The sequence below is a fragment of the Bactrocera tryoni genome, chromosome 3, assembly GCF_016617805.1.
Source record: "Bactrocera tryoni isolate S06 chromosome 3, CSIRO_BtryS06_freeze2, whole genome shotgun sequence".
In the NCBI taxonomy this organism is placed as follows: domain Eukaryota; kingdom Metazoa; phylum Arthropoda; class Insecta; order Diptera; family Tephritidae; genus Bactrocera; species Bactrocera tryoni.
In genome coordinates this window covers 27,547,261-27,619,349 of record NC_052501.1, presented here as the reverse complement: position 1 = coordinate 27,619,349, position 72,089 = coordinate 27,547,261, and the positions used below count along the sequence as shown (strand labels likewise).

The 72,089-nt window shown below is 37.6% G+C and overlaps 1 protein-coding gene across 1 annotated transcript; it reads right to left on the bottom strand.

Annotated features, from left to right (window-relative positions):
- Positions 1-12,038: 12,038 nt before the first annotated feature.
- LOC120770032 (BMP-binding endothelial regulator protein) lies at positions 12,039-66,922 on the bottom strand. Its single transcript, XM_040097142.1, has 7 exons — positions 66,255-66,922; positions 48,111-48,199; positions 38,636-38,755; positions 18,437-18,536; positions 17,956-18,138; positions 13,650-13,862; positions 12,039-13,498 (listed from the first exon to the last, which is right to left on the bottom strand). Exons 1-7 carry the CDS (start codon positions 66,736-66,738, stop codon positions 12,078-12,080), a joined length of 2,610 nt encoding a protein of 869 aa, XP_039953076.1. The 5' UTR covers positions 66,739-66,922; the 3' UTR covers positions 12,039-12,077.
- Positions 66,923-72,089: the final 5,167 nt, after the last annotated feature.

Sequence of the window (72,089 nt, the reverse complement as noted above, 5' to 3'; positions counted from 1 at the left end):
AGACTGAATGCAGCATTCGGACTTTGGACTAAATGGGCAATTGAAAAGTAAACTCCTCTCTCGGCGAACCGAAATTCATTCCTGACCTGCTACATTATGCACGCCGTTACGAGTTATCGAGAGAAAGATTTTGCGGAAGATTTAAGGTCCTTTGCGCATTGGCATCGGCAAGTAGCGCAGCCGATGGAACGATGAGCTGTACGAGATATATGACGACATTGATATACCTGTATTTAAGCGAATCAAGAGACAGCAGCTGCGCTGGCTAGGTCATGTTGTCCGGATGGAAGAAAACACTCCAGCTTTGAAGGTGTTCAATTCAGTTCCCGCCGGTGATTATTATTCCTTTGTTCCAATATTCCGAACATGCGTTGGAAAGCTAGTGTTCTCGTGTATCTTTTTCAGTATCCTTATGTCATTCAATATTTTTTGTTTACTCCAATACATACATATGTCCACCTTTGGGCCCGAAAAAGTGTTTTTGCCTCAGCTGAAGGTCATCGTGATTTAGTGAAAGTTTTTGGTGCACATGCTCTAGCTGAGTGCTGATTTTGGTTTGGAAGACGAAGAACATACTAAAGTTTAAAGATGAGGAACTGTAGGTATTATTCGATGAAGATTTTTGTATAGAAGCAGGGTTCATAGCATATCTGGAAGTCACTCAAACACCCATCTCAAAATCTTTTAAAGTAGACGGATACATTCCACAGCAATGGGATAGGGTACCATATGAACTGAAGCCAAGAGACTTCGAAAACCGATTTTGCATATCCGAAAAAAGAGGACATTTTCACATCGTATTGTGGCTGGAGAAATACGTAGATCCATTATGACAATCCTAATCGCAAAAATTGTGTGAAATCTATATAATCAATCTCGATACCTTCCCTCTACCAAAGTCACAATAGAATCTTCGAAGCGGTGATCACAGCAATTAAAGAAAGCCTTCTTATTCTAACAATGAGTATGATCACAGCAAGAAATATATGTATATACCATATATATTGAAATTTGTGGGGCCTTTGAGATCACTTAAGTTAATATTTAACTTTCTCATATAGAGAAGTTTTCAGTTCATAAGCTGACAGGGCAAATGTCATAATTCTGATAATTCCTCGATCGCTGGTCCGAACAACTACGATTGCGGCGAGACTGGCTTAGCTAGGAGCCAATAGTTCGTAGGACCTTTTAATGTTTGCTCTGGGCTAGAAGGATCTCGCAGTCGCAGAATTACTGGCTGTTGACCAGCGCTTGCTGAGCTCACTGGAGGTCCAAAGCCCAATGCCAGAACGCACGAAAGCATGGGTAAACGGATTCTCTTAAAAGAAGATAAAATTAGGGAAAGGGTGCTCTCTCTAACAAGCTCAAGTGTGACCGGGCAATTACACAAATATAATATGGAAGAAGTTCTAATAGAGTCATGCACTCCTCTCTAAAGGAAACTCTACTTTGGAGCAGTACATCTACCGTTACTTTGACGGCAGCCACATCCGCTTGAAAAACGCTACGAGCATGGTAGCCTCAAACTAAAGTTGATGAAAAGCCCCCGACAGAAGACACCTTCACCTACTTCTTCTACTTTCCCTCTTAACTTCAATCCATTCGTAAAAAAACTCATTGCTGCGCGGCTATGTCCCGCGTGAGGTAAGAAGAAACATGCAAAAAAGGTTCCGCGGTGCAGGGATCCAGATAATCGGAAATGTAGATTGTAGGAAAGGGCAACGTGACATTGCATGCCATTGTTGGCCGATGAGGACCGTTCTTTCAACATGCTCCAGCTGCTTAGCTAGTGTGGTTTATTCGCGCGCAATCCACCAAAAAAAAGACAGTATAATACGACTGCTGCCTCAATCACTTTCTTCTCGATTTTCGACTTTTATGAGAGTTTATTATCAAAAATGAGCCTCAAGTATTTCACGGTGACAACCTGAAAAGAGCCTCCCCAACGAGGGGAAAGTAACCTCAGGGATATAGTCTTTTCTAATAAAAAGCTCAGTTTTATTTGGATTTATGGCTAATCCGTTTGATCATGCATATTTCTGGCAGACTCGTTTCAATAAAAAGGTAACATCAGCATAGTTCTACAGTTACTCGCTGTTTCAGTAACTCCCAAAGATTCTTCAAGCCCTTCTTCAAAAAGGGATATATAGCAAAGGTTAAAAAGTGTTTCCAAATTATAAGATTTGTGAACATTTGTATTAATTAAAGAATTGCTCGAAGCCGTTTTGATTCAAAAATGTTTCGAGGGAGTGTTTTTAGTAATAGGGTTTAAGTACCAATTACGTGCATTAAAATTTTTTAAGAGTCTTTTCTCATTGTCTGGTTTTCAGCTGGAAGCCATTTATTGGTTAAATGACCGGATAAATATCCAACAACACTACCAGAGATTTCTGCTATAGTTTCTATGATTATTATTTAATCGAGTTTATGTGTGATCCCACATCCCTCTCTTATGCATGTGTTAGCTTCCGCACAAATTATTTGAATGAATCGGAGTTTCGGTGGCCGCGACTTGCTGGGTAAGAAAACTCAACACTTCTGCGACCAATTTAATCAATTTCGTTTAGGGTTACCAAAATCCATCATGCATATTGCGTGTATAAAAAATTATAAGCTTTCGCGTTGTACATTGTGATAAAAGAACTGGAAATCGTAATCAAATTCTCTGGGTTAATGATATTTCAAAGAAATATATTTTGCTAAGTTGGTGGGACTGTCCTTAATTAATATGCCAAATATGTATGCGATCAGCAGCTGCTTAAGTCGGTACACCTTGGTAGTGCGTTGCGATTTTTACAATGGATAAAAATATCGAACAAAGAATTTGTCTTCAGTTTTCTATTTCTTACCAAGTTTCGTGTGCGGAATCATTGTCAATGTTGGAAAAGGCTTACGGTTATGCAGTTTTATCAAAGACACAAGCTTACGAGTGGAACAAAACTTTCAAAGACAGTGCAGAGTTCGTTGAAGACATGTCTCTTTCTGAACGACCACCAACTGATGAAAATAATAAAAAAGTGAAGAATATGGTGCTAGAAAATCGACAGGCAAGTTAGAGATATAGCAAGAGAGCCCGACATCTCTCGCGCTTCCGTTCGTATAATTTTGGTGGATATTTTGGGTATGAAACGCGTTCTTGCTCGACTCGGCCCGCTAAAGCTGATTTTTTTTTCAAATATTCTTGGAGAACATTATAACTACCGATGGGTTTACGAGTTTGACATGCAAACAAGTCAACTATCCTTGGAATGAAGGGGAAAAAGCGAGCCGAAACCAAAAAATACGCCAAAGTCGCTCAAAAATCAAGTGATGCTCATTGTTTTTTTCGATATACGTGGTTTGGTGCATCATGAATTTGTGCGAGGAAGGACAGACGTTCAATAAGGAGTTCTTTTTGGCCGCATTGAGGCGTTTGCGTAAGAGCATACGTCGAAAAGGGTCGGTATTGCGGAAGCACAGTTCATAGATTTTACACGATGATAATGCACCATCGCATCGAGCCACGATTGTGACCGAATTTAAAGATAAAAACGCAATGAAAACCATCGCTCAACCACCCTATTCAAGCGATTTGGCTCCGTGTGATTTTTTCTGGTTCCCCAAACTGAAATTGTCGCTTTGTAGAACCCGTTATTCGGTGGATCAAAGAGATAAAACGAAGGAGCCAAAGGCCATCGCAAAAAGTGATTATGAAAAGTGTTTTGAGCACTTTAAAAATCATTGGCATAAGTGTTTACATCTGCTGGGAATTACTTTGAAGGCGACAAAATAAATATTGATGAATAATTAAATATGTATAAAACGTATGATCCTACCTTGAATAATTACCATAACAACGCCGAAGTAAATGAAACAAATATTTTTAAAATGTTTCCATAATATTTTATTTTTATTTTCATTTTTATTCAAGCGATCATTTCGATTTTTCTTGTTCCACACCAAATACATTCGCCATACAAACAACTCTTACAATAAATACGCAGTTATCTTTTTGCTCACATTCATTTGCTCAATTTGTTGCTAATCAAAATTGTTGTTGCACCCTTTAATATATTTAAGTAATGTAAAATTTATTTTATTTATTTTTTTCTTTTTTTGTTAATTTCAAAACCCTAACTAGGTCAAATGGACGATTATTTGTAAATTACATATTTAGTAGAATAAATTTGATTTTCTTTTGTGATTTTCACTTTATACATTTAATTGTCTGTATGTGTTACATGCATACATATTTATATAGTATATAGTGTGTTGTATGTATATAGTGTAAAGTGTATAGCTAAAAAGCTGCTGATCAACGTTAAGGCAATCCAAGTGTATGGCGAATTTTCAAATGTCAAGTTTGTTGAGCGCCCTTGTTTCATTTGCTTTTCATTTTTTACTTAATTTTTTTTTATTATATTTTATTTTATTTTTTTATTATTTTATTTTATTTTACTTTTTTTATTATTTTATTTAATTTTTTTAAATTTATTTCATTTTTTTTTGTTTTAATTTCTTTATTTCAAAATATTTCTCACCATTTATTTGATTTGTTTATTGAAATTCATAAATTTTGTTAGATATTTAACTACATTTGCTAACTTAAGTTAGAGTTTTTTCGCTTTAAAATTAATTAAGTTCAACTTTAGTTGCATTTACATGGATATATGTATATGTATATATATATAAATATACTAAATGTATACATATGTATTTGTTTAAGTTTACATTATAAATATACATACATATGTATATATAAAATATTAACTAAGTGTATGTGTGTGTGTTAGCAGTTATTTAAATAGTACCACGTACAAGAGAGTTATATAATGCATACATCTATTTATACTATATATGTGTATATATATTATCGACTAAATATATTTATGTTTGTAAGTATGTAAGTAAATCTTGTTTCTTTAAGCAAAATACTGTTGTTGTGCGAACATTTTGTTGTCATTATAGTTATTTATTAATATTTAAGTAATACAATTTATTATATACAAATTACCATACATGTACTTAACTGTAAATAAATTTATATATATTATTTAAAAACAAATATTTCGAAAGTAGTTTTAGCTCATACAATAATCTTATTTATGCATTCGTTAGTATTAAGTATACATTTTTACATAAATATTAATATTAGTATTAAAGTTGTAGGTGTAGGAAGTTAATTGATTATGTAGGTAAGCACTTAGTTATTTATTATAAAAAAATTATAAAAACAGAAAATAAAAATCGTTAAAATTTACATTCATGTCTTTGCAGTTTAAACACTTTACACACAAAAAAAAAAAATTTTATGTTTTTTAAAGTTTAATTGCACTACAGGGTGAGTCATATTAGGCTATTTAGTGAGCAGAGACTTAAGAGATTATTTGTAGATATCGGGTAGTAAGCAGATAATCAAAACTAAAAAAACCATACGCAGTACGATAGATATCGCTATCGATATTTTAATTCATCAATATTTTCAATTTATCGATATTTATATTGTATCGATAGTTTTCATTTATCGAATTTTTACTTATCGATTTCATTTATTACTTTTTTATTTAACGACTTTTTAAAATTAAATTATATATAAATTTCGGGTAGTAGCTTTCTTGCTTTTAACAGATAGTAAAAACTAAAACATAATGTAAATTACGTTAAATATGGCTATCGATTTTTTATTAATCATCGATATTTTAGTTACCAATTTTTAGTTATCGATATTTTTCATTTATCGATATTTTTAATTTATCGAATTTTTGTTTACCGAATTCTTTTACCACTGTTTTCATTTATCGACTTCTTTTTATTACAATTTAAGTATATGAAGCTAAGTAAAATTTCACAATTAGAAAGAGTGAATTTATAAAACGATAAAATGTCTATTATTTTTTATACTACATCGATTATCGAAAAATGTTATTACTAACAGATTTTTGTTCAGATTCATGCGCCTTAAGCTTTTGAAAAGATTATTTTATAGTTGAAAAAGTATCGATTATTTCGAAATATCGATAACTTTAAAAATATAATATAAATTTATTGGTTTGTTTATGAATTAAGCACATAAAACTTTCATGTATAAAAACAACGGGAATTTATAAAACGATAAAATATCGATTATTTTAAAATGCTATATCGATTTCTAAAAATGGTATTATTACTTATAGATTTTTGTTGAAATTCATGTACCTTAAGCTTGGTGGAATACCAGATAGACGAAATGATTTTAAATTTGATAAAATATCGATTATTTTGTAATATAGATAACTTTAGAAATATAATAAAAATTGATTCGTTTGTTTTTGAATCAAGCACACAAAATTTCCCTACATAAAACAACGGGAAATTGAAAAACGATAAAATATCGATCATGTTTAAATATTATATCGATTATCTATAAAAAATATCTATTAAAACAGATTTTTGTCCTAAATGGTCTACCTGAAGCTTGAAGAGATAAGCAATGAAAGAAGTGATTATATAGTTGGAAAATATGAATTATTTTAAAATATTGATTACTTTAAAACTTCGATAAGTTTAGAAATAAAATAAAATATATAAAAGATATCGTAGCAACTCATATTGAGAAACTTATCGATATATATGCCGATATTTCCATTCAATAGTAATAATCACAATAAATATTTAAACTTTGTTTTTAAATTTTTTTAATTAAATATGTTAATTTAGACATGCCTATCTTTGTTTTTTGTTTTGTTGTTAAGTAAATAAAAAATCGATTAATTTTAATACCGATTTCGATAATTTTTCCAAATCTATTTGTGATGTCATTAAATGTTTTAATTTAGATTTGCAAGGAAATTTTTAGAATCGGTAAAGCTTGTGTATATCGATTTATCGAAAGTTCTAAAATCGATAAATATTCTAAAAAAAATTTAGACTGTTAATCGTTAAGTCCAATATGCATTTTTAATAAATTTTCGGCACAATTATTACATAGAAAAATTCATATGGCATGAAACACCGACCTCTGATATCGATAGTTTGACTCAAAACAACTTTGGAACGTTTTTATCTAAATTTAGACCACCAGTATACATTAGATTAAAGATATTTATTATATAAACATATCATTCTGTTAAAAATTTAATAACGAAACTTTTAATTTTTTTAAAGTATTGGCCAAAATTTAGCTTTCAACAAAAATGTATATTCTTGAAAACACCGTTTTACATTGCATTTTTCAAAACATATTTAACATTTCAATAAAATTTCAATTATTTTGCATATCGATTGCATTATTTTCAAATCGATAACTATTTAATTTGAATACAATTATTTAATCAATACTTTTTTGCATTGTTAATGAATTTATGGAAATTTTGATTACATTGCATATCGATTGCGATATAATTTGAATAAAATTTTTTGAATTGATATTTTTTCGCGTTGTGAATGGAATTATCGAAATTTTGATTACATTGAATATCATTTTCGATATAACTTCAATAAATTTTTTAAAATTTAAAACTTTTGCGCTGGGAATGAAATTTTTTGCTTTGCATTTTTATAAAATTTTAATTATTTTTCATATCGATAACATTTATATTTTGAAGACAATTTTTTTATCGATAATTTTGTGCATTGGGAATGAAATTCTCAAATTTTTTGCTTTGTATTTCTACAAAAATTCGATTTATTTTATATCGCCATCGATATCGATATACATACGTATGTATTTTGTATCAAAATTTTAAATCGATATATTTTTTACTTTTTGCTTCATGGAACATACATACAAATTAAAATTATGTTCTTGTTATTTACTTATTTCTCACCCTGTATTAGCATATAATGTACTTAGTAATGCCTGTACATATGTAACTAATTATTTACATAAGAAAATATAACTGTATATATGAAATAAAATAGCAATTAATCATTAAGTAATTCAAAATTATTTATAAATAAATTATGCTTAAGGTTAATTAAAATTTTCTGCTGAGTAATGAGAAATTGTAATTAATTTTAAAAAATAATGTATTACATGCACACATGAGATTATTTTCGAGATTACTTTTTCTCTTGCTTGAAGCCAAGCTCACGGCCATGACGTTTTATATAGAAATATATGCTTTAGAATGTTGTAAAAAAATCGGCTTGCATCGATAAAAATGTGTTTTAGCGGGAAGGAGAGCGTTTTTAGTGCTAGTGCAGAGTACACTTAACTGAAATCTGGGAGAGCGGGTTGAAAAGGAGAAATTAGTGATTAAAATTAGGCGCGAAAAGTATAATATAAAAGAGAGTTAAACTAAATGTTTACATATTTAAAACGATTTAAGAAATTTCGATCGATGAAAAGAAGAAAGCTAAAAAACTATAGAAAAAAATTGTTCCTTACTGCTCTAATCATAGGCTTTGTGAAGTGCTTCAAAACCACTCTCTTTCTTCCCCTTTCTTTTTAGCTTTCTCCCTGTGTTATTGGTTCAAAGTTATTGAAATTCTCACCCAGTTTATGTTGTTGATTATGAGTCGATGTGAGCGTATGCTTGCAATATTCAGTAAATACTTAAATTCTTTAATCTAAAACTGTCTAGCACTCAAATCACTAGACTGCAGATTAAGACAAAAATTTCAAGGCATGTATATAGATATAGTACATATGAATAAAAGAAAAATGTACACTATTCATTCATACACTCTTGAGTGAATAATATTATTATCAGCATTTGTAATATATATATATGTATGTATAGTATATGTATTAAAGTTTAATCACAAAAAACACATAAATAAATATGTATTAATTTTGTGCGCGCAATGGAAAGTCTAACATAGACCAATTTAATGAAGAGGACTTTTAAGTATTCTTAAATGAATCAAACCGCATGAGTACAAATACATACTACACATACAGTTAAGCGCACTTGGGCGCAATTAAATTAAGCTTAAGCTTAAATGTCTTAGATTATTGTGAAGTTCAATTATTTTTTTTAAATTTTTTGATTTTTTCTATTTCGTTTTTCGTTTCTATGAATGTATGTGTGTGTATTCTCAACAGCGTTGCCAATGTAAGAGAGTTCACATTAGTGCATAAAAGCATGTGAAAAAAGTATTTTGCCGGCAAAGAAGACTTACTTTTTTTGCTTAAGCTAAAATAGTGTTATTGTGATTTTTTTCTGAATACTGCGTCATACACTCGCGTAAAAAAGTCGATTGCTGCAATTTGTAGCAAAAAAATATATATTTTATAAAAAAAATCAAACGCTACAAATGCCAAACAGTTTACTTAATTAATTTCTGCATGCAAAAGCAGAAAATAAGAAGTAAAAGATCTAAATTAAAATATAAAAAACAAAGAAAATGTGATGAAACTTATGAAAATGGGTGGTTCTCAATAACAATATTAATTGCATAAAATAAAAAATATTAAATAAAATTAAAATAAAATATTTTGTTATTTATTACAAAAAAAATGATTTTAAAAATTAAAGAATAAAAAAAATAATATTTATTTAAATTTTATATTTTGTTATTTATTACAAAAATAAATGATTTTAATTTTTTTGAATTTCAGTATTTCGTTATTTATTAAAAAAATATTTATATATATTAATATATAAGAATAATAAAAAAATAGTGTTTATTAAATTATGTTATAATTTCCATGTAATTTATAGAAGTAGAAAAAAAAATGTTTACTTAATTATTAAATAATTAAAATTATCAAGCCATTTAATTAAATAATAATTAACTAAAAAATATTATTTTTTATTCCTAAAATTTGTAATTACTTTTTTTTAATAAATAATAAAATACGAAATTAAAAAAAAATAAAATAATTTAATTTTGTAATTTAAACAAGTAAAAGTAGAATAAGTAGAAGTAATATTAAAGAAAAAAGTAATAATAATCATAAAAAATTAAACAATATAAAAATTTTAAATTGAAAATAATTATTTAAAAACATTAAATATAAAAACGAAAATAAATTAAAATATAAAAGAATACAAATTGGTTTAATTAAAAATTATTTGCAAGTATGAGGTATAAAAATAAAAAATAAAAATAATAGCAAGTACAAACAAAAAAATGAATTAATTAAAATTATTAAATTCTCCCTGAAATTTAAAAAAAACAAAATTTCAATAAAAGTACTGTTTAAAAAAATAAAATAAAAAATTACAAATTAATTAAAATAAAAAATATGACAATTATAAAATTAACAATAAATATACATACATATATACATATATAAATACAAAAATTAACGAAAATAACAATATTAAAAATTAGTTTAATAAGTTATAAAAGTCTATATAAATAAAAAAAATTAATTGAATTAAAATTGATAAAAACAATATAATACAAATAGTATGAACAAAAATAATAATTAATACTAAGTAATTAAAACAAAGAATATGAAAATTAATAGAAAAAGTAAAAAAAAATATATGTATAAGAATAAAAATTAATGAAAATAATAAAATTAAAAATTAATACTACATTATTTAAATTAAAAACTATTTGCAAGTATAAGGAATAAAAATTATAGACAAGTAATAGCAAGTACAAAAAAAAAAAGATTAAAAAAGGGTAAAAGCAAGTGCAAAAAAATTAATTGAAATTAATTATTTAATAATTAATTATTTAATGAATAATCAAAATTAAAAATATTTTTTTGTTATAAGGCATTAAAAGAGAACATTTATCTACAAACATAATAAATAAAAAAGTTATTAACAAACAAAAACCATGTAAAATAAAATATTTGCATAAAAAAATAAAAATTATTTGCAAGAAGAAAGATAAAAAAAAACAAAATAAAAACATTTTAAATAAATTTAAAAAAAATTTAAAAAAACAATAAAAAAATTTAAAAAATTAATAGCAAGTACAAAAATTTTAATTAATTTAAGTAATAAATTCGCAACGAAAAAAACAAATTATTTGAAGCAATTAAAATGAACTAAATGTTTATAAAAATAAATTAAAATTAAAAAAGATATTTATTGTCAACAAGTATTAAAATAAAAAATATGCAATTAATACAAAAAATAAAATTTAAAAAATTCAACAAAAAATTTAATTAAAATAAAATTTAAATACATAACGATAAAATGTAATAACAAATAAGTTATAAAAAGAGTAAAATTATTTGAAATAGTATAAAGAAAAAGTTATGAAAAAAAAAAAATTACAAAACAGTTGAAATTTGATTAGAAATACGAAAAGACTTTTTCGACTACCCAATATTTGCAACTATAGAGAAAAAGTAATAAATAGAGTACAAAATAACATTGTAACAGTATTTCTTTGAAAACGGTGAATCAATAGCTGAAAATCGTGCTTAATGTCACGTCACAAAAGCATTTTATGACTGCTACTTTAGCAAGTAGTAATTAAAAAACAAATTTAAGAACATTTGTGAGCTTGGCTTCAATGGAGAAATGGGAAAAGGCCTTGCAGTGTGAGTGTCTTGACACAGGCGTGCCATTTGCGCTACTCATTTCGCAGGGGAGACGGGCATGCCGACTTTTGCATGCAAATGGGTGTGCATGTAAGTGTATATGAGTGTGTTGGTGAGTACATGCAAATATATGTAAGTTTATTAGTATATGCATGTGTGAGTTAGGAACCGTTACGGTTGAAGTAGACGAATTTCGCTATAGTACTTAGAATAAAATATACAGTAAACACACATAAGAGCTACTAATACATATATACACTTAGCATTTATAGAATTAGGCTTAAATAAGAACTAACTGAGTAATAATTAAGTATAACAGTTATAATAATAATAGCAAAGTGGTATAAAACAGCACAGAAAACAGTGATGCTTCAATTACGTTTACAAATACACATACAAATACAACGCAGGTGCTTTATAATTACAAAATAATCAACGCACACACACACATATATAAGCTTAAATTAGCTGAGCTGAAGCAATGTGCTTTCACGCCTACTTTTTTATAAATAATATTTCACGTTTTTCTAGCTAAATATAAAATTCATAACTTATTTGTATGTATGTATGTGTTTATATACGTATGTGTATTACTCATAGCCTAAGATAGCTTAGTGTTGAATGTATGTATGTATGCGCAGGTGGTAGCCCCACTCGCAACTCAATGTAACGGCGGCGGCGTTCGATTCGGCGACTTGTGCGCCAGCAGACTCTTCGGCACGTGCAGCTGCAGCTGCCGTTCCAGTTGTTGTTGTGTCTGCTGCTTTTGCTGTTGGTGGTGCTTGCGACGACGCGCTTGCGCACCACTGCGCACACCATTACTGACGCCGCCGCCACCACCGCCAATGTGTTGATGATGCTGCAGCAGCGCCATTTTGGTTGCATTGCGGCGCCACATACCCGCCGGGCATTTGGTGCGCTTGCGCCACTCTTCCGACACTTCGACACCGAGGCGTCGGCATTCGTGCGCGTAGGCCGCGAAACTGTCACAATGACACATGCGATTGGGACACTCGCACACGTCCATCTTGCACGCGTCAAAATAGTTATTGGGATTTAGTCTATTATCACAGTTACCGAATACTTCAGATTCGCGCAGCCACCGACAGGCGGCGTTCGCTTTGCGCTCCTTACAATTGGGACGCGCCGATATCTTTTCCACACGTCGCGAACATGCTTTCGGTCCGCCTTCTTTCCAGGAGTTGGCGAAACGCCATACCTCCTTATCGGTGTGATTATTGCCATCACGGCTGCTGAGATCATCACGTCCGATGCCATTGTAATTGCCGCACAGACCGCATAGCTTCTTTTTGTAGGCGGTCGGTGCGGTCACTTGTAGGAAATTGTTGCCGTCCCATTCGAGTTTCAAACCCAAATCGGTTTGCAGCATTATGTGTTCGCCCAGTCGTTCGATGTTGACAATCGGTGTGCCCGTTGCGCCGCTATACGGCAGTATCACGAGACTGCCGTTCACTTTGACGCGCATTTTCTGACCCAAAGTGACGCGCATGCCGCCCATCTTCAGCGTTACCGTTTTCGCCCAAGACGAACGTTTCGTGCCGCGTCCATCGTTCGTCAAACGTATGGAGAATGTTTTGTCGTGACAGTCGGCCGTTAGCAGATACTTGCATGAACCCTGAAAGCTGAAGAATTTGCCGTCGAACGTTTTGAAGTGTGGATCGCCGAAGACGGTGCATGTACCGGGCGTCTCTATGCAGCGCGGACAACACTCACCCGGCAATGTTTTCTTCACTTCGTTGGAGTTACATTTCAACGGCGGACAACGCATCTCTGAGCAACGTATTTGTCCGGCAATGCAGCGACACGAACGGCAGGGTCCTAAATTCCATGTTTCATTATTCATGTAGGTCACACCCTTGTGTATGCATTCGTTACGCACCTCGGAGGTGATGCAACGCGGGCAGCAACCGTCCATTTCCTGATACTCGGGCGAGCACTCCAGTATGGGGCAGGTGTTGCGCTGACAGATCGAGGTGCCGTTGCTGCAGGTGCAGTTGGTGCAACGGTCGGGCATAAATTGCGTCTTGTCGTAGTAGACCTTGTTGTTGAAAATGCACTTGCCTGTCGGGGAGTAGTTTGTGAGGAAAAAAGAAAATTTTGTAAAATATTGTTGAATCTTACTGACGAAATTACGGCAGCTCTTTGTCTCATTAAACTACATACATATATAAATATAAATATATATTTTATGGTATTCATAGCGTTTACTTACCATATACCGGCATGAATTCCCGTTGTTCGGTACAGCGTGGACAGCATTCGTTGGGATTCTGCGTTTGCTTTGAGATGGGGCACTGGAGTATGGGACATGTTTTCTTAGCGCATGTCAGCTCGTTTTGCGAACACTGACATACCATACAACGATCGTCTATCGAGCCGACTACCTCTTGACCCTCGGCCACCGTTTGTCCGTTGATCTTGCAACCTGAAAGAGAATGGAATTCTCAAGTAAAATCAAGCAGTTAAGCTTCAACTAAAGTTGGACATCAAATCTAAATTCGGCTAAAATACAGTTTTTCCGGATAAAAATTTTATGCACTATTGTTTTCAAAACGGTTTCCTTTGATTTTAATGAAAATTGGTAAAAATTTAGGTTGTTCTAGTCAAGTCGTGCTATAAGAATTGTCTTGTTAGGCAATTGCTGAAAATCCAAGGAAAGGGAACACGAAATCGGGAAGAGTCTCTCCGTGCCGATCGATACTAGACCAGGTTTTAGACAGGATGGTTCCCACTCCTACATTTTCTTAACTAAAATGCTAGAAAAATTAAAACGTGCCGCCAATCAGAAGCGCAGTGGCACTGTCTACTCTCAAAATACAATAAATACTATTGGTCTACGCGGATGATATTGACATCGTAGACCTTAATAACAGATCCATTAGTATAGGCTTTTCCAAGTTTAACCAACCTCTTGTTAAGTGGTGAACGAGGGCAAGATGCCGCACGAGGAGACCACGTATGAGGATTCCTCGCCTTTTCGGAACTACGATACTACTATAAATATGAAAAAGCTAAGGACTTCGCATATTTTGGAACCAGCGAAATTGCACTAATAATATAAGCCCTAAGGTCAAGCGCAGCATAACTCCTGCTAATGGGTGTTACTTTTGGATCACTTGAGAACTGAAAAGCAGCGAGTCCTTTCTCGACGAACAAAGACCAAACTCTATAAGTTATTGTTATTATTATTCACGTCCTTCTTCAGAGGCATGGACGATGGCAACAACTGAGAAAGGTTCTGCGGAATATATATGGTCCTTTACCGGAGTCCATGAAATGATGAGCTGTACGAGATATACGACGACGTGAACATAGTTCAGTGAATTAAGCGGCAGCACTCTAGCTTTGAGAGTATTCGACGCAATATCGGCTAGTGGAAGAAGAGGAAGACCTCCACTCAGTTAGAAAGATCAGGTAAAGAAGGATCTGGCTACACTTGTGAACTCCAATGGACGCCAAACAGCGAAATGAAGAACGACTGGCGTGCTGTTGTAATCTCGGCTATAATCTTGTAAGCGGTGTCTACGCCAATAAAAAAAAGGTTTGCTGCCTTAATATATGGCGCAGAAATAAGGACAATGACGAACCGAAAAAAGAAAGCACTTGGAGTATTCGAGAAAACTCTTCTCCACAAGGTGTTTGGAATCATTCGCGTGAAAGATAAATATCGAAGAAGATGAAACCAAGAGTTGCATGATATAGTTCAGCGTATAAAAATCCAACGAATTTCCATGAGAAATTTCTTCTGTTCAATCTATGAGTCTGTTCCCCAAACATTTGGCCTTTGAGGTAGGCAAGAGGTTAGCGGATGAATTTTACTCGGATTTAAAAATGTATTTCGTGAAGATATTCAATACATATATTGGCTCTCTATCGCCTCAAAATGACTTTGAGAAGTTGTGGAAATCATTATTAGAAAAAACACGTTTTGATGTTGGTTGAAAAGTGGAATAAAACCTAGGACTTACGGAGTACCTCTGTTCAGCAGAGACCGTTGTCCGCTGAGCTGTGGAACACCATTTCTAAATATAAAGAAAATAATGTTTGCGGAAATAATTTTTTTTCGTAAGAGTACAACTTAAAGTAACCTAGAGAGTTCAGTAAAGCCCTTCTTAGTTCTGCTGCTTGAAAAAAGAACATGTCTTGTGGGTAAGAGACGTAGAACGGATGCCGCTAATACTCGTATTTATAAGCTCATACTTTGAAAAAAAGAAAGGATAGAGTAAAAAGGAAGTGGAACTAGGTGTCTTAATAAATCTATCAAGTTTGAGGAAGTAATAATTTGACTTTAACAAAAAAATATGCTGCTCAAGCTAAAGTCTTCCAACTTATCGAGCAATCCTCGTATAGAAACTGTTTTCTTCTCATTGCCACCTCAAAAATGTCTCACCTCGGTCAGCCAGATGTTTCAGCAGAGCAAATAAGCATATATGTATGTGTATATGTGTGTGTGAATATATAGTTTTACTATTATAATTTGTATTTGTACGCGACAACAACAAAAACCACAACTCATTCGATTAGTGAGTGATTCGGTGCTTCTGTCATAAACAATAATTTCGATCAAGTTTTATTGTGGCTTAAATGATTTAATGACATTATTGTCATTGGCAAATCATAAAATAAAGTAGAAAAACTAATAAAAACAACAACAACAACAAGTGGTATTATGCGTCAACAACATTCCCCGCTTTTATAGAACATGGCTATAAAGTCGAGTGGGGCTGTTGTTGTTTTTGTTTTTTTTTTTTGCTGATGTGGTTGTTGTTGTTGTATTATGTCGCAACTATGACAAGAGATTAGCGAGAAATCAACTTAAGTGACTGCGCTAAATATGCCATCAAATCGAATGTGATGCTTACTATTTTTGGATATTGACCCAATGCTTTGGAATGATGTCGCAAGGCTTGGGCAAATGCGGGAGGGCGGGTATCGATCGAATGTGTGAAGGAACTTTGTTGTTTTTTTATTTATTGTTTTTGTTCGTGCGCTGCTGCTTTGATTTCTATACAACACAAAACTATATGAAATCATTATTATTATAATTTTTATGTTTTGTTATTTTTTCTATTTCTCTTAATTTTTTTTTTTTTTAAATGTGATTCTGTCATGCTTTTGCAGATTATGCGAATGACGTACGATTGTTTTTTTTTTTTTTTGTTTTTCTGTTTTCAGTTATTAGTTTTAGCATCGCTATATTTCTTTTTTTTAATGCTATACTAGTTTAGTGTATATGGTAGCATGAAATATTTTCGGGATTTTACGGGATTCAAATTATTTTTTGAGAATTTAATTAAAAATATTTCAGGTTTAAAAATTTTTATGTAATCCCGAAGTGTAGAGTCCCGAAATGTTATACAGATTTCGGGATTAATAACAGGGTTCAAACTATTTTTTGGAGATTTAAATAAAAAATATTTCTGATTTTAAAATTTGTGTGTAATCCCGAATTATTATAAAGATTTCGGGATTAATAACGGGGTACAAATTAGTATTTTTGAATTTAATAAAAAATATTTCTAAACATAAAATATTTGTGTAATCCCGAAGTACTATATAGAATCCCGAAATATTATATAAATTTCGGAATTAATAACAGGGTTCAAATTATTTTTTGGAGAATTTAATAAAAAATATTTCGGATCTTAAAATTTGTGTGTAATCCCGAAGTATAGAATCCCGATATAATATATATAGTTCGGGATTAATAACGAGGTTCACATTAATTTTTGAGAATTTAATAAAAATAATGTTTCGCATATTAATTTTTTTGTAATTCCGAAGTGTGGAGGTAATCCCGAAATAGTATTTAAATATATTATTTAGATTGTGGGGTTTATAATTGTTTATATTTCGGGATCAAATTATTGTTTAAGAATTTAATAAAAAATATTTCTGCTTTGAAAATTTTTGTGTAATCCCGAAGTGTAGAGTCCCGAAATATTATATAGATTTTGGGATTTATAACGAGATTAAAATTTTTTTTTGGGAAATTAATAAAAAAAAACGTAGATTTCACCATTTTTAACAAATCCCGAAGTGTAGAAGAAATCCCGAACCACTATTTAGATCTCGGAATTTATAACGGTATTAATTATTTTTAACATAAATAAGTACTAATGTTCCACCGTAAGCTCTCTCTAACTCTTTAGAAGTTTTTAGACAACGGGGTGCTCCAAAAATTGTTCCGATCGTATAAGTCGAATTTTTTCTTATATAACCTAAAATATTCTAACATTTAGAGCATTTTAGGTTAATTTCTTTTTCTGAAAAAACTAGCAACTTTTCTAAAAACATGTGACTTTGGTACTGAGAACTGATTTAGTGTGACTTCCTGATTTTAGTTTCACTAGTTTTTGGATTAATATACATAGATTAATCAGTGTCTCACTTGATTACAGATCTATCTTAAGTTATGATGACACTATCACTGAGTAGACGCTATTAAGCAAGCTCCATTTTCTTAGTTTACACGGGATTAGCATCCTTAGTAATTTTTTATTGTTTTAAGCACTTACCTTGACACGTCGGACAGCATTCACCGGGTTTTGGCGGTATGACGTGTTCATCGTCGCACTGATTGAAGCATTTCATTGTCGTTTCGGTGACAACACTGGCCACACATTTGTAAGTCTTACACGGATCTTCGGGATCAGCCCACTCAGAGCCACTTGGGTATGGTATACCACGGTATATGCAACCTGAAAGAGCAGGAAACAAGAGAAACAGTTCTATCTTACTTAAATTTATTTGTAATGAGTTTGTGGTTATACTTTATGGTATATAGTAGTATATGATTCATCATTAGTAATGAGGTGCAACGTTTGACGCATCATGATGAATGCTCTCGGGTTATATGAGAGGGGATGGGATGGTAGGGAATTCCATCTAAAGCACTTAGCCACTATATATTACTATACTATATTCCCGCAGGAAAATGACTCATTGGATTTCATGGAACCTGACAGCTAATCTAAAAATTATGCCTCACTCACTCACCTTTGCACTTTTTACAACATGTGTCACGCGGTTTTGGATCCAATAGATAGCAATCGTCAATCGGTGGACAGCTTCCCTTTTCACAGTTTACAAATCCATTCTGTAAAGAATTTGCACAAAATGAGAGAAGATAAAAGACAAAGATATATGAAATAATTATAAATAACAAGTATATAGGAAAATGTATGTAGACTCAAATCAGACGATTGCCACATCCCCAAAATGATGTTAGACAGAAATATAAGTACAAAGCTATAATTGTAGAGCCGATAGCTGTTTGTTTTTGAAGTAATCGTCAGCCAAGCTAAAATCTTGGACTATTCACTACGCTTTCATAAGCTGGTGATCTATCAATAGATGCAAGTCTGGTGACCCTAATGGTGTTAGAATATGTGAGATATCGTGAAAACAAAAGACCGTACTAAAAATGTATTCCTAACGCCCCCTTTTCTATCACATTTTTGATCTTAATACACCCCAATTGCTAGTTAAGACTAAGTGAAGAGGCGGTTAGCTGCTCTTGATGTTTTAAGTTGGTCGGATTTCAAGTCTCTTTTTCTCCTCCAGCTTCAGTTTTGACTTATGACTGCTTGCTTATCCATTTCCAATGCCATATGACCGTTGCGTAGATCACATTTATAAGAACTCGTACTTGAGGGGATACCAAGCTGTACTTATAACAACAAAGACTGAGAAGCTATAAATACAAAGCTTATTTATCACATCATTATTTCCAGCTTTTAAGTTTGTCGAAGTTTCTAACATCTAGACGGAAGCGTCGGACATACAATGATCAGCGAAATGAGCTGAGTCAATTTATCCATGTCCTTCTCTCTGTTTATTTATTCGTCCTTTTTTGTTGGAATCGCCGCTTTGGGACTACTGAAAATGGACCATACAAACTGAACGATCGGAATCACCTGCATTTTCTGCAAAACCGCAGGTACCTAGTCATGGTGCACCTGGCACCTCCCAACCGGTGAGAGTGATGCTGCATGGCACCCAAAAGGGTAAACTTTACTGGAAAGTTTAAAGTTATTCTTAGCAGTAAGGCTGCATGAAAATATTTCACTGTCGAACTACTGCTTAGGGATAGCGTCATCTAGTGTTACACCGACGGTTCGAAAACGTCGGAAGAAATTGGTGCGGCAGTCGCAGGACCATGTATCAAACTCTCTATATCTGTGTGAAGTTTTCCGAGCATATTCCAAGCAAAAGTCTTTGCTATAAGTCGGCATGTAGAGATAAATCTCTACCGAGTAACGAAAGTATCGTCATACTTAGAAATATTTAAGCTTCACCTAAAGCGATCTCTGCTTATGAGATTAAATCGCTACTACAGCAGGAGTGTATATAGTACGGCTGAACAGGCTATCAGTTCGTAACAAAGTGTACCTTATCTGGGTGCCCGTTCACAAGGATATAGTCGGGAATGAATTGGCTGACGAGTTCGGCTCTGCAGCTTCCACCAAAATGGTAGTACCGGGACACTTTATTGCGGTTGGTTCTCATATCATATAGGAGCTGTTCAGCAGGGAGAAAAGAATAGATAGGGAGAAGTATTGGCAACAACTCCAAGACATGCGCCAGGCCAAATTGCTAATGGGTGTTTACAACCTCAGCAGGTTCAAAAATGCAAATATTCTCCCAAGAAACAAATGCCGGCTATTCTCTACACTGGCCATTGTAAGCTCAAGAAGCACTTATTTTACATGAGCTTAGCCTCCTGTGCAAACTGCCGGGTCTGCGACCTGGAGCTGGAAACTCCCGGTAGGGCTGAGAGACTACACAGTAGTCTGCAGACGCAGGATTAAGGAGCTTGGATTCATGTTTCCCAATAGTTATCACAACGGCATAATAGCACCTAGCAGTATATTGGAATTTATCAATGTGCTGGGGCTATGTAAGTCGTTGGGACTTAGGGAAGAGCTCAATAGACCTTAGGTCGCGGTACAAACTTCATTTATTATCTATTCTCTGCCATCTGTCTACATGGAAAGCTTTTTCATTGGTAGAGATATCTTCATGAAATTATAAATAAATTATTGTCTGAAGCAAGGGTATAATCTCCGATTAAAATGTTCACATCGGACCACGATCAAAATCAAGTACATTTAAGGAAGTTACAATTTTCCTGTTTTTTGCTTTACTCAAAGTGTATTCACTATCCGCAGACAATTACCACTACTCTCCAACCAGTTCTATTTTATTTAGTACTGGGTTAATGTGCGCCGCTTGTTTTTCTGTCTGTTGGTTAGTCTGTCTCTCTTATGACTGGCGCTTAAGTAATATGCAAATCTTGTCTGGCGTCTCTTTGCATTCGATTAAGTTTATCTTATTATCTCTCTGCTACAAGCAGCACAACTTTACAGAGCATAACTTTAATTAAGAGATTTATCTTTTTAATTAAGAGATACTTAAAAGCTCTTATGAAAATATGTCAAACCGAGTCAGTTCTTGTGATTGCAATCATTGGCTGACAAAGTATAACAACAGAGCGGATTGCAAGCGGAAAAAATAAAATTGATAAAAAGGTTAATGCGCCACAGATGATTTTGGCCAGAACTTTTTATAAGAAAAAATAAAATAAAATAAAAACAAACACAATGTAATCTGATTAATTAGCTTCTTGCTATGTGCGAGAGCTTTAAGTTGTGGCATAAGATGGAGACTAAGAAGAAAATGTACACCGGTTTTGACTCAGTCAACAAGAGTACTGCACAAATACGGTGATTACCACTTGAGTAAGTTAAAAGAACGGGGGACGAATGGTTCTTCAATATCGTTGCTACTTTAATAATATATCTATAATACGTCAATAACTTCACCCGTACATACTATATTTGTAAGTATTACAGAGAAGGTCGGTGGATACCTGTCGATAGCAAGTAAAACCTCTGAAGATATTTCGCTAACTATTCAAATAGTATCTTGAAATTGTTTCAAGCTTCAACTTGCAAATAAAATTGGTGCTTACTACTCTGATCATCTCTGTGGTGACCTTTTATACCACCTTGAAAGTGTTTTATGAGAAATATTTTTATAACAGCTATATACTTGATTAGCTACCACTATCGGAATATATTTTTTTGGTTTTTCGGTTGGAAAAGAATCTTACAAATAAGAACTAAGTATACACTAATCAACAAATCCGAAATATATAATCACTTACACTTGAACTTAATTAGTCCTACCGGATCTTTTTAGTCAAAGTCAAATTAAAAATGTATTCGGTTCCTAGCAGGGTTGATAAATTGAAAGTGATTTTGAAATAATTTAGAAATAAAAAAATACTTCTTTAACTGAGAAGAACCAGTAGTAAATTGAGCACAGTAGTTAGCCAATATATTAACTTGTCCATTGAAAAGCCGCCGGCCTACCATTTTTTGGCAAAATTCGTTTTTTTTTTATTCAACACAGTTCCCTTCAAGGATGATATATTGATTATGGCGGCCCTCCAACTTTTCGATACCATTTTTGTCGTGAGATTTGTTCTTTGCTTCAAAATAGGCCACAGTTTCGGCGATCACCTCTTCATTCGATGAAAATTTCTCTCCAGCGAGAAATTTTTTGAGATTTGAGTACAGGATATAGTCACAGATCTGCAGAATACGCTGGATGCTGAATTCCAATTCTTGGAATTTTGCCATCACTTTCACTTACTTATGTCACGGTGGATTGTCTTGTTACAAACAGCACTTTCTTTTTCTTCAAATGCGATCGTTTTTCAGCGATTTGCACAGAACTTTCTCATACCCAAATATTTTTGATTGTTATGATGTAGACGTTCAGTTGATATCTGTAGAGTGCCTGCTATCTCGATCAACTTCACTTTACAGTCATACAAAGTTATTTTGTGGGTTTTTTTTTGTGACCAAAAAGCACCCGGAAATTGTAATTAAATTCCCCGGGTAAATAATATTTCCAAAAATGTATTTTGCTAAGTTAGTAGGGCCCTTACTATACCAAATAAGTATGAGCGCGATCTCTCAACCAGTTTGTTTACAGCAGCTGTAGAAAGGGTTACATGGGTTTCAAAAAATCGAATTAAATTCTACTTGTACAACAGCTCTAGAGCCTAGAGAACTTGTGCGTTCGAGGCTAGCCAAGCTAGCCTTTAAACGCGTTTTTTCGAAACTGCGTTTTTGGAATCGGTTGGCAAGATTTACTCAATCGATCTTCATGAAATTTTACACAGGTTTTTGATATACAATTCTTAAACACTTCGATGAAGGATTTTTTTCGATTACAATATTGTTTGACAAAACAAAAAATGTCGTGAAATTTTAACTGACAATTTTATGTTTTTGTATAAATGTCTGCCAAAACTCCAATTCTCAGTTTTTTGTTCCTTCGTCAAAGTTCTAAGTTAAGGTTTTAGCTAAAACACGTATTTGTTTCACTTTAGATGATCCTGTAAGGAGTTGGCCTGCCAACACGGGTGCAACTTTTTTCTGAGTTGTCACCGGAAAAGCGTCGCAAAGACCGAGTTTAAAATAGTTTTCTGGAAATTTTTGTTGTAAAAGTTTTACGGTGGTTCAGTTTTATCAAAAACACAAGCCAACGAAGGGTACAAAGTCTTCAGAGATGGCCGAGAGATCGTTGTAGGCATGCCTCTTTCTGGACGATCTTCGAGCTCTCCAACTGATGAAAATATTAAAAAAGTGAAGGATATGATGGTGCTTAAAACTCGTCAGGCAACTGTTAGAGAGAGAGCAAGAGAGCTCGACATCTTTCGCGAGTCCATTCGAATGATTTAATGGATATTTTGCGTGTGAAACGCGTTCATGCTCGACTCGTCCCGATAAAGCTGAATTTTTTTTCAAAAATAGTACGATTATGACAAAATTTAAAGCCCAAAACGCAATGAATCCCGAATTCACCAGATTTGGCTACGTGTGAGTTTTTCTAGTTTCCCAAATTAAAATTGACGCTTCGTGGAATCCGTTTTCAGTCGATCGAAGAGATAAAACAACATTCGCTGAAGGAGCTGAAGACCATTCCAAAAAGTACTTATGGAAAGTGTTTTGAGGACTGGAAAATTGTTGGCATAAGTGTGTTACATGTGGTGTGGATTACTTTGAAGGCGACAAAATAAATATTGAGGAATAATTATATACGCGTTTTATTTAAAATTTCGGAAACGCAATTTTTGAAACGGCAAATATCGTATCTCTATAGCATATAACTGTCATACAAAAGGAACGATCGAAATCAAGTTTTTGTATAAAAATATTTTTATTTATGATTTTTGGTGCAATACTTTTTTATCTTTTGTAGTTGTTATTACTTTTAACAATATTATTATTGTTGTTGCGGTTATTATTATTATTATTGTATTATTATTTATACCAATCTGTGTCTGCGTTCAACAAAAGAAATCAATTCCATAAATTTCCGTACGAATTTTCAATAAATAGTACCTGTGCGCTCGTCGTTGTTTTTTTTTAGAGTTTCGGTAACCTGACCCGATGATTTAAGAAACACACACACACACACATAAATATGCATAAGCAGGCAAATAGAACAGGTAATGCCGATTCGCCACGCTTTGACGCATATAAATGCGCGGATTAAGTTTACTTATAGGCATATAAATAGACATACGCACACATACACACATACATATAAGTGTGTGAGACTACATACATATGCACACATATGTACTACGTATATGCATTTACATATAAATTAAATAATTTCGATTTAAAATTTTAGATTAAGAATTAGTTAAATTTTATTTTGGCTGCTGTTGCTGCTTCTTCTTCTTTTTCTATACTATATTTCGTTAGAAAGCTTAAAGCGCCGATTTATATGCAATGTATTTATTTACATAACGCTTTATGACTTTATGATTAGCTTTACGGAGAATTAGTATTAATGCTCATAGCTGTATGTATGTGTGTGTGTTTGCATGCAGCTGCTTATTCAGCCATAGACGCCATAGCATTTTGTGTCAAAGTGGCGAGATGAAGCCATAATTTTAATTTTATGAAGAATAATAATTTCATATAAGCATAAAATGAATTTTACGAGTCGACAAATTAACGAGCGCGTGGCGAAGTGCAGGTATGCGTGTTTGTATGTGTGTATGTATGAGAGTGTATATGTGTATATTAAATATATAAATGGAGATAAAGATAGCACGCTGCGTAAAAAAACAAATTAAAAAGAAAATAAAAAAAAACAAAAAAAAAAATATATATTTAAAAAAATAAAAAAATTAAAAAAATAAAAAAAATAATTGTGCGTACACACACTTTTGCATATATACACACATATAACGCCATTAAATCCAATTTGGCCGGTGCAGCGCGCATAAGCTTGCAACAAACGCCATGCGCATGCGTCCCTGCCGCTGGCAATACACACACAGAAGACCACACAGCCACACATGCAACAGAAACAACAACAACAACAACAAAACCAACAGTCAAAACATAAATTCGATTACAAATCCAGCTCAAATTGTTTACGAATCCACTGCGTAATGATCCGATTTCGCTTTAAGCGCCGCCGTCTTGTAACAAAAGTAAAGGCGATTTTTGGTAAGCGCCAAGAGCCGGCGCAAAACCGCGCGTCATGAGCGACATATTAACAAAACAAAAGAAAAGTTAATAAAACGGCCAGCAAATCAAGTTAATATTCATAACAATAACAAAATGTGTGCGCGCCGCATGTGCTTGCCATTGTTGTTGTACAGACAACGTCAACAATGAAGGTGGCGCCAGCGTGTTTTTGGTTACGCCCACTTAAAAAAATTATTGGCGGGTTGAATGTTAATAGCGCTGATCAGCGCGGCAACGCGCCGTCCTATAGGGTTGCCAGCGTTGGCGCAGTGGAACGCGGCGGTAGAGCAAGCCAGAGCGCGCGCTGAGTGTTAGTGAGCGCGACCATACAAGCAATGGTTTTGCAGAGCGCGCATTGAAAACAAATACTAAAACGAGTAATTTAAACCCAGAAAAAACTGAACGCCTGCCGAAGTGCATAAGTAAACACAAATTAAATAGTCATGTATATTATGCTATTTTGTTAGTAGGAGCATAGAAAATTCACAAAACAGAAAGCGCAGTCTAAAATTTGGTATGCGCCTGCGCGCCAGCGTCTTTACGCTAGCGCATATGATAGTTAATGGCATGCGGCGCGTTCAAAAAAGTGTTTTGGCTGTTTTGTTGGCGCTTTTTTTAGGCTACTCTATGTCATTTGCAGCATTTCAGCTACTTAGGAAAGCAGCTTAGCGCCACTTAAAGGCATCAACATATCAAGCGCGCCATGATTTATTAATGCGCGCTGGCAGGCGTCGAGCTGAACACCGCAAGCAGTGCTGGAAAACAAACGACAATTGAGTAGCGCGCTGGGTTTTAACTTGAGCGCGGACATGTGAAACGTCAATCGTTTCAGTGATAGGATTCTGTGCCGCTGACGTCTTGCTTACCGCGGCGCTAACTTAGTTCGTGGAATTGGCGCCCAGCATTGCGAACGACGCGCAACGAGTGACGCTTTAGGACACTCTCACGTTGCAGCCGCCGTCGCATGCAAAAGTGCACTTGACGCTTAGCGCTTTCGTTGCGAGCAACGCCAGCAGCGTCACGTTGTTTAGCGAAGCTTGGCGCGCGCGCGCAGACACTGCTATTAGGTTAACGCTGCGAGCTAAATACCGCCAAGCGCCGAGTGACTGCGCACAGTGAGACGGATGTTTGTCGCGCTGATAACCGCGAGCTGTTGAGAAATTTCTATAGCTACTGCTGTTGTTATTGTTATGTCTCGAGTTCAACTTCCATTTATGGTCGAAGAAATCTCGCCACACACACAAACACACACACGCACACCAAGAGCACCGATCAATAGAACAAAGTATGTGGTTAGCAAAATAGAAAAATCACTAACCACTCACATAAAAACGCACACACACGCATACACATATGTATGTTGCTGTGTGTGCGTGCGAATGTGCGCGCGCGCCCGACTTCAAAACGGCGCCAAGTGTGCCAAACGATCGCCAACGTCATGGTTTTAATAATATGATTGTCACAGCAACAAACTAGTTTGACGACCTTGACGTCGTAAAAATCGATGTTTTATCTAAAATAGCGAAAAGAGAGAGCGCGACGTCAGTGGCAGAGAGAGTTTATGAAAGATCAGCCACTATGCTTGCCGGCGCACGGCAACAACATCACGCCGCGCCGCCTGCTTAAGCTTTGCATACGAAATCGTAGCGCGTAACAAAAGGCGTTTGCGCGCATTTGTTGTTTCTTTTTCGACGCGGGCGAATTAAATAAAAATTGATAAATTGTTTGCAGAAGGAGAAGGAGAAACAAAAACAAGCCGTTGGAACAACAAATAAATAGTAGGAACTAATGAAAATCCCTTCAATTTGTCGTTGCTGCTGAAATCTGCCTTTCAAATGTGTTTTGTATAATGAATTTTTGTGCTTTACGGCTTTGCGTGGCCATGGCGCCGTGGCTGGTGAATATTTTGCGCTACACGTTTCCAACTTACGGCTTACTAAATTGGGGAGCGCTGTAATGGGGGTATTTGGCTGCCAATTTTAGATACCAAATATTTATCATTACTCTATGCAAGTTGTTAAAAATATTGCATATTTCTGATCTTAGTGTAATTTGACTTAACGTAGCATGATTTGAATTTGACTTAAAATAAATAACTTGACATCTAACTTAACCTTAACAGGTCAACTGAAAAGTACCTGGCTTTACACATATAAGGCGCCACTAGAATTAAATCAATATGGTTTTTAGTTAGCCCTAATCTTCAAAAGATCTATAAATTTGACAGCTTTCCACACGTCATGGGTCATCTCGATTCTCGTGGCAACTCGAGCTCTTCGTCTGCAAGGGGTGGTGGTTTCACTCCAAGTACGCCACTGAGAGGGAGTCGGTGAAGGGGCTTATAGATCTACGGTGAAAGGCGGTCAGTGCATGTCTGAAATTAGTTGCGTTCGAAGTGTGTGCGACGTATTGTTTTATGTTGTTGACGTAGTTGAGGCAGAACTTCTTGATGCTCCAAGGAGGCAGGGATGATTTCGACGAAAACACCCCAACAGAAACTGCTTTGATAGAAGTTCATTATGCTTCTTAACTAGAAGCATGCGGGCCTCACAGTGCAGATGTTCGATAGGAGACATCAAGAGGAGTCGTTTTATAGTCCGGAATGCATTGCTCAGACATGTCTGTAGCTTTCTCATCTGCGTTTCACTACATCCAGGCGACCATATTGTTTCGGCGTAGTTAAAGACCGGTCGGCCAATTGCTATGTATGGTATGTTGCCACCAAAGTTTCTTTGTCTTTTCTCCATATGCTGCCGGCTAGCGACTTGAGGATTTTGTTGCGGCTCTGCACTTTAGCAATAATCGCTGTCATGTGAGGAGGGAAGAATAGGCTGTCGAGTGTACACCTAAAATCTTATAGCTATTGAGTTAGAAGTAGTGAAAATTTTAACGCCATCGACTGCAATATTAAGGTTAAGTCTTTACTTCTTCGACCAGTTTGTGAATATGGTCGCTGTGGATTAAGTAAGGGAGAGTCTTAGGTTCCATTCGGCGAGGAAGGAGTTTCCATCTGTAGAAATTAAACAGCGATGGGAAAAGGACACCACCCTGCGGAAACCGCCCTTTAATTCTTCTCAATTTAAAGGTTTTACCTCAAAAAAGGAAGCATGATTGCTGACCGTTCAGGTAGTATATAGTCCACCTCTTTAACTCTAGAGGGAACGTAGATTTTTCGATGTCCTCAAATAGCGTTGTGTGATTGACTGTGTCAAAAGCTTTTGACAAGTTCAACGCTATGAGAAAACGATAACAAAAATTCATGAATTGTGTTTCGAGTTACTATCGTACCTCGGTATTCTCTACATCTGGCCTCGAGCGACTATTTTCCGTTCTCAGATCTCAAAAGAATGCTCACTGGAAAGAAATTTTTGTCGAATGAAGAGGCGATCGCCGAAACTGAGGCCTATTTTGAAGCAAAGGAGGAATTTGAATAAAAAAATAGTATCGAAATTTTGGTCTGTCGCCATAATCAATGCATAAAGGAAGCTATGTTTTATAAGAAAACGAGTTTTGCTAATAAAATGTGTGTACAAGGGTAGGCCGAAGACTTTTCAATTGACCTGTTACTATCGATGAAGAGTCTTGGATCTTCCAGCAAGTTTCTGCTCCAACAAACGTGGCAAAAACCAGAAATATTTTTTGGTTCATAACTATAGCTGATTGGCCGTCTTAAAGTGAAGATTTGTGTCCATTAGACTACAGTTTGTGGTCAGAGTTATAGAATACGGATTGTCGAATAGCCCACAGGAGTTTGGATATTCTCAAAAAATAGTCAATACCAATAGAAGCTCTACGTGCTGCTATTGATCAATGGCCGACAAGTTTGAGGCCTTGAGTCAAAGCAATAGGTGACCATTTGAAATTAAATGTTGTACATCGTTCACATAATATATGCATTATTGAATAAAAGTAGCTAAACATGTGTTATAGTTTAAGTTTTATCAGAGCCTGAACTTGTAACAGAACTTATGGCAAACAAAACATAACCTAACTTTTCCAAGTCTGTATTTTACCATAGAAAATCTTATTAGTTATGGAACTAAAGATTTCATTTTTGATTTAATTAAAAATTAAAAACAAAAAAAATGACTTTGGCGAGTACGGATGACTTGGAAACAGATCGTTTCGTTGAATTTGAGTTCTTGATAGGTTTGCCGGAGAGAATATCACCTGTGTGTAGTCTTTTGGATTAGACTTAGTAAGTCTACAAAGGAAACCTTGAACTTCGATCTTAAGGAATTTCATGTTGAAAATCTTAAGCTGATGGTAAATGTTGTTTTAATCCAAGTCTTATTTACTAAACTGCAAGTTTTCAAGAACAGCCGCTTATAATAATTGTAGAGATAGTTTACTGTGTGTTGGAACGGCAAATGCAGGGGTACATGCTACACTTAATGGCTCTAATTAGATAAGAGTGATATTTTCAAATTACCTTGGAAAAATCTCTGAGACAGTTAAGCGGTAGAAAAAAAGCCTGTTCATGCTTGGACTTTCGATGAAGGCGAGGAGTACACAACATTCATTCAAGGAATGGCAGACACTTCTGCAACTTCAGGAACAAGGAGTATACAATAACCAATCAACGACGACGTCTCGATATGAACAACTTCTGGCTGCATTCTGGATTATTCAGTTACATACAACCCTAAGGCGGTTGCATGAACTTTCCCACAACTGAAGTTGCATGGATTGCCTTGCATCTACGCTTACCCATGCCTTTAAGTTTATTGTGTTCACAAATAGTCGTGTGCATGCTTGACTACACAATTTTTCCAAGTTGCGGCAATTGCCAAAAATGTACGCAATAAAGAAGTAATGCCAACAACAACGACAATAACAGCAGTCGCTCTGATGATTTTAAGCTCTGCAATTTATTTGTCACAGCGCTCAGTCGACACTACTACATTCATTCAACACACACACATAAATAAATACCTACATACATACATACATACACTTTACGAAGTAGAAGAGAGGAGAAAGATGATATACGGCTAACACGGTTACTAGAGTAGTTCGATAAGTAGTTAGACCGCAGCCTTGAGTGTTGTCAGCATTATTAATATTGACTTTCTCTAGAGTTTGGCATGCCTTTTTGTAGATTTATGGAAACACTTACTATAGATCACGTCAAGTTCTCAATAATTGCTTTAATGGATGGTAAATGCTAATAAATACGTTCTGAACTAATCGAAAACTATCAATCTACTGTTTTTGAAAGTTACTGAAAGATATCAGGTTGTCAAATATCTCTCTTCCGCCTTTTTCTTTTCAATTTCGCGGCTATGTATAAAGCGTTACAGAGCTGGTATCTGGCAATACTATACATCTTTAAAAGGTCCTGACATAACCTACAAAACGACGCTATGCATGATTAGTTTGGATATTGCGTTCAACAGGTATAGACGTGTAAACATGGAGTTCACTAACGTCAAAATTCGCGCTATTTTAAAGTTTTCTTCGTTAAAGGCAAATCTGCTAGAGAAACGCTCCGTGAGATTAATGGTTTTTTGAGGGATGGTACTCTATCACTTTTAACTGCGGAGGATTGGTCTCGACGATTCAGAGCGGCTGAAAACGACACCATGGATAAGCCAGCCGGCGGAAGACCTGTGTCGATGAATACCGATCAAATCATGGAAAACATCGTGTTAGACCGGCATGTGGCATCTTGTGACATCGCCCAGAAGATGGTAGTTAGTCACCAAATCATTTTCAACCATCTGCAGAAGGCTGGATACACAAAACAGCTTGATGTTTATGTGCCGCAGATTTGACGCAAAAAAAAATTCGTGCGATATGCTGCTGAAACGGAACGAACTGGACCCAGTTTTGAAGCGGATAATGACTGGCGACGAAAAATGGATCACATACGACAATATCAACTGAAAACGGTCGTGGTCGAAGGTCGGTGAATCGTTCCAAACATTGGCCAAGCCGGATTGACGGCCAGTAATGTTTTGCTGTGTGTTTGGTTGGGATTGTGGAATTATCTACTATGAGCTGCTCCCATGTCGCCAGACGCTTAATTCTACCATCTACTGCGAACAACTGGACCGCTTGAAGCATGCGATCGACCAGATGCGTCCAGAATTGGCCAACAGGAAGCGTGTAGTGTTCCACTAGGACAACGCCAGACCACGCACTTCGTTGATAATTCGTCAGAAGTTATGGGAGCTCGGATGGGAGGTTTTATCGCATCCACTATATAGCCCGGACATAGCGCCAAGTGAATACCACCTATTCATGTCCATGGCGAACGCCCTTGTTGGTGTAAAGTTGAACTCAAAAGAGGCTTGTGAAAAGTGGCTGTCCGAGTTTTTCGCAAATAAGGAGGGGGGCTTCTACGAGGGGGTATTATGAAGTTGCCCTCTAGATGGAAACAGATTATCGAACGAAACGGCACATATTTGAACTAAATCCCACCACTGTAACACTTTTTATAAAACATTGAATAAAGAGCAAAAAAGCGGAAGGGAGATAGGGACAACCTAATAGTAAAACTGGGATGTGGAAAAACTTCGTATGTCCAACAAAATTTTTATTCTTTCATCGTTTATAAAAACAATTGTTAGTCTATATTGAGGCTTTGCACCCTCGATTAGATTCCTTAAGTTTTCAGGTAGTAATATATGATAGAAGAAGGAAAACACTAGAGCTAGGTGTATTGTAAACGATTCGGTAATGGGTCTTATAAAGCAGCAAAATCGGTGGGTGACTTTCTTTTTCTGGTTTACCCTCTTTTTCTGGGTATGTTTTTAATAACCCTGCTCAAATTTACGCAGAAAGGAGAGTTAGGTTAGGTAAGCTAAGTAAGCTGATTTCTCACGCCGTCACGCATAATCCCAATAGGACAGCTAGAGACGTCTTGCCGTTGTGATGCCCAGAACTCTTAAGTATTGATCAAAAAGACCGTCGCATATCTACAAAGCGCCTAGAGCATGACACAAATTTATTGAGGCGGCGTAAAAAGTATGGCAACTAAGATACTTCAAACTTAGTCTGGGTAAAGCTAAACAGTGGAGGAGAAAGTGTCTAGATAATTCCACCTCAGCCTCATCAAACTTTAACAGGTTGCATTCTCAAAGATCTTTAGCACCACCGCGGGATTGTCAATGGGACAGTGTACAATTGAGACACCTATTATTGCGGCCATATAAACCATGTTAAGAGCTAGCAGTTGATTGGATCTATTGAATTGCACTCTGGATCATTGGTCTTTCGCAACTTGACAAGTGCTGGTTGCTGAACAACGCTTACTGAGCTCATGTGTGTCCCCTACCCGCGCCTTTACAATTTCCCACAATTCCACTGTGGTCTGGCAAGCTTAGCAAAGAAGTAGATTGCTGCTACTGCTAGTGAAGATAGAGAAAATGAGAGAGAGTTTTGGACTAGAGAAAAGCGTCTATGTTCAAAACATAGAAATACTTCGAATTGAGGTCGCAAAAGATTAACTACGAGTATTCAGCCAAATTAGAATAAAAAATAAACCAGAGACGTTTTTCCTGCTTAAAATAGGTGGATCTACACTGAATTCATCTGAGTTTTTTTTTGGAGACTACAAGTATTCTCTCGCTGAGCAAACTATACTATAGACGAACCTTTCCTGGAAACATGTTATAGGCTACATGGGATATGCGATTTCTTCTTGAGAAGTTTGCATTAACTCAAACAAAGCCTATGTTAACGTTTATCACCAAGATTTTGGTAAAAAAAAAATAATATTATAATTTCTTCTTTCGCTTTTACCCTCAACAGGCTATATTAAGTTTGCTACGAAGTATGAAATATTCTGTAGAAAGTACCCTATAATATGATCAGCATTACGAGCTGAATTAATTTAGTCATCTCCATATGTTTGTCGGTCTGTATATACGGGTTTTAAGATATCCATCGGAAATTTTGCACACGTCCTTTTCTCTCCAAGAAACTGCTCATTTGTCGGAATTGCCGATATAGCATATAGTTTCCATACAAGTTGAACGAACAAAATTGCTTTGTGTGTGTGCTGGTGCTGGCGCTACTGCCGAAAAGAGGGAAGAAACCAATAAGGAGGTGAAGGAGTCTGAGGAAGACGACGATATAGGTTTCGGTCTCTTCGAAGAAACAACTCAACACTAAAGCAGAGCTTTTCATTTGAAAACAGGGAAGACAAAAACAAAAGCTAGCAGAGAGCTTGTCTAGCACAAATAGCACTGAGCTATGCCGCACGCCTAAAAGTCGACTAAAATATAACAATATATCGTTAGCAATATGCTTATATGTAATAACCTCTAAACATTTTGAGCTACTCTCGTGTGCAGCGCTATACTTTGCACAAGCCTGTAATATTCAGTTTTATGCCCACTTGTATATGTGCGGTGCAATATTTGGCTCATATATCAGAGTATTTAGTGTTGCCAAGCAGCTGCCTACGGAACATTTCCTTTCAGTTGAGCATAAATCACATTATTTATAAAATGGCATGGAAATAGAAAAAAACCAAAAGAAGAAAAATTTTCAACTACGCGTGCAGCGAAACTATAATACCCTTCACAAATATAAAAGTTTCCATAAAGGAACTTTCATGCTTCAGTTTGTATGGCAGCTATATGCTATAGTGATCGGATCTGAAGAAAATTTTCAGGTATTGTACCATTGCTTAAGATAATAACTCATGCTAAATTTCGTGAAAATATCTCGTCAAATAAAAAAGTTTTCTATACAGGAACTTGATTTTGAGCGTTCACCTCGTATGCCAGCTATATGCTATAGTCGTCCGATATCGGCAGTTCTGCCAAATGAGCAGCTCTTTGAGAAGAAAAGAACGTGTGCAAAATTTCAGAGCGATATCTCAAAAACTGTGCGCGTATATGCAGACGGACGGATAGAACTAAAACGACTTGGCTCGATATTTATGTATATATCGTCACCTAAAATGCAAAACAACGTATGTCAAAACAGTCGAAACTGAGTTTTTCATTGCTTACGATTTGCTACATATTATACATACATGTAGCATAAAATTTTAGGCTAACGCTGTGAGATATAACCATTTTATAACCAATATATAACCATTTTATAACCAATATATAACCAGTATATAACCACTTTATAACCAATATATAACCATTTTATAACCAATATGTAACCACTTTATAACCAATATATAACCACTTTATAATCAATATATAACCATTTTATAACCAATATTAACCATTTTATAACCAATATTAACCATTTCATAACCAATATTAACAATTTTATAACCAAAACTCACATTTTATTTCAATATGAGTGGTTTCTATTATATCGCTTTTCCATCGCTTTTTCCATCATTGGGTTGTTACAAACTTCGTGGCAAACTTAAGTACACGCTGTTCAGGGTATAAGAAATGTAACGAATATATAAATAACAACAATATGTTTTATTACATATATGTATGTGTGTGCACCAATACATATGTGTTTTGTTGTATTTGATTTACTTTATTGAGCTGCACTTTGGCGCTGCTGACCACTGTCCACATGCACACATCCATACACACACACACTCACACAAATGGCAAGCAAATCATAACGGTTTTGTGTAAATGAGATCAAGAACCGGGCAAAATATGGCCATTGGCCAGTTCAAGCTGTTTGCCCTTAATTTTATTTATTTCGAGCATCTTTCTTTATTATTTGCTTTGAGGTTAACTTGTAAATCTTAGCACTGCACATCTAACCCTCCTTAGTGCATGAGTATGCGTGCGTGTGTGTGTTTGCGCGACGAATTATGCTCATGTTCGAAGCGAATATTGGCGGAGGAACACAGTCGCCAGCTCACGCAATGAAATTTACGCATCCCCAAGCGCTTGCGTTGCGCCCTCAAGGGCGGAGGGCTGGCTAGCAAGGATCTGGAGTAGGACGCTAGTCATGCAGGCGCATTGTGTGTGTTTGTGTGTCTCAATGCAGTGACTTATTTTGAGCGGATTTTCGCATATAAATCATTCATTATTCGCACACACTCACACATCCGTCGCTATGCTCGCCTTATTAACTTCCGTCTACTACTATCCCGGCACTACTATTCATGTATGTATATACATACATTTACATGCATATACATATGTGTGTGTGCATGCTTCGTTTGTCTGCTGTCATTTGAGATTATGAATTTTAGCGTTGACAAATATTTGGGTCAATAACTTGGCTGCTCATGGAAGCGGCAAAGCCGTCTACAACATACAATTTTTAGCAATACCAACAAGAATAACAACAACAACACAAAAGTTAAGCGCATTAAATACGAACACAGACACACACACACACATGCCCACACAAGCATGTGTAGTTGGCAATAAGTTGAGACGCTGTCCGTTTGGCTGGATAAATTATAATCAATTCTGTGCTTTATGGCGTTAACAAATTCATATGAATTTATAACAACAACAACCACAACAACAACAAAGTTATTAAAAAGGGTGTCACGCCAGCAAATATATGCTTATTGCGGACCAAAATATTAGTTTTGCCTCGTGGGAGCTGTTTTTCCCAAAAGATTGCGCCTAGGTCCACCTAAAGGAATTTTGAAGCAGCAGCGGCTAAGTGTGACTCCACATATTCATTCCAAAGTATTGCACATTTCTTCCAATGCACATTAGCCTATTATCCAAAATCCTATTATCAAAAAGGCTCGTCCGGCCTGGATTCGCAAAAGTAGCGGAGAGTGAACGGACAACTAGCAGGACTCATTTGAAGACTTAGTCAGTGTGCACATTCCAGGCTGTAAGGGCGGTCAATTTTTTCGAAAACATCTTTACGAATAATAAAATAAAATGTGGAATCCGTTCATTTGACTCATACAAATCTCCCGGTACCAGACGGAATCATTCCAGATTAGTAGAGACTGAACTCCATACACTGGTATTTCATATCGAAACGGCTCTTGAGTATGAAGAAATACGCTCTTAGAGCATTCATGGACATTTCTGGAGCATTAGCAACGTCTCTACGGAATTTAATCTGAGTAGTATCCATTCAATAGGTGTTAACCCTGCTATGCAACACAATGCTGGATCAGAAGCCTCCTGACCTCTAGAGTAATAAGAGCAAAATGGGACGCCGCTAGAATGACAAGGAAGTCAGTAGAGATACTCCGCAAGGTGTAGTGCTTTCTCCGCTTCTATGGATATTATTGGTGAATAATAGCTAAGGAACTTAGACGACAAAGCCCCTAAGATAGTGGCATATGCGGACGATATTGTCATATTCATAACGGGTAGGTGTCTACAGACCATTAGCAGTATTATGAGCAGCACTTTCAATACTCTCCAGAGTTGGGAATAGCAAGCGGGTCTGGGGTGAACCCGGAGAAAACATATCTGTTTATGTTCACAAGAAAGCAAAATTCACTTCTCCGTCACCGAGATCAGTTGGAAAACTAACCTAACTCAACTTATTGTCGACAGCGTTATATAAAAGAAACCACACGACAGAGTGACTGGCATATGGTTGACTACAAAGACTCTTTGAAAGGTACTTCGTTTCTATTGTTATAGCGCCGGAAATCATTCCTGAAGCAATTTCGAGGAATGGTGCCGAGTTGACCGCCCTTGGTCGGATAAAAATGAGGGTCCGTTCCGGCTACTTAGATCTGACTGTTGTAAGTACTTCCTTCTCGGTGTCTTGGCTCAAATGATTTCACACGCTTTATTATATCCAGTCTTATATGTTTCCAATTCAAACAATTTAGATGAGCTTGTATCTAACACCGACTCAGAACTTCTCTCTTCTGTATTTACAACCAAGCCCTTATTTTGCATTAATCATTTTTAAAGACAGTCGGGATCAAGGAATATGTGATACTTTGCCAACGAGGGGGCTACCTCGGACTGAGTAGGTAATTGAGAGGTAAAGTCCTCTCTCGACGAACATAGACCAAACTCTACAAGTCACTCATCATTTCGATCCAGCTATATGGTGCAGAGGCATGGACGATGACACATCTGATGAGTCGGCGTTACGAGTTTTCGAGAGAAGGGTTTCGGGTAAGATTTATGGTCCTTTGGGTCCCTTGTGCATTGGCAATGGCGAATGATCCCGACTATCTTTAAAAATGGCGCAGTCGATGGAACGAAGAGCTGTTCGAGATATACGACGACATTGATTTAGTTCAGCGAATTAATTCGGCCGACAGAATGGATGAAACCACTCCGGCTCCGAGAGTGTTCGATGCAGTACCCGCCTGGGGAAGCAGAGGAAGAGGAAAATTTCGACGCTGTTGGACATACCAGGTGCCAAAAGACCTGGCTGCACTTGGAATCTATAATTTACTAAGCATTCCTAACTGCGCACTCTCTATTGTGCTATAATAATAGATGCATGCTCGTTTCCTTTTGCGATTGCTCAAGATTATAGTTGAGTACTTATTTGAACGCAGTTCTTCTTGCATAATACTTCGAATGTGAATGTGTGTGTGTGAATGCTTTGTGCGCATAGCAACATGATTTGTTTCTATGTTATGATTGCAATAAACTTAAGGACATGCTTTGCACTTATACAATTAATTTTTCTTAAGTTGACAAACAGCTTACAAATTTGTGGCGTGAGAACGAGCTGGTTATATGAACTTTTTCGGACCACTATGAAGTTCCTTGGTTAGGACTAGCAGTTGCAGCTATGAAAGGCATCTGTCTTGGACCATGTCTCGCAAACTAATTATGAAGTACAACTCTATACTTATGAAAAGCCAAGAGGGAGAGAGAGCTTTTGAATAATCACTGCTTTTACCGATGCAATAATGAACTGAAGGATTTACTTTTATACTGGTTGCCATCAAGGTTAAGCGCCAGCAAGCCTAAGAATGACCTGAAGCACATACAAATCTAAGATATTGGCGGAATTTGTGGTATTTTTATGCCCTCAATGGAGTATATTAAGTTTGCCACGAAATTTGAGTGAACTAATCTCTCAGAATCACAACCACAATTTTTTGGAACGTCACTTCGTTTATAAGTATTCTAATCATCAGCTGGTAACATGGGATAAAAAAATGTCACAATATTTGCTTGAATTTCAATATAAAAACTGAACTCGATCTTTTCTAACGACATCGCTTCGCTCCAAGGGCTCTTGAAAAGTACCAAGAAGATCCAAAGTTTTCGAACCAAATTTTGTTGAGCAATGCGGTCCACTTTTAGCTCAAGTGGTAGGTAAACAAGCAAAATTGCCGCATTTAGGGCGAAGACGAACCTGAAGAGATTCAAAATCTGTCATTTCATTCAGGAAAAACAATGGTTTGGTCAGGCTTGTGGGCCAGTGGAATAAAATTCTTCAAAAATGATGCCGGTGAGAACGTAACGACCGCATAGATGACAATCCCGCTTTGATTCAGGCCTTGAAGAAAAGCATCACCACCAGTTGAAATGCTCGAACTAGTCAACGAAAATTGGACTCAACGGATTGGTCCATCAGAGACGTAGCCGTGCCCAACTTTTAAAAGATATAATATTCAAAAAACAAATGCCAAAGAATGTTTTTTCGAATAATAATGAACATTCCCCAGTAAATTTGAAGTTTTTGTGCCTTTTTTTTAAGTAGGGAATCTCGAAAGGGATCATTCTTTATTAAACATATCGAAAATTTTATTGCATGCATTTGAACTCACCTTGCAGGTACACTGATAACATTTTGAAGTTATTTTCAGTTCCGTAATTTGCACCACTTCACCTTCATTGGAACACGATAACAAATTGCCTGCGAAAGAAAGAAACATATTGTAAGTTCTCTGAGCGAATGTGAGGAAGTTAAAGAAAAATCAGTCATCTAAAAGTAATAGAAAATTTATTTGAAATATATTTCTATAATCTCAGATGACTGCTGTGACCAAGTGTATGAATACCGCGCGGCAATATTGGTACTAAAACCCTTTGTTAGAAATCGTGACTGTTGCTTAAAAGAGAGAACGCGAGCACTAGATTTATAATGATCCCAAAGCTTTCGAGCTAAAATGACGCCATCGTAAACTCACAGAGAGGATTTAGACTTCATGAGTTTATTTGTCAAGGCAATATATAATACCATCGAAGCGAACGAAGAAAACCTTAGGTCTTAGTTAGCTGGTATTGTCGAGTTAACAGTCTTTAAACTATCTATTCATATCCGCCGTTTGACGGAATGTTGTTGTTGTAGCGGTATAAAACGTTACCCACATAATTTGAAGTCATGATGTCGAGTTGACAGTGCTTGGCCGCTTAAAAATTCGGGTCCATTTCGATAATATAGAACCGACTGTCGTTAGAGCAGTGACCATTCTGATTGACTTTAAATTGTATACCGGATATTTGATCGGGACTGAAAATATAATTAACATTTCCAAGAATTTTCATACGAATCTTTATTACCGCCATCAAAATAAGCTCGCTTTGTGTAAATACAGGCACGGCAACGCTTACTCTATTTTTTTATACTCTCGCAACAAAGTTGCTAAGGAGAGTATTATAGTTTTGTTCACATAACGGTTGTTTGTAAGTCCTAAAACTAAGAGAGTCAGATATCGGGTTATATATACCAAAGTGAGCAGGGTGACGAGTAGCGTTGAAATCCGGATGTCTGTCTGTCCGTCCGGCCGTCCGTGCAAGCTGTAACTTGAGTAAAAATTGAGATATCATGATGAAACTTGATACACGTATTTCTTGGGTCCATAAGAAGGTTAAGTTCAAAGATGGGCAAAATCGGCCGACTGCCACGCCCACAAAATTGCGAAAACCGAAAACTTATAAAGTGTCATAACTAAGCCATAAATAAAGATATTAAAGTGAAATTTGGCACAAAGGATCGCATTAGTGGGGGCGTGGCCCCGCCCCCTACTAAGTTTTTTGTCCATATCTCGGCAACTACTATAGCTATGTCAATCAAACTCTATAGAGTCGTTTCCTTCAGGCATTTCCATATACAGTTCAAAAATGGAAGAAATCGGATAATAACCACGCCCACCTCCCATACAAAGGTGTTGTTCAGGTTATGTTGAAAATCACTAAAAGTGCGTTAACCGACTAACAAAAAATGTCAGAAACACTAAATTTTACGGAAGAAATTGCAGAAGGAAGCTGCACCCAGGCGTTTTTTAAAAATTGAAAATGGGCGTGGCCTCGCCCACTTATGGACCAAAAACCATATCTCAGGAACTACTAGACCGATTTCAATGAAATTCGGTATATAATATTTCCTTAACACCCTGATGACATGTACGAAATATGGGTGAAATCGGTTCACAACCACGCCTTCTTCCAATATAACGCTCTTTTGAATTCCATCTGATGCCTTATCTATATAATATATACATTAGGAACCAATACACAAAAATACAGTATTTGAAAAATATGTAAATGACGGATAATGAAATCTCGATTATCACTTTATCATGCGAGACTATAAAATGTTCAGTGACACCCAACTTAGCCCTTCCTTACTTGTTTTTCTTTGGCTTTAAGCCTCTGGAAGGCCTTTGGTAGCTTCAACGAATTTAGTTTTTTTCGGAGTCGACACATTTTTGGAGTGCCATTCACTAGATTATTGAACACTTTCGACGTAATAATCATAAATCCACGTGTCGGTACAAGTAGTGGTGAGTTTGAAGAATGTAGAGTCCTTAGCTACGTTGTCAAGGTTGTCGCATTTCTTGGATGTAGGGGCTTCGCTCGAGCACAGCAAGCGTTAGTTAGCGAAAACCTTCTGATTTTAAAATTTCAAACAAACTGGTTGTTCAGCTTTTTCGATGATTTCGAGTCGTAAACAAACAATTGCCAAACACACACTCATTAACATATGGAAGTCTAACTTTATTTGGCAAAAATCCCCAGCTAAATCGTCTCCGAGGTTGCCAACTGATACTAGATACCACAGTATCAAGACGAAGGCTGGGACGGACTAGCAACAGTTCGATCCTGTTGCAGTTGGGAGACAACGAAACTGGGTCTAAGTTCAAGACCAGGCACTAGCATGGAAATTGAAGCTCAGCCTAGCTCCAGGCAACCAGGAAGGCAACAAAACCAGCGGCAGACGTAACCAAACTCTGATCACTGCAACACTTTTTATAAAGCATTGAATTAAGAGCAAAAAAGCGGAAGGGAGATAGGGACAACCTAATAGTAAAACTGGGATGTGGAAAAACTTCGTATGTCCAACAAAATTATTTTTCTTTCATCGTTTATAAAAACAATTGTTAGTCTATATTGAGGCTTTGCACCCTCGATTAGATTCCTTAAGTTTTCAGGAAGTAATAGATGATAAAAGAAGGAAAACACTAGAGTTACGTGTATTATAAACGATTCGGTATTGCGTCTTATAAAGTAGCCAAACCGGTGGGTGGGTCTTATTCTGGTTTACCCTCTTCTTCTGGGTAGATTTTTAATTACTCTGCTCAGATTTACGCAGAAAGGATCCCTTTCACTAAGTTATGTTAGGTTAGGTTAGGTAAGGTAAGTAAGCTGATTTCCCACGCCGTCACGCATAATCCCAATAGGACAGCTAGAGACGCCTTGCCGTTGTGATGCCCAGAACTCTTAAGTATTGATCAAAAAGACCGTCGCATATCTACAAAGCGCCTAGAGCATGACACAAATTTATTGAGGCGGCTAATAACAATTCCAGCGAATTCGACGGGTTCGTAAAAAGTATGGCAATTTAAATACTTCAACTTTAGTCTGTCGAAAGCTGGACAGTGAAGGAGAAAGTGTCTAGATGTTTGCACCTCATTTTCATCCAACTTTGACAGGTTGTGTCCTCCAAAATTATAATGGGCCAGTGTTCAGTTAGGACACCTATTATTGCGACCATGTGAACTAAGCTAGAAGTTGAATGGACCTATTACGTTCCACTCTGGAGCAGTGGTCTTTCGCAACTTAACGCTTACTGAGCTCATGTGTTTCCCCTATCCGCGCCTTTACAATTTTCGACAATTCCACCGTGGTCAGGCAAGCTTAGTATGGACATAAATTGCTGCTACTGCTAGTGAAGATAGAGAGAAATAGAGAGAGTTTTGGACTAGAGAAAAGCGTCTATGTTCAAAACATAGAAATACTTCGAATTGAGGGCGCAAAAGATTAACTACGAGTGTTCAGCCAAATTAGAATAAAAAATAAACCAGAGACGTTTTTCCTGCTTAAGATATGTGGATAAAATTAATCTCAGATTTTTTAGAGACTATTCTCTCGCTGAGCAAGCTAACTGTAGACGAACCTTTGGAAACTTGTTATAGGCTATATGGGATATGCGATTTCTTCTTGAGAAGTTTGCATTAACTCAAACAAAATCTATGTTAACGTTTATCACCAAGATTTTGGTAAAAAAAAATAATATTATAATTTCTTCTTTTGCTTTTACCCAGAACAGGGTATATTAAGTTTGCTACGAAGTATGAAATATCCTGTAGAAAGTACCCTATAATATGATCAGCATTACGAGCTGAATTAATTTAGTCATCTCCATATGTTTGTCGGTCTGTATATACGGGTTTTAAGATATCCATGGGAAATTTTGCACACGTCCTTTTCTCTCCAAGAAACTGCTCATTTGTCGGAATTGCCGATATCGGAGAACTATAGCATATAGTTTCCATACAAGTTGAACGAACAAAATTGCTTTGTGTGTGTGCTGGTGCTGGCGCTACTGCCGAAAAGAAGGAAGAAGCCAATAAGGAGGTGTAGGAGTCCGAGGAAGACGATGATATAGGTTTCGCTCTCTTCGACTAAACAGCTCAACACTAAAGCAGAGCTTTTCATTTGAAAACAGAGAAGACAAAAACAAAAGCTAGCAGAGAGCTTGTCTAGCACAAATAGCACTGAGCTATGCCGCACGCCTAAAAGTCGACTAAAATATAACAATATATCGTTAGCAATATGCTTATATGTAATAATCTCTAAACATTTTGAGCTACTCTCGTGTGCAGCGCTATACTTTGCACAAGCCTGTAATATTCAGTTGTATGCCCACTTGTATCCGTATACATATGTGCTGTGCAATATTTGGCTCATATGTATATCAGAGTATTTAGTGTTGCCAAGCAGCTGCCTACGGAACATTTCCTTTCAGTTGAGCATAAATCACATTATTTATAAAATGGCATGGAAATAGAAAAAAAACCAAAAGAAGAACAATTTTCAACTACGCGTGCAGCGAAACTATAATACCCTTCACAAATATAAAAGTTTCCATACAGGAACTTTCATGCTTCAGTTTGTATGGCAGCTATATGCTATAGTGATCGGATCTGAAGAAAAATTTCAGGAATTGCACCATTGCTGAAGATAATAACTTATGCTAAATTTCGTGGAGATATCTTATAAACTGAAAAAGTTTTCCATACAAACACTTGATATCGATCGTTCAGTTTGTATGGCAGCTATATGCTATCGTCCGATATCAGCAGTTCTGCCAAATGAGCAGCTTTTTGCGGAGGAAAGAACGTGTGCAAAATTTCAGAGCGATATCTCAAAAACTATGCGCGTATATGCAAACAGACGAATAGAGCTAAATCAAGTCAGCTCGTTATTTATATATCGTCACCTAAAATGCAAAACAACGTATGTGAAAACAGTCGAAATTGGAGTTTTTCATTGCTTACGATTTGCTACATATTATACATACATGTAGCATAAAATTTTAGGCTAACGCTGTGAGATATAACCAATATATAACCATTTTATAACCAATATATAACCATTTTATGACCAATATTAACCATTTTATAACCAATATATAACCACTTTATAACCAATATGTAACCACTTTATAACCAATATATAACCACTTTATAACTAATATATAACCATTTTATAACCAATATGTAACCACTTTATAACCAACATATAACCACTTTATAACCAATATATAACCATTTTATAACCAAAACTCACATTTTATTTCAATATGAGTGGTTTCTATTATATCGCTTTTCCATCGCCTGTAAACTTATGAATTATTTTGCACTTTAGATGACGACATACAGTTCATTGGGTTGTTACAAACTTCGTGGCAAACTTAATATAAGTACACGCTGTTCAGGGTATAAGAATTGTAACGAATATATAAACAACAACAATATGTTTTATTACATATATGTACGTGTGTGCACCAATACATGTGTGTTTTGTTGTATTTGATTTACTTTATTGAGCTACACTTTGGCGCTGCTGACCACTGTCCACATGCACACATCCATACACACACACACACTCACACAAATGGCAAGCAAATCATAACGGTTTTGTGTAAATGAGATCAAGAACCGGGCGAAATATGGCCATTGGCCAGTTCAAGCTGTTTGCCCTTAATTTTATTTATTTCGAGCATCTTTCTTTATTATTTGCTTTGAGGTTAAATTGTAAATCTTAGCACTGCACATCTAACCCTCCTTAGTGCATGAGTATGCGTGCGTGTGTGTGTTTGCGCGACGAATTATGCTCATGTTCGAAGCGAATATTGGCGGAGGAACACAGTCGCCAGCTCACGCAATGAAATTTACGCATCCCCAAGCGCTTGCGTTGCGCCCTCAAGGGCGGAGGGTTGGCTAGCAAGGATCTGGAGTAGGACGCTAGTCATGCAGGCGCATTGTGTGTGTTTGTGTCTCAATGCAGTCACTTATTTTGAGCGGATTTTCGCATATAAATCATTCATTATTCGCACACACTCACACATCCGTCGCTATGCTCGCCTTATTAACTTCCGTCTACTACTATCCCGGCACTACTATGCATGTGTGTATATACATACATTTACATGCATATACATATATGTGTGTGCATGCTCCGTTTGTCTGCTGTCATTTGAGATTATGAATTTTAGCGTTGACAAATATTTGGGTCAATAACTTGGCTGCTCATGGAAGCGGCAAAGCCGTCTACAACATACAATTTTTAGCAATACCAACAAGAATAACAACAACAACACAAAAGTTAAGCGCATTAAATACGAACACACACACACACACACACACATGCCCACACAAGCATGTGTAGTTGGCAATAAGTTGAGACGCTGTCCGTTTGGCTGGATAAATTATAATCAATTCTGTGCTTTATGGCGTTACCAAATTCATATGAATTTATAACAACAACAACCACAACAACAACAACAAAGTTATTAAAAAGGGTGTCACGCCAGCAAATATGTGCTTATTGCGGACCAAAATATTAGTTTTGCCACATGGGAGCTCTTTTTTCCCTAAAGATTGCGCCTAGGTCCACCTAAAGGAATTTCGAAGCAGCAGCGGCTAAGTGTGTCTCCACTTATTCATTCCAAAGCATTGCACATTTCTTCCAATGCACATTAACCTATTATCCAAAATCCTATTATCAAAAAGGCTCGTCCGGCCTGGATTCGCAAAAGTAGCGTAGAGTGAACGGACAACTACCAGGACTCATTTAAAGACTTAGTCAGTGTGCACATTCCAGGCTGTAAGGGCGGTAAATTTTTCCGAACACATCTTTACGAATAATAAAATAAAATGTGCTTTCCATTCATTTGACCCATACAAATCTACCGGCACAGACGGACGTCGCTGCGGAATCTATTCTGAATAGGTGTTAATCCTGCTATGCAATGCAATGCTGGATCAGAAGCCTCTTGACCTCTAGAGTAATAAGAGCAAAATGGGACGCCGCTAGAATGACAAGGAAGTCTGTAGAGATACTCCGCAAGGTGTAGTGCTTTCTCCGCTTCTATGGATATTAGTGGTGAATAAATTGCTAAGGAACTTAGACGACAAAGCCCCTAAGATAGTGGCATATGCGGACGATATTGTCATATTCATAACGGGTAAGTTTCTACAGACCATTAGCAGTATTATGAGCACCACTATCACTACTCTCCAGAATTGGGTATCGCAAGCGGGGCTGGGGTTGAACCCGGAGAAAACATATCTGTTTATGTTCACAAGAAAACAAAATTCACTTCTCCGTCACCGAGATCAGTTGGAAAACTAACCTAACTCAGCTTATTGTCGACAGCGTTATATAAAAGAAACCACACGACAGAGTGACTGGCATATGGTTGACTACAAAGACTCTTTGAAAGGTACTTCGTTTTTTATTGTTGTAGCGCCGGAAAATATTCCTGAAGCAATTTCGTGGAATGGTGCTGAGTTGACTGCCCTTGGTCGGATAAAAATGCGGCTCCGTTCCGGCTACTTAGATCTGACGGTTGTAAGTACTTCCTTCTCGGTGTCTTCACCAAATTCTAATTCAAACACTTTAGATGAGCTTGTATCTAACACCGACTTAGAACTTCTCTCTTCTGTATTTACAACCAAGCCCTTAGTTTGCATTAATCATTTTTAAAGACAGTCGGGATCAAGGGATATGTGATACTTTGCCAACCAGGGGGCTACCTCGGACTGAGTAGGTAATTGAGAGGTAAAGTCCTCTCTCGACGAACATAGACCAAACTCTACAAGTCACTCATCATTTCGATCCAGCTATATGGTACAGAGGTATGGATGATGACACTTCTGATGAGTCGGCGTTACGAGTTTTCGAGAGAAGGGTTTCGGGTATGATTTATGGTCCTTTGGGTCCCTTGTGCATTGGCAATGGCGAATGATCCCAACTAACTTAAAAATGGCGCAGTCGATGGAACGAAGAGCTGTGCGAGATATACGACGACATTGATTTAGTTCAGCGAATTAATTCGGCCGACAGAATGGATGAAACCACTCCGGCTCCGAGAGTGTTCGATGCAGTACCCGCCTGGGGAAGCAGAGGAAGAGGAAAACTTCGACGCTGTTGGAAATACCAGGTGGTAAAGGACCTGGCTGTACTTAGAATCTCCAATTTTCTAAGCATTCCTAACTGTGCACTCTTTATTGTGCTATAATAATAGATGCATACTCGTTTCCTTTTGCGATTGCTCAAGATTATAGTTGAGTACTTATTTGAACGCAGTTCTTCTTGCATAATACTTCGAATGTGAATGTGTGTGTGTGAATGCTTTGTGCGCATAGCAACATGATTTGTTTCTATGTTATGATTGCAATAAACTTAAGGACATGCTTTGCACTTATACAATTAATTTTTCTTAAGTTGACAAACAGCTCACAAATTTGTGGCGCGAGAACGAGCTGGTTGTATGAACTTTTTCGGACCACTATGAAGTTCCTTGGTTAAGACTAGTAGTTGCAGCTATGAAAGGCATCTGTCTTGGGCCATAACTCGCAAACTGATTATGAAGCAGAACTCAATATTCATGAAATGCCAAGAGGGAGAGAGAGCTTTTGAATAATCACTGCTTTTACCGATGCAATAATGAACTGAAGGATTTACTTGCATACTGGTTGTCATCAAGGTTAAGCACCAGCAAGCCTAAAAATGACCTGAAGCACATACAAATCTAAGATATTGGCGGAATTTGTGGTATTTTTATGCCCTCAATGGAGTGTATTAAGTTTGCCACGAAAATGGAGTGAACTAATCTCTCAGAATCACAACCACAATTTTTTTGAACGTCACTTCGTTTATAAGTATTCTAATCATCAGCTGGTAATATGGGATAAAAAAATGTCACAAAATTTGCTAAAATTTCAATATAAAAACTGAACTCGATCTTTTCTAACGACATCGTTTCGCTCCAAGGGCTCTTGAAAAGTACCAAGAAGATCCAGAGTTTTCGAACCAAATTTTGTGTAGCAATGCGGTCCATTTTCAGCTCAAGTGGTAGGTAAACAAGCAAAATTGCCGCATTTAGGGCGAAGACGAACCTGAAGAGATTCAAAATCTGTCATTTCATTCAGGAAAAACAATGGTTTGGTCAGGCTTGTGGGCCAGTGGAATCATCGCTCTATAAAATTCTTCAAAAATGATGCCGGTGAGAACGTAACGACCGCATAGATGACAATCCCGCTTTGATTCAGGCCTTGAAGAAAAGCATCACGCGTGTCATTCGCCAATTACCAGTCGAAATGCTCGAACTAGTCAACGAAAATTGGACTCAACGGATTGGTCCATCAGAGACGTAGCCGTGCCCTACTTTTAAAAGATACAACCTTCAAAAAACAAATGCCAAAGAATGTTTTTTCGAATAATAATGAAAGTAAGAAGCAGTAAATTTGAAGTTTTTTTTTAAATTTTAGTGCATGCATTTGAACTCACCTTGCAGGTACACTGATAACATTTTGAAGTTATTTTCAGTTCCGTAATTTGCACCACTTCACCTTCATTGGAACACGATAACAAATTGCCTGCGAAAGAAAGAAACATATTGTAAGTTCTCTGAGCGAATGTGAGGAAGTTAAAGAAAAATCAGTCATCTAAAAATAATGGAAAATTTATTTGAAATATATTTCTATAATCTCAGATGACTGCTGTGACCAAGTGTATGAATACCGCGCGGCAATATTGGTACTAAAACCCTTTGTTAGCTTAAAAGAGCGAACGCGAGAACTGGATTTATAATGATCCCAAAGCTTTCGAGCTTAAATGACGCCATCGTAAACTCACAGAGAGAATTTGGACTTCATGAGTTTATTTGTCAAGGCAATATACTATATAATACCATCGAAGAAAAACTTGAGAATATTAGCTGATATTACCGAGTTAACAGTCCTTAAACAATCCGTCCAAATCCGCCGTTTGACGGAATGTTGTTGTTGTAGCGGTATAAAACGTTACCCATATAATTTGAAGTCATGATGTCGAGTTGACAGTGCTTGGCCGGTTAAAAATTCGGGTCCATTTCTATAATATAGAGCCGACTGTCGTTAGAGCAGTGAGGATCTCGACCATTCTGATTGACTTAAAAATATAATTAACATTTTCAAGAATTTTCATACGAATCTTTATTAGCGCCATCAAAATAAGCTCGTTTTGTGTGAATACAGGCACGGTAACGCTTACTGTATTTTTTTTTTCTTTGGCTTTAAGCCTCGGGAAGGCCTTTTGTACCTTCAATGAATTTAGTTTTTTTCGGAGTCGACTCATTTTTGGAGTGCCATTCACTAGATTATTGAACACTTTCGACGTTATAATCATAAATTCACGTCTCGGTACAAGTAGTGGTGAGTTTGAAGAATGTAGAGTCCTTAGCTAAGTTGTCAAGCTTGCCGCATTTCTTTTACGATCTTTACTCGACGTCGTTTTGGCAAAAGATTAATTTGGTCCGAGTCTTGCATTGAACGGCTTTTTATTCAAAACTCTAACAAAATACGTTTATGTTGAGATCCTCTGCTATCACTCTAACACACTGTTTCTTTAAATTTTCTCGATGTTATCAAGGGGACACCTTAATTTCATTAAGATGGAAACGAGCAGAGATTCCCCCATCTTCGTGCATTCGGGCGCAGGATGTAAAAGCTTCGCGCGAGCTCACCAAGCGTTGGTTAGCGAAACCTTATGACCACAAAATTTAAACAAACTCATTGTTCAGCTTTTTCGTTGATTTCGAGTAGTAAACAAACAACTGCCAAACATATATTCATTAACATATAGAAATCTAACTTCAATTGACAAAAAATTATATGCTGAACCCTCTCCGAAGTTGCCGACTGGTACTAGATACCACAGCGTCAAAACGAAGGCAGGGGCGGACTAGAAACAGTCGGGTGCAAGGAATGGCTAGGTGCAAGGAATGGCACTAGCAAGGAAATTGAAGCTCAGCCTAGCTCCAGGCAACCAGGAAGACAACAAACGGCAGACGTAACCAAACCAACCTCTAGCCAAAATATGGCTGCTAAGCAGGAAGGCGATGGGGATATCAAAAGTGTTGCCACTAGTAGTGCGTCTGTCGGGCAATGGCCAATTTGTAAGGTCGGCGACTCAGCGAAGGCATGGTATGCAGAGAAGTATCGACTGCCTACTTGCTGAGGTGGTTCAGAACACCAACAAATGAGGAGCTTACATCTATACAATTTTAAATTTGAACCGAAGACAAAGACGAAAGCGTTTACAAATGTGACCCGGAGCCGCATTATCATTGGTATGTTCCCGAAAAAGAAAGCCGAATGGAAATGAGGGCAAGCTATGTTGACAAACACATCGCTGGAAGTACTTTTAAGCAATTCAGGTTTGACACCGTCATGCGCAGATGCCGGATGGTACCAGTGCAAAATCAAGATGATATCCTGTGATGACGAGCGATCGGTACAGCTTTTTATGGTTGTAACAGCCAAGGTTGAGGCAGTATACCGCGGAGCCAGGCAGGTAGTGTTCGACAGGAAAAACATCCCATCTTAAGGGCATGGCTTCCGGCTACGCCATCGTAGCACCGTTTGTAACAACTCGGACTAACGTATGGAACGATTTACATCGAGATCTTAAATTGAAAGCGTAAAATATACAGCTTGTGCAAGAACTAAAGAAGTCCGACCTTACTAAGAGACATCGCTCGCTCTATGGGCTCATGAAAATATCCAAGATGGTCTGACTTTTTCGTGCCAACTTTTGTTCAGCGATGAGGACCATTTATGGCTCAAATTGTAGGTAAGCAAGGAAAATTGTCGCATTTGGGATGAAGAGCAACCTGAAGAGATTCAAGAGTTGCAACGGTTTAGTGTGGTTTGTGCGCCGATGGAATTAGCGCTTCAGCGGCCGGTGAGAACGTAAGCGTCAATGACAACCGTTATCACGCCGTGGTAACCGACTATTTGATACCTGAAATTGAAGCTCGTGATCTCCGCGACATTTGGTTTCAACAAGACGACGCCACTTCCCACACATCGCATCAATCAATGCATTTATTGAGAGAACACTTCGGTGAGCAGATGATTCCACATTTTGAGTCGGTCGATTGGTGTGGTTTCACACCGTTAGACTTTTTCCTCTGGTGATATGTAAAGTCTAACGTCTAAGCGAACAATACCGCTTCGATTCAGGTCTTGGAACAAAATATCACGCGTGTTATTCGCCAGTTACTAATCGAAATGCTCGAACGAGTCATCGGAAATTGCACTCAATGGATGGAACAGCTGAGACGTAGCCGCAGCCAACATTTGAAAGAGTTAATTTTCAAAAAATAAATGTCAAAGAATGTTCTGTCGAATAAAAATTAAAATTCCCCATTAAATTTAAAGTTTCTGTGTTTTTTCTTTAAAAAAGGGAAACTCGAAATGGATCACCCTTTATATACATTTCCAACAACCAAATTTGCCTCTACCTTATTTTTTTTCTTATTTATGCTGGCGCTTAAAACATGACACACTCAAATACATATGTACATATTTTTTTTATAAACATACACATACATACATACATATAGGTATGTATATACGCCCAAGCGCATGAGTCAAACGATCATATTATTTATGAGGTACCAAGAACACACTTCTAATGGCTAATATCTACCTGTAAGGCAAATTGATCGGACAAATCTTTCAGCACAGCAGCAAAAGCGAGGCACAAAAGGTTTTCACATGCACATGTGTGTGTGTTTAAGCGAGTCTGTGTGTGTGTAAACAATAGCGCTTATCAACACACTTAAGGCTTAAGTAAAAGCGGAAATGCTACATCATCAAATAGGTGTATAACAAACGAACTCCTGCACAGCAGCCAAAAACATGGATCGTCAACAGCAACAACAACAACAATGACAACAATGACAACAATTACATACAACAAAACAATGGTTGCTGCAATGTTGGGCAGCAAGTTGTTCGACGTTTCGGCCACTTGAGCTCATTAATGCACACAATACCTTGTTGCACGCATACATATGCATATATACTCACGTTTGTATGTATTGTATGTGTGTAGCAAGTGATTTGTTGTTGTTTCCCTACATTTTATACTGATTGTACTTTAAGTGCTGCAAATACGCTGTTAAGTTGCATTGTGTTGTTGTTAACGGCGCTAACACATTTAGTGGTCCACAAGAAAGACACAAACAAACACACACATACATGCATACATACATATGTATGTACATTCATCTTTATTCGAATATCTGCATTCTTAAACGCGCCGCCTCGCCGTTTGCCTTTTTCACTGGCCATTCTTAAAATCCAGCAACCGAGTCGAAACAATGCCTCTGAAATGTAGCAAAAACAACAACACCAACAACAACAATGTTAATCAAAAACAGCAACAGCAAATACAATAACAATAGCTACTAACAACAACTAAAACAAACTCCAAATATTTTTAAGTAGTAGCCGTGGAAATGTCTGCAGCGAGTAGGAGTACCGGCAGAAGGTAGTAAAAGGTACGCGCACCGACCACTAGGCGAGGTGAGACCACCTGCATGGCAGTGGCGCTGGCGCTGTAACAGGCTTTGTACTACAAGCGCACGCCTTCATGCCTTCGTATTCCTGGCTGCACTTTTGAAGGGTCAATGTGGCCGGCATTTGCACTGCATCCAGGAGAGACGAGACAATGCTGAATTTCTACAGTTACAGACAAGTGAATAAGGAAAATAACAAGAAACAAGTGGAAAAGGGTTAAGTTTAGAGCAAAACCGTATAAAAAAAACTTTCCCAAATTCTAAGTGATAAAAGGTTCTGCAATAAAATAAGTTTTGTATGGTCACGGCGTAAATGGGTTGGAAAAGATTTCGAAAAAAAAGTTCTTTCATATCCTGGAAGATTTGAAATACTTGTTTAGTTTCGATAGATAGATAGATTATAGAAATTAATTCAGGTTTTCCACCACGACCTATGGTCTATTGTGCCCTCTCCTATATTAAACATGGTCACAAATGTGCAGTACTCTGAACAAATCCAGGAGCTTGCTGGGTGCGAAGGAGGTTTTCGATACCTTTACACAATTTATTGTAATATCAAATAAGCTAGTGAAATTATATGACAAATAGGCTCTACGCATAAAATGAGGAACTGACCGTATTTTGCCAATATCTTCAATCCAAAATCGTGTAGTGCTTTGTGATATACGATTTTTGAAACTGATATCAAGCTCAAAAATATGTTATAGTCTAGAACTTGTACTGATCTACATACATACATATATGTAGGTTAGGTTAGGCTAAATAATGAGGAATGGATTACGAAGGATCCCAGTTGAACAGTTAAGAACGCCTTTGAGATCAAAAGAACACATTTAGTTTCATATTTCGTGATTTTGATCGATTAGTTTGTATAACAGCTATATGCTACAGTATAGATTGTAGCGTTGCCGTGAATAATAATTGATTTTTCTCAAATAAAAAGACAACTCAGCTTGTCTCGCTGGTTTTTTATATACATTACTATACCAAAAAATAGTAAGACTTTGTTCATAACTTTAAAATTCTTAACTTTTGTCGTCCCCCACACAGTAATACCCCTTGGGCCCAAGGCACTTGTGTCAATGTTTTTTCCAATCCTCGAAAAAGTTGTTAAAGTCAATTCCCGGAAAAGCCTTCAATACACGTAGCGATTCACGTGTAATGACGTCAACTGATTCAAAAAGATTTCCCCGGTGACGTCATTTGAGTTTGCTGACTAGCCAAAAGTCAGACGGAGCTAAATCAGGCGAATACCGTGGTTGCGGCACGATATTGGTTGAAAATTTAACAAAAAACTCACGTAGAATGAATATATATGCGACAGTGCATTATCGTGGTGCAAAAACCAAGAGTTGTCGGCCCATAATTTCGACCTCTTTTTACGAATAGCTTCGCGCAAACGACGCGTAACACTCGAATGAAATTCCTTGTTGACAATTTGGCCGGTCGGAAGGAATACGGAGAGCACCACAACTCGATAATGGAAGAAAAATGTCAACATAAAATCAATTTTTGATCTGGTTTGAAGTGGTTTTTCCGGCTCCGACTAATCTTTGTCTAGATCTTTGGCGGATTGATCGTCTCTTTCCGGGTGGTATGAATATATGCAAGACTCATCGCCAGTAATAATATGTTTCATGGCATCCTGATAATCGGAAAGCATTGTTTCCCAAACGTTAAGGCGACGCTATTTTTCGAAAAAATTGAGTGACTTTGTTCTATTTTTTTGAGCTATTCTTCTTTATTTCCATATGAAGTAAACCTCCGCCTAAGTCAACATATTTCGTTCGAAGTTTTTCCTGAACATTCTTTAGCTTAGCAAACGTCCCAAAAGAGATCTGCACGAATTAGCAACGGTAATTTTGTCTTGGAAGATGAAGGCATGGACAAAACAAGTTTGAAAATGAGGAACTGAAAGCCTAACACGATTGAAATTATTTTCAAACACATGAAGAACTCGAATAATCTTTAGTAGTCTCTCCAGCAGTCAGTTTTACAGCAACCGAATACTTACAAATGCAAGGAAATTGGTTGTCATATGCGTTGAAGCAAAGAGACTTTGAAAGACAATTTTACATGTCAGACGAGCTGCTTGAATGCTATAAAAGGAAGTCGTTTTTGCATCTGATTGTGAGGGGTGATGAAAAAATGAAAAATGTATCCATTCCGACATCTCTAAACACAAAATACCATATATGAAACCTGGCCAGCCAGGCAAAACAACGGCACGATGAGCTATGACTCCAAGATCTATATTTGTTGGGATCAGAAGAGCGTGTTGTATTATGAGCTTCGAAAGCAGGGTGAAACAATTAATGAGAACTCATGTTATAGCACATATCTTGCCCCTTCTGACTACTATTTTTCCAGTCGTTCCAGAAAACTCTCACTAGAATATGATTCACAATAGAAAAAAACAACCGCTTGTATATATTTTAGAACCAATACTTCAGACTTTTGGCTAGATATATTTGGTTAATGCAAATAATGTTGAAACATATAGAATAAATGTTAACTCATTTATAAAAGCCACTGAAATTTGGCGGGCCTGAAGGAAAATAAGCTATCGAGGAGATTGGGTACTGGTTAGATTAGATGACAAATGAGCCACGCATAGCCCAGTTTTGGTCCTTTGCGATACTAGATGGAGTTCAGTCACTAGGTCCATGAAGAATAGTCATCCTTTAGGATGCCTGCGCTTGACTCGAATTTTAACAGACTCTGTGGGCTCACTATTGAATGATTAAAGCGTAGTCTTGCCAATGCGAGACAAGTGCACAAAAGATGCACCATTGTTTTCCTGGCGCCTTGCTCTGGACATTTCCTGCAGTCTTCTTAACCTGTCAGCCCTTTTCTGAGCGCGTGTGTCGTCAGTTAGTACTATTATCTTGGTCCTACAGTCTCTTCCAAGAAGCGCCAATAGGAATTTTGTATATTTCCGATCTACCGTCTTGAACATGCCATGAGATCGAAGATAACTCTAGTAACAGGCAGAAAGCACTTTTAATGATCTTTTCCAGAAACCATTGCTTCAGCGCGGTAACTTATCATTGACATAGTTTTTACAGTCTTATAGATTAATGGTTGTCTTCAACCGCTAATCAAACAATATGCCGCATACTGTTTCTATTAATACGAAGACCGCCTGTAACTTTTTATGCTGCTGTGTGGTAGGTATTTGGTAGCATTGAGGCCGCCGCCGAGTTATCCAATCGTACAAAGTGAATGAAAACATCAGAAAAAGTGCTAGCGCCAGCCAAGAAGCACCGTAATTACCGAATGATGTTGCCAACAAAAACATGACACAACAAAAGCCAACGAAAGCGGCAACAAAAACAACAGCAGATACGATAAAATAACAGCAGCGAGGGCAAAGGCAAAGGACGGCAATCGACGACACGGCAATGCCAATGGCGAAAAGTAAAAACTCGACACGCCACATGACACACGGCAAAAAGAAGCCAGAGAAGCTGGCAAGAAGCGGTGAGAAGAAGATGAAGGAGAAGCAGAAGAAGAAGGGGGCAGCAGCATGCATAGCATTGTCCGACATTCTTGGCTGCCTGCTGCTGGCCGCCGACTACACGCCGCGCTGCCGCTTATCGCACTCCATCGGCCAGACGGACACGGTGCAACAAAACCTTTACAACAACAACAGCAACACAAGTGTACAAGCGAGCCAGTGAAGAAGGGCAACATTGGTACTATAACCGTTGTCTGTTGTGTCAGCGGATGCAGGCCAGCATAATCAAGACATGCAACGGTTCACAAGTGCTGCTTTGGCTCTACGGCGCTTCGACTGTATGGCTCTCGGTTTGGGTGATTCTCAGAAAGAGCCAAGTGTGTGATTTAGGACTTCGTAGCGACGCGGCAGCACGCAGCCGCCGTGGAAAAGTGTATGTGTGTGTGTGTCTGTTTACCGGTAATGGAAAACAAATGATAGCCAACAGAATTGCAATAACAAAAGCAACAATAATCATTTTGTCATTCATTTGTTTGCAATTTTCGTCTCTCGTTTTCCGTTTTGCAGTTACAGTTTTTTAATCAAAAACTTTGGTGCCCTGTTCTTGCTTCTTCTTGCTTGTGAAGCAATTAAATCGATAAATGTTTAAACTCAGAAGATAAGTTGGCAAGCAGTTTAGTGAGGTTATGTAAAAATCAAATGGGCAGTACTCAAGCTACAACAGGTATGGACAGTTACAGAGCCAAGAGAAGACTGTTGATATTCGAAAAGTGATTAAGACTTTTTTAAGGTTATCTTTGAAAAGCATTTACAGACTCTGAGCAGTCTTATGTTTGAAGAATATATTCTGCACTGCTATTATTTTTCTTCTTTACTGGCGTAGACACCTGGACCTCTCGAATGGAGTGGAGGTCTTTCTCTTCCTCTGCTTCGCCCGGAGGGAACTACATCGAATTCTCTTAATTCGCTGAACTATGTCAATGGGAAAAAGGACCACAAATCTTCCGCAGAAAGAATTTCGTTTTGAGTCGGCTTTTGGCTAGACGTTCCTCCGCCGGCATGAATGCCAGTACTCGGCGATTGACTCTCTCCCAGCACGAGTCTGCTTTATATAGCCACTGAATTAAATGGAGGATGGAGTCATGTGTAGAAGTTCGCGCAAGTGAGGAAAGTTCTCTGAGCGCCATTCACTTGGGAGTGGACAGAAACGATTCTTTTATATATGGCTCAAGCAGTCCGGGGTAAAAGGGAGAAAGCGCAACAGCCCCTGCCCAGGTTTGTGCGCTGGGTTTGGGACTCGCCACGTAAAACACATAACCAATGAAGAAAAGAAATTAGCCTCGAATGAGAGACCGCTATTGGTGACAACTAATTTCATCGAATTTGCCAACTTCCCTAAGTCTTGTTGAAACATCGATAGGTTATTAGGTTAAAATGTCAATCCTTAGAAGGATCTCGATAAGTCGCCTAACAGTTTTTTTAATATTCGGATCTTTATCATAAGACTTTAGAACTCAATAAATAATATGGGCCTAAATCTGTCCATTTCTGATTTTAGACTTCTAGAGAGACCGGGGAAAAGTTTCAACTTAAATAGTTCATGGTATAATTTTTTTTTTTTTTGGTTTATTGAGGTTATGTTTGGAAAACTTCTACAGAAGCTGAAAGTCTTACTGGACCAGAATTTTACAATAACAGAAGATTGATTGGCGATTTCCCCAAAATACAATTTTTCAATGAAAATGCTCATCGTTTTAAAACTTGTGTTGGATAAGTTTCCAAAGCGCGAAGGTTTCCAGGGCATAAATCTTTTTGCACAGACTAGAAACTGGAAGTACAGTACTGGTTTTATGACTTTGAAGCTTTTGAGGAAACTTTAGTGGTTCGGTCGCCTATAAAACTTCATATTTGTAGACATTATATGTATATAGTCTGGCGTTTTCTAGTTCAAGACTCCCGGACAATAATGCGACGACTACTTTTTTTGTGATAATCACATCATATAAATTTTCGGGCATTATATGGAGTCTGTAGTTCTCACAACGAAATTCAGGAGAACTGATTGTTTCCTCGTCTGCAAATGATCAGGCTATATTAAGCTTGGCACGATGTTTGTAACGCACAAAAGAGATGAGATCAGCCTGATGAGTTGAGTCGATTTTGCCATATCTCCCTGTCTGTGTATACGCGAACTACTGTTTCACTTTTTCCAATATTTTGACAACGTCCTTTTATCCCGGTATATCCGAATTTAACGTTTCTTCTTGTTCTAAAATAATATAAATCGTCGTTTGTGGTGGAATATAGTGTGATCGTCTAATATTGGATTGTTGGTTAAAATTTTGACGATTAAAGTGTACAAAACAACCGAGAATAGCGTCGTCAAGACCATATCCACGAGTTCTGGTCTAGGTAATCGAAATGGGCTCGATATTTTAACCGGCCAAAGGTAACTTGGCAGCATTTTCCAAACATTTTACGTAATTTTTTAAGCCTATCTGAACTCCCATAGAGTTGACCTTTTGACAATTTGAGCGGAGCTTGGTTCTGTAGCTGAAGAAACCCACATCGGCTCAGCAGCTTAGGACAATATTTTATAAAATATTGAATGCGTAATCGTCTACTGATACTACTACTACTATTATAGGTTTACATTCTCAATAAAAGATTGTACCGAGAGCCATATCATCAAGACAATTCTGGCGACGATCTGCATAAGCGAAATCGGCCAGAGTGTTTAACTTTCGAGAAGTTAAACTTTTCGCATTCTGCAATAATGAAATGCGAGCAAATTCCTGACATGAGTACAACTCATACTTCTCTTACTTATGTATGTATACCATTGTAGTCTCTGGGCCTGCAGCGAGTTTGGTCATAACGACTACAGTCGAAGTTAGCGTATTCACACAAGATGGCGTCCACTTTTTAATCAGGTTGAAGAGTTATCTCTGTCTCTCCTGCTGAGCCGTCGGCGGCAGCTAGACTTTTTGGCATTTCTCTTAATCAAAGATCATATTATCCAATTGGTTTCGAAATCTCTGGGTTACTGGGTGATCTGTTTGGAAATTTAGAATTTTTGGCAACGTCTCTCCTTCTGAGCTGTTGGCGGCAGCTAGACGTTTTCGGTATTTTCTGTAGTCAAAGGTCATATTGTCTAATTGTTAATACTGTCCAATTGGATAGGAAAGCTCTGGGTTACCGGCTGATCTTCTTGGAACTTTTTCTTCAACTTCGGTAGTGAAGCAATGAGCTTGACGGGCTATTTGGAAAATCATGTACAAATAAGAAGCAGAGCTACTCTGGCAACCAAATTACAGTACAAAATTCGTCTTACTTACATATTTACTGACACAAATACCAATTTTATATGTAAATATATTTATTTACTCGGCAAATTCATTTACATAAATCTATTTAGTTGTATACCCTAATAACCAGAGGTGTTTGTTCTCTTCTACATTCTTCATTTATTGTTATGAGTATTTGTTGTTGTCTGATTTTTTCGAGTTTTTTTTTGTTGCTTAATCTCCACAGATTGGGGTGCTAATCTAGTCTTAACAGTTTCGTTTCACGGAACTACATGTCACACCTGTCAGAATTCTAAACAGTGGAGATAAGCAACGTCACTGTGTTTATGATGGCAACTGTCTACTCAAAACGTATATACATTTATATATTTGTATATGTAAATGAGTAGGTATGTCTAGTTATGTAGTGTGTCCATATGCTGGCATCTTCATAACGAAGCTTATACAAATCTGTTTGCTTAAATATTTGTGGCGCCTCAACAAACATGATAAGTATAGACGAACATACATACAAAAAAAAACACTGTACTCTACATAAATATTTAAAATTATAAATATCTCTAGATGTGTAAATATTTTAGTTGATATAGTTAGGTTGTTAAGATGAGTTTGATGTTGGTTTAAAATAATTATATTTTAATCTCCTTCATTATTATGACTTTTTTTTCTTTTTTAGAAAGTTTTCAGAGAATGCAATATCTTAGTTAAGCAATTACATACAGAAGTTCAACATCACTTCATCTTTCGACCACAGATGAGGTCTCAAATGTTACGGCATTAAAAACTCTCGGAAGAGAAGAGCTCTCATCCATATGCACAAACTACTTTCGACATTTTATGCGATCTTCACCGCTCCAATAGCTCACAGATTCCAAAAGTTCACAGATCTATTGCATAATATCTATTTTGAATACATCAAGAAGACTCCGTTGTAACCGTTACCTTGTCCCTGTTAAGATAATAAGGTTCGGATAAGTTGTCAACGAGGTCATCCAACGGTAGGCTCAGGAAACGACGAGTCGGACCATAGTGAGAGGGGTGTCAGTTAGCTGGGCATGCAAAAAAGACACGTCGCACGGTGGACATATGGTGTTGATATGTCGGGGACGATTCTGGATAAGTAGGAGTCTAAACTGCTACAGTATCCAGAACGAAGCTGCGCAAGGGTCATTCTCGTAGCAACCCTAGCTCGCCGTCTGCAATGAGCGGTGGCTTGACTCCAAGTACGCCATTCACTGAGTCAGTGTCGGTGAAGGTGTTTATGGCTCCACTGTGAATGACGTTCAGCTCATGTCTAAAGTTTGTTGCGTCCGAACTCTTGTCGGCGTATGGTTTTATGTCGTCGAGGTAGTTGAGGAGGGACCTCTGGATGCTCCAAGGAGGCGGTTCCGCTACAAGCTGGAGACTGCACGGATGATTTCTACGAAATTACACCAGCAGAAACTGTTTTGAGAGGTGTTCACTGTGCTCGTTAAGTGGGAGCATGCGGGAATCACTGTGAAGATGTTCGATGAGAGACATCCCGTTGTAGTCCGGAGTGCAGTTTTCTGATATGTCTGTAGCTTCCCCATCTGCGTTTCACTGCATCCAGAACATATTGGTGCGGCTCAAGAAGACTCTCATTGGATACTGTAACAGGTTTCGTCTGTACACAGTTCAAGACTTTTTTAATATCAGATTGCCCCTAGAAATTCAGAAATACAAAACAATGCAACAACTTTCACCCTATTGCCAATCAAAATTCCTCCACAATTAAGAGTTGAAACTTCAGCACCATTGTAATTTCTATATTAGATTACGCTCCAGCTTCAGCTAAAAGATCTTCTATCTCATTTAGGCAAGATCTCATCCGGTCCCAAATATGTATATAGAATGGGCTGGCTTACTGCTGGTAGAACTTGAATTTAGCCCCAGCTTAAATTTGTTTCGACGTTTGGTGCTTTGTAAGCTCCGTGAAGTTAACCATTGTCGGCGGTAAGAACCGCCGTGTAAACCGTGTAAAAGTACCGAACCGTATAGATCTTAAGAACGGTTATGACCTCCCATGATTTTGTGATTCACTGAAGTCTCTATCTGATAGAGAGCAGTCACTACACTGAACTATCCCCAGCTGTTTAATCAATTTTATGGTACCTTCATGTCATTAACTCCGTCATCACGGGCAAAAATTGGAGCTGTGCCTATCCGCTTTGTGGACGATTTTGCAGAAGAATCTTGTTTTACGGGCTTATAAAATCTAAACCGTGCAGAAATTGAAGCGACAAGATCATCAAGCGCGTCGCACGTTCAGTGAATCTCCCTCTTTTTGAGATGGTAAAAGTTCCGGATTTTCACAAACAAATTTTTGTTCAGTGATGAAGCTCACTTTTGGTTGAATGCGTAGAAATCACTGTTTGGTGTGATCTATATTTCTTTGAAAATGGCACCGTCAATGGGAACGATATAAAGCCATGACTAATGACTTTTTCATACCCGAATTGGAGGATGTTAATGGGAACGACCTTTGGTTCCAGCTTGTAAATGGTATTGTTAATTAAGTCCGTACATTTAATGTCGCCGATGTGAATTTTCTGTAAGAACGATTCCAGATTGAACGCGTCACTGGAGATAACTAGTTTCTGAACAACCCAATATGTTTTACAGCTTGACAGGGCCAAACCTTCCGCCACTATTCGACCGCATTCCTGTAAACTTCGACAATTACCACAATATAAAATGGTACATTTATAGGTAATTAATTTAAATGTTTCTCAGCAGCGCAGAAAGAAAACCACGAACTTAGTGCAAACTGACATATTTTGGGTTATTTGGCTTTTTTACGACCGCTGACTTGGTGTCGCCGTTCGCCTACTGACTCGCTCGAATGGTACACGTGCCATCGATTGATCGATGACGGTGCCAGTCGACACTTAAAAAGCGCTAAAAAACTAAGTGTTAGTAGCTCGATAGCTAGTGGACAGGTGCGTAGAGCGGGTTTTTGGGTGACGAAGAGCAGCACGCATATAAATGTCTACTCTCACTTTAATATCCGAAACAGACATCGTTAAATGTGCACCACTTTCGCCTAATGAATTGTTTGTTTATGAAAATGTGATCGTAAAATGTCTCACAGCGACGAATGAGAATTTCTTGGGTTTCAACACACAAGTAGTCGACAAGCTGGTAGATGGGTGTTGGAGGGCTCGGTCACTTGGTAGCTGGCTTGGCGCGGCCGCAGCGCGCACATATACTCGCATTTTGGGGTTTTGCGGTTACAAGCTAATAGGTGGCCCAATTTTATTGCTAAACTTTTTGTTACAAAATAGAAATTTTCATATATACATATGTTATATACATATATGCAATATACATATATGTTACATGACTGTTAGGAGGAAAGGTGGGCTAAGGTGAGGGACTACACGACTACTAAAATGAATGGTATTGATTCGGAATTAAATTTGATACCCCCAAACTGTAACATATGAGGAGATGTTAAGGTTTAAGATTATAGATAGATAGAAAGTGATTGAGAGAGAAAGAGCAGATAAAAGAAGAAGATAAAGAGGGAGAGAGAGAAGAGAAATATTGAAAATAAGAAATATTGGAGATGGAGATGGAGATGAGAACACACCTCCAAATACTGCTAGATGCCTATAGCAACGATGTAACCGAAAAGGGTTTTAAGAACCTTGTCATTCTAAAAAGCTTTTATGATAAACGGACCAAGCTTTGAAGAAACTCGGAATCACTTCATCGTTACAAGTCTGAAGAAGTTTACGAGAGGTCTTTATATCACTTTTTCTGCAATTATACTGGAATATTTAAGAACTTATAGATGGAGAGTGAGAAAGAGGAGCAAAGAACGTCTCGGAATTGGCAATTTGTGGACAATGAACATTTAGGTAAGTGGATCCCCTTCAGAAACTATATTATACACAAAATCTTATTGTTTTATTTGAGTCTTGGACTTACTGAACTTATTTGACATATTTGACACTGACAGCACTATTCGAGAAGTCCCTGTCAAGAACCAGTGCTACCAAACTGTGATAACCAATTTACGTTGCTTAAATTGAATAAAAACGCGTGGTCTATGGATATTGATGGCATGGAACTGGATTACCGTGATTATTTTACTGCAACTACTTGTTAAGAAGTAAAGTCCTCTCTCGACGAACAATGCCAAACTTTACAATTCCCTTCTATATGGTGCAGAGGCATGTATGATGACAACATCTGATGAGTCGACGTTACGAGTTTTTGAGACAAAGATTTTGTGCAAGATTTACGGATCTTTGCACATTGGGAACGGCAAATATCGCAGTCGATGGAACGATGAGCTGTACGAGTTATACGACGACATTGACATAGTTCAGCGAATTAAGATACAGCAGCTACGATGGCTAGGTTATGTCGTCCGAATGGATGAAACACTCCAGGTCTGAGAGAATTCGACGCAGTACCTGCGCGTGGAAGTAAAGGAAGATGAAGAGTTCTACTCCATTGGAAAGACCAGGTGGAGAATGCCCTGGCTAAGTTAAAGCGGAATATCGAATTCTCAAGTTAGTGGAATCTACCAAACTGAAACGACTGGGATCTGTTGAAATCGCCATAACTATCACAGCAATAACAATTAGTTTGCATGCTAGCTGTCAGCAACGGCTTTCAAGGCATCCAACAGATCGTAAAGTTAACATCTGACATTTTCATTCTTAGAAGAAGATAAAGTGAGATAAATTTTTAGAGCAACTGAATCTCACAAAATGACTGATTCGAAATTTTTCGGCACTTACTATTAATTTTAGGCGATTAGTACTATAAGTGAGACCTGCGACTTCAATGCAACTCCTTTATATAAGGTTAGGTTAGATGGCTGATCTATAAAGATCGCACGTTGACTGCTATATATAGTTCTTAATGTGGCCATAGAAAAGAAGAATTCCTGTGTCGATCTTTTAAGTTAGCATAACGCTTAGTGACCAATACAAATTTGTACAGGCGTTTAATGTCCTTGTTATTTAGTGAACTTCGAACTAGCTGGACCGACTGTGGTATGTATCCTTGATGGAGGCCGCAGCTTCAAACTCATCTCGCCACCACAATGTTTGGCTAGTTTGCTACAATGTTATAAGTGAAAAAAGAGAGGTGAGAAAGAGAATGCGAAGCTGCCGAATAACTTACTAGCCGATTCGCCACAAAAAAAAATCAATTAGGAGATATAGAAAACTATGAAAAAGTGGATGACTGTAAGGTACCGCGTAACCTCGATATATACAAGAAAGATTCGAGTAGAAAAGAACTTGGAATCGCGCCAATGAGTCCCAGAGTATAAAAAACATTTTCGTACATAATTATAGGGACGAATTGTCATGAGAGCTCCAGCTATGGATTTGGCAAATACCATAAACATTGTATACTTGCAAGACGATTTCACAAGCAGATTCGCTATCCGAGTAAAAATACGAGTATATACAAGAAGCGTTTCAAAGTAGCGCCCGGTGGCGCCATCTATATGTCGACTGATGCGTTAGAATCCGCTATCTTTATCGATTGTAAAGTGAGAATATCATGACATTTCATTGATTGGAAGTGAAATTATTTCGTTTTAAGTGTCAGTAGCTTTGTGTTTTCGGTGCGAAAATGAGCTTCGAACAAAGAGCCAACATTAAATTTTGTTTTAAAAATTGATAAAACTTTAACCGAAGCGTTTCAATTGATGAAACAAGTTAATGGCGATGATTGCCCATCCCGTAGCAGAGTGGACGAGTGGTTTCAACGTTTTCAAAGTGGTCGTGAGGACTTAAATGACGATCAACATGTGGGCCAATCAAAATACGTGATCACCGGAAATTCCATCGAAACTGTGCTTGAATTCATCAAAAATCAGCGGAAAACATCATTGAAATTCATGGAAATGGAATTGAACATCTCCAAGACATCGATTTATCGCATTTTGACCGAATATTTGGGCTTACGAAAGGGGTGTGCACGGTATGTTTCGCACAAATTGACTGGCGACTAAAAATTGCTCACAATCCGTCTCATCGATCGACGCTTGTGACCAATTATTTGACCAAAAATCACATTTTAACCATTAACCACTCCCCGTATTCACCTGATATGGCACCGTGCGATTTAGACTTAGAGGCCATTCAAAAGGCTTGCCCCGGCATACTGGCGGCCATACCGGCCAACGAGCTAAAACACGCGTTCGACATGATTTTGGACCGACAAAAAAGCTGTATTGAAGCAGAAGTAGACTGTCTTGAGTAAAATAAATTGTTTTTTTTTCGAAAAAACCATTTATTCTGTTTTTTTTTTAAGTGCTGTTTACTTTCGAACGCACGCAGAGATCTTCATGAAGCGACATAAGGCGATTGAGTCCGTCTGTATATACGCGAACTAGTCTCTCAGTTTTCGAGATATCGATCTGAAATTTTGCAAACGTTCTTTTCTTTCCAAGAGAATACACATTTGTCGAAACCACCGATATCGGATTACTATAACATATAGCTGCCATATAAACTGTACGATCGGAATCAAGTTCTTGTATAGAAAACTTTCACATTTGACAATGTATCTTCACCAAATTTGGTATAGATTATTTTTTAAGGCAACGATGTAATCTCCGAAGAAATTGTTCAGATCGGAACACTATAGCTTGTAGCTGTCATATAAACTAAACGATCGGAATCAAGTCTTGTATGGAGTAATCTTTTATTGGACGAGTTATCTTCACGAAATTCGGTATGTATTATTGTGTTAAGCCACAGTACAAATACTGAACAAATTTTTCAGATCGGAGCACTATAACATATAGCTGCAATACAACCTGAACGGCCAACATCAAGTTCTTGTATGGAAGCTTTATTTATGAAGGGTATTATAGCTTCGGTATACACGATTTTTATTGTTTTTAGACTAAAAGCTGAAGCTTCAGTGGGAGCTTGCAAAAAATCCAACATCAACTTGGTGAAATAACCGACGCCCTAATGTACATACAGACAAGATGCACATATGCTGGAACATGAAAACCTTTGACTTAATCAAAATGTTCGTCTGTTCGTTACTTTGTTCATTAAAAACAACAGCAACACCAGTAAGCGGCAACTAACAAGCCGGTCGTGCGTTAAACGCTCGAGTAGCTCGTAAATCAATGTGCCACACGTGTTGTTGTTGTAGTTCTATGAGCACTACATCTTAGTCAAAATAAAAATAATAAGCATTAAAATCAAATAAATTAAAGACGTCAACACCTCGAGATTGCCAAACTAAATGAGAACTCAAGTTCCCCCTTTTTTAGCCGTCACCCCTTCCCCGCACCCGCGACTTACCAAACAAGAGATTCGTGTGCGCGCTCTGCACCAGGCAAATGGCCACGATGAACACAGTTGTCAGCAACCAGGCGCTGAACTTTGACCGCTGTCCCGGCCATGACCGCAGATGGCGTTGCACATGATGCTCATATCCCTGGCGCTGTTGTTGTTGTGATTGTTGCTGCTGTGGCGACAGTGCAGCGGACTGTGTAGGCCGAAGTTGCTGTTGCCGCTCTTGTTGTTGCCGTTGTCGACAGTTGTTGGCGCAGCAACTTTGAGCCTGCTCGTCGTTGGCAACAACAACAGCAACGCTATCTGCGCTATCAGCAACAATTGCCATTGTGCGCACGAATTCGTTGTTCACTGTCACACGGGTTGGCGGTGCTGTTGGTTTTGTTGTTGTTGTTGTTGTAGTTAGTGCGAGTGCTGTGCGCTTTGTTGCTGTTTTAATTGCATATTGCCGTCGTTGCGGCTTTTGCCTCTTTCGCATTTCCTTGTTCATTGCAAGTGTCTTTTGTTTTTGTTGTTTTATTCGCTTGCTTTTTTTGTTTTTATTTTCGTTTTTTCGATTTGCTTTTAATTTATTTCAGCAAGGTTTCAGGTTTTGCAGCAATACTGGCGAGCATCTAGGTATTACATTTCAGTGTGTTGTAGTTTTGTTGTTGTTGCTGTTTTGAAAACTCCATAGCGACCTGAAATGAGGCATAAGCGAACACTCAAGGGATTACAAAAAGTTTTTTAGAGAAAATGGTAATTTTATAATTTTTACTATATAAAGTATAATGGGAAGGTGGTAACCCTAACTTTTTTTTTGCAGATAGTTGGTAAGCCTATTCAAAATAGCTTTGAATACTATTTATGTAATATTTTAAAAATATACGATGAAAATTATTCCTTTGGTTATATGGGTGTTTTGTTAAGGATGGATTTCAGAAATTTTAACTCCAGACCCACATTAACATATGGGCTGAAAAGTTTGTAGGCTAACATAGAACCCCTTTTTTCTTTGATAAAATTTGTTTTTATTATTCAAAGTAGTTAGTAAGTAGGAAGACGGAGATATGTGTAGAAGTTCACGCGAATAAGGAAAGTTCTCTGTGCGCCATTCACTTGGGAGTGGCCAGAAACGATTATTTTATATAGTGTATGGCTCAAGTAGCTCACGACTTCCTGTCTTATACCAAGAATTCTCTGGATAGCAAAAAAAAAACATCCGTTTGAACGCGAGCTAAAATGAAAAAACGAATCGTCCCTCCCCAAGGTTTGGGAACCGCCATGTAAAAAAACACACCCAAATGAAAAGTTAAAAACAGTATCGGATGAGAGACCCCCTTTTGATGACGACCACGGCAAACTGGTATAGGAATACAATTTAAGGGCATGCACCTGGAATGTACGGGCATGTACCTGAATCCGGAGTAAAAGCTGACATTACCGGCGTCGTAGAAGTGCTACAGACATGACAAGGACTGAGACGAGTTGACCCTTGTGGCATCTATAATACTACAGTGGCCCTACGTAGAAGTGCAAATTCGGTGTGGAATTCGTGATGGGAGAGAGACTCCGTCGCAGAGTCCCGGCATTCACTCCGGTGGATTAACGTCTAGCCACAATCCGCATCAAAGCGAAGTTCTTCTACATATCGTTAATTTGCGCCCATAACCCGGCCGAAGAGAAAAACGATGTGACCAAAGATTTTTTCTATGACCGCTTGGAGCGTTCCTAAGAGAACTGCTTGCGTCATGATGTCAAAATCGTACTCGGCGACATTAACGCCAGGGTAGGCAAGGAAGGTATCTTTGGCACAACGGTCGTTAAATTCAGCCTCCACGAACATCCCCAAATGCGTTGAGGCTGATCGACTTCGCCGGGGGCTCGAAATATAATTATCTGTAGTACTAGATTCCAGCAAAGAAAAATTTATCAAGCTACCTGGCGGTCTCCGGATCGAAAGTCTCCAATGTTTTAGACGTGCGCTATGAGGTCCTAGCATTGACTCGTACCATTATCTTGTTGCAACAAAAAAGACACATCAACAAACACAAGGAAGGTACGACGTCGAGAAGCTGCAATCACAACAAAGAGCCGAATGATTTTCTACTCGACCTGCGCTCCTGCTCTCAGAAAACACTCATCAGCACCTCGATATAAGGGAACTGTGAGGCGGCATTTCAAGCTTCTTACGTACAGCTGAAAACGAACCCAATGGTTTTCGCAAAATGCAAGAGAACAGCTGGTACGATGAGGAGTGCAGTGGAGAGACCAAAACACGTGCGGGATGTGATAGACAGTTGTAGAGGGAAGCGGGATACATTTGCAGACAAAAAACGAGAGATGTCGAAATGCATGAGTACGAAGATCTTGACAAGCTGGCCGACAGGGTAATGCTAGAAAATTCTACGAAAAGATGTGGCGACCAACAGAAGATTTCAAGACCGGAGCATACTCTTGTGATCTAGTGACTGATGGCCAGAACATACTGAAGTTATGGAGGATTACGTATATGGATTTAATTCTAGTAGCGTCATGTATATATCAGGAGACTTATCAATTGAGCAGTTCGAAATCCAAGTGTTTTGTTGAATTTGAAATATCTGGCAACCTTTATATACTTACATTTACCACATAGATTATTTTCATTTCAATTGTCAAAGCGGACAGCTACGCGTTTCCAGTTTCAAACCGCCTGAAAACTCAGTTAACTTTGCTATATTTGAAACAAAGAGTAAACTTGGAAGATTAATTTCCTCTTTTTTAGCTTCTCAAGTGATTTCCTAGTATTAATACATAATAACCATCGATTGATACTTCAGTGCTTCATGGCACTCAAACAATTAGCAAACACTCAACAAGTCCGAGTTACAAATTTAGAGACAATTCGTTAAGAGCTCGGCACCCAGCTCAGCTCAGCTCAAGTTCAAGTGAACAATTGAACGCACAGGCAGGCAAGTCAAGTGTCGCCGTAGGCCACGAGACAACGAATTTCGTCACGTCGAGTATGGGATGAGTTGAGCGCCGAACCGTTGGAGCTACCTAAATAACTTCGTGTGTTGGAGAATACTTTCGCATTTTCTCATAGCTCTTCAGCCAGCAGTACCAACAAAAAAGACATTCTTTCACAACTTGAAGGAATTTTGTGCGCCGCGTGCGTTTAAGTGCGTGCGTTTGGCACTACGAATGGGATTGTGACCCGGTGAGTACAATGATTGACGTATGTTGATCAAGTGGCTGCGTGATTTTTCATATCTACTTCATTTCGGTATAGAAAATTGCTGCTTATTATATGTGTTTTAGCTGGAATTCCATTTATGAAAGACATCTACTTCAAATGGGGTACTTAAGAGGTCGCCAACAATTAGGCGTTGAAATATTGACAATTACTGGTAATTATAATTAGATAAAATTAGGCGAAAAGAAAAAAAAGTATTGAAGAAGCGCTACGTGCAGTAGAAGCTCTTGATTTCAAAAGATAAGGCAAGTTCCAAGTTCTAGATCTCCCACAATTGATACTCGATAAATCAAACGTGGTTTAATTAGGCGCGTCTAGGAAAGAATATTAATCGACTTACAGGCTTCAGTTACATAGCTTGCAAGTAGTTTGAAAAATAATCAAAAATAGGTGGGTATTTTTATTTCTTCAAAAATTGCTGCATTTATGCCCTTCGTATGAATATTTATAAGGAAAAATGACCATGACCAAATCAATCCAAAAACCTTAACAAATGTTTGGTAAAGCTAAGCTTAGCTATTCAACTTATAAATAGCCTCCTAAACAGGGTTTGTCCGGAAAGTAATAGGACTGATTTTCTTCCGGCGCGACTGTACTTCGGAGCAGGCGCGCACAAACTGGATTCGGTAGAGGGCGTTCCTAGCTAACGGACGTTCCTAACACCTAGAGAGTCAGGAGCAGAGGTAGGCGATTAAATTCTGTGTGAAACTCAGTAAATCTGCAACAAAGGCGGTTGATATGAACAAACAGTTTACCCAGATGTTGCTTTAGCAAGAAGTGGTGTGTTTTGGTGGCACCAGGCCTTTTTTGGAAGGACGGGAAGAGGCCGCTGATGAAGACCGGAAGAATAAGCAAATCCAAAGTGAAAACAATGCTCATTGTCTTTTTGACATCAAAGGCATCGTCCACCGTGAATTTGTTTCTTCTAGACAAACCGTCAACGCCAAGTTTTACGTGGAAGTCCTCAAGTGACTCAAATGAAGGGTCAATCGGGTCCAACAAAACATCGCAGCCGATTGGAAGTTGCACTACGACAATGCCCTGGCTCACATCGCTTTTGTTGTGAACAGCCACCTAACCAAGGGCGGCATCCCAATGCTTCCGCAGCCGCTCTACAGCCAAGATGTGTCCCTCGGGTCTGTGTTTTTGTTTCTTTGGCTGAAAAGTCCAATGAAAGGCAAGTATTTTGAGACGACAGAGGGGATCCAAGCAGCATGCACCTCGGTACTCAAGTCTATTTTAGAGAATGCCTTCCGTGACGCCTTCAATGCTTGGAAATCGCGCTGGCAGCGCTACATCGACGCAGAAGGAGCCTATTTTGAAAGTTTTTAACGAATTGTAACGATTGGTTCAATACATTTTTTTACATCGGCTCAGTGCTATTACTTTCCACCCAAAACCCTGTATGTTCAATTTGGACTTTTTTCATGATAGCACAAAACACGAAGATTGGCGTCTGTCGGCCAAGTAGCGATTCCGTCTACAAAAGCAACACGACTATTGAGTGGTAGACTGAAACCAAGATCACAAAACCCTTCAGACTTTTCCAACTTCTAATAACAGTAATGACGAAGATTCCGTAGAGCGGCTGGCAACTGAGTGGCTCTATTTTCGTACTATTTCGTTGCATAAATTGCTCATTTGAATTCGAACTTTATTTCAATCACACGCTCAGCTTGTCAATTGCTTTGCGCTTTTGAGCTTAAAATGGCCAATATCTTATTGTCATAATTGTGGCGATTAATTTCAATTTTCCCCGCATAGTAACTGCCACAAACCGAATCGAACGCGCCGCTTACAGTAGCGCAATAATGGAATTCCGTCTACCCGCTCACTCACGCTCACTAACTGCAAATTAGAGCGCATTTTTCGCGCACACGCAGCCAATATTAGTTGTGACATTTGCATTTATCTAATTTACAATGCAATTTGCACTAGGAAGCTGTGTCTGGGCGGCTCATTAGCACAGCCGAGCGGCAGCCGACTCGGCAGCTGGGAAAGTTGCGAACGCCAAAGGTATGCAGAGCATGCTGGCAATGTTGTTGTTGTTGCTTTCGCAACGCATTAGTCAGCCGGGTGGGTGGGTGTGCGTCAAGTCAAGTAAGTCGCTGACGGACAGATGCAACAGCTACTGCTACAGCAACAATAACGACAACGACGACGACAACAAATATTGCCACGATTAGTTTATGATTTAATTCAGCGGGCAATTTGTGATCGGTTGCATGTGTGGGTGCGCGCAATTTCCATAAAGTCTAACTGTAATTGGATAGCCGTCATGAATCTTGCCAAATGTGTGCGTTGGAGAATTGCAAAGCGCGAACGCCAGACCGCCATTAGTGGCCAGCGGCGTTGCTATGCACTTTCTGTGGCACAAATTGAGACATGTCTGCTTGTAAGTGTGTGTGAATGTGTGTACCTGTGTGCGTGTATTTGCATGCACTGCAGTGCCATTTATTTACCGCTGCTGCTCGTTTGTTGTTTTTGCTTTTACCTGCCGCCGGAGCCGTCGGACGGCAATCAGTTCCGCGGTTCGCACCGAAATGGACATTGACTTTTATAGTTTTAGTTTGGCTCTTTGGCCAACCTGCGCCACTGCGCTGCTTAGCATAGTCGCCAAGCCA

Coding starts and splice junctions, on each gene's coding strand:
- LOC120770032 (XM_040097142.1), bottom strand. CDS start 66,738: ATGAACAAGGAAATGCGAAAGAGGCAAAAGCCGCAACGACGGCAATAT. Junction 48,200..66,254: donor GCACACGAATCTCTTGTTTG/GTAAGTCGCGGG, acceptor TTTCTTTCGCAG/GCAATTTGTTATCGTGTTCC. Junction 13,863..17,955: donor ATGCTGTCCGACGTGTCAAG/GTAAGTGCTTAA, acceptor ATTCTCTTTCAG/GTTGCAAGATCAACGGACAA.